General features: G+C 39.4%; 2 protein-coding genes across 2 annotated transcripts; one reads left to right on the top strand and one right to left on the bottom strand.

Annotated features, from left to right (window-relative positions):
- Nucleotides 1–13,499: 13,499 nt before the first annotated feature.
- Nucleotides 13,500–18,352, top strand: LOC145778116 (calreticulin-like). Its single transcript, XM_082589529.1, has 8 exons — nt 13,500–13,621; nt 14,655–14,781; nt 15,227–15,405; nt 15,891–15,985; nt 16,293–16,502; nt 16,786–17,043; nt 17,211–17,432; nt 17,851–18,352. The coding sequence occupies exons 1-8, from the start codon at nt 13,534–13,536 to the stop codon at nt 17,929–17,931; spliced, it is 1,260 nt and encodes a 419-aa protein (XP_082445655.1). The 5' UTR covers nt 13,500–13,533; the 3' UTR covers nt 17,932–18,352.
- A 7,045-nt stretch (nt 18,353–25,397) lies between these two features.
- Nucleotides 25,398–41,657, bottom strand: LOC145777966 (exosome RNA helicase MTR4-like). The gene is made up of 20 exons (XM_082589338.1): nt 41,550–41,657; nt 40,628–40,737; nt 37,892–37,973; nt 37,412–37,657; nt 36,947–37,121; nt 36,260–36,574; nt 35,709–35,816; nt 35,263–35,395; nt 34,237–34,427; nt 33,771–33,872; nt 33,301–33,426; nt 32,454–32,604; nt 32,071–32,243; nt 30,772–31,098; nt 30,151–30,339; nt 28,806–28,944; nt 28,100–28,230; nt 27,699–27,779; nt 27,266–27,404; nt 25,398–25,625 (listed from the first exon to the last, which is right to left on the bottom strand). The coding sequence occupies exons 1-20, from the start codon at nt 41,621–41,623 to the stop codon at nt 25,468–25,470; spliced, it is 3,150 nt and encodes a 1,049-aa protein (XP_082445464.1). The 5' UTR covers nt 41,624–41,657; the 3' UTR covers nt 25,398–25,467.
- Nucleotides 41,658–72,089: the final 30,432 nt, after the last annotated feature.

The following is a 72,089-nucleotide window of genomic DNA, read 5'->3' on the forward strand; positions in this document are numbered from 1 at the left end:
GGGTCGCTGTAAGATGTGATGATAAAAAATAATGTCTCTTGAGCAAAGTTAAAACTGCCTACCACTAATTTAGTTTTCGTAATTTCTGCTATTCTATCTACGCTGCGGGTTTCACTCGATGATTTTGCCACACGCATTTTGCGGTGAAGTGTACACAACAGCAGGGAATGGGATGGGATGGAATGGAATGGAAGATGGAATGGAATGGAAGACAGATTTTGGGATGAAAGATGGAAAATGTCAAGGATGGAAAGGAATGGAAGATCTTGATGATGGGATGGAAGACAATTTTCCATCATTCCATCCCAATTCCATCATTAACTTTCTAACGCTTTATCAAGACATGCATTTTATTACACCAATTGTCTGCGATGCTTCTCAAGTATTTTCGTTAGGTACTTTGTTATCTTCTCCAACGTACAGGGCCGGATTTAGCTGATGGGGGGCCTGGGGCACTTTCAGATCGGGGGCCCCCGTGCAAAAAAAAATTTTTCGCGCCTACGGCGCGAAAAACCACCTCTACAACTACAGTAGCATTAATCCGATACTGCTCTACACAGCACTTTGCAGAAACTTCAAAGGCTGAAAGAATAAAATAATAATAACACAAAATCACATTTTTTCCACGTAGGGGGGCCCTTCAAAAGTCGGGGGCCCGGCGCACCTGCACTCTCTGCTCCCCCCCCCCTCTAAATCAGGGCCTGCCAACGTAGACTACTACAACAGTTTCTTTAACTTTGCTAGGTGTTGTTTTTTTTCTGTATTTATAGAATCAATCTACGTTTCTAGTTATAACACCAAATGGTACGTAATCTTTAGGAAAATACTGCTGTTAAATTTTTAGCTTAAATTTAGCCTATGGTTTTTAGGTTTATTTGTGACATATTCAACGCGGAGATCACAAAATGTGAAGATGGAAGATGGAATGGAAGATGGAAGAGATTTCTGAGATGGAATGAAAGATGGAATGGAAGATTTCTAAGATGAAATGGAGATGGAATGGAAGAAAATCTCAGGATGGAAGATGGAAAAAACGTCTTCCATTCCATTCCATCCCATTCCCTGCACAACAGTAGCCTACAGTAACACTAGACTAGGGAATTGTAACAATTAGTTGCTTCAAAAACCACCCCAAACAAATACAAATAATTGCTAAACTTGGACAATTAATTGTTTTAAACCTTATCAAATGAAAAATTAATGCATTTCCCACATCCTCTTCAAAGAAGGAAAAAGGTGCGCAAGGAGGTGAATGAATTTTTAATAAACAAGAAGTATAGCTTGGTAGAAAAGTTTGCTGATCAAAAGTGGCTTTTGTTTGTGGTGTATCTTTCTGATATATTTTCGCAGCTGATTATCTTGAATAAATCTTTGCAAGGACCAAACATAATGTTGGTCGATGTATTTGAAAAACTGATTGCTTTTACAGAAAAGCTGAATTTGTGGAAGAAGATCGTGTCCCAGAAAACAGCATCATTTAGGCTACTGTTTTGAAACAGTTACTGCAAGACGGAGTTTGGCTTTGACGATGTTCAGCTTGTCATAGAAAGGCATTTGGGTTCATTGATGCGATAATTTGATTTGATTATCCCTAAAAATGCAAAGGATTTGCCTTGGAATGGGTGCGCAATCCATTTGCTATTGATGTAGATATCCTACAGGAAGGCTACCTATGCATTTTTGAGTTTCAAGAGGAGTTTATTGACATTCAGTGCGACAGTGTATTGATGAACTATTTTAAGAAAGAAACCATTGGTCAATTTTGGACAAAAGTCACAAATGAAAAAACTGTTGTTGGCACGCCCGCAGTGGTGCCGAAGTTAGTGGAGGATTGGGGGGATAAATCAAAATTTTATCAAAGTTTAGACGATTTTGAACATTGGGGAGGATGCATACCTTTATACACAATTTTAGTGGTTCTGGTATTAACTTTATTAAACAATCACCGGACCTCGGTAAATTAGCTGCTAACAGCCTAATAATAATATACAGACAAGAAATCGTGGAGATAAAAGCGCTACCAGTGCTCTTGTGAATGACTGCTGCAAGATTAAGAAACAAGCAAAGACAAATTGGTACCTCCAGCGGGATTCGAACCTATGAACTTACAATGAATACTTAGTTTTTCCAAAAAAAACAGAAGTTATACTTTTCTTTTTGCGCTCTCCTTCACTAGAATCACTACACTTAGTGCGCTATAGGACAAAGTCACTAGTATAGTCAGGAGATTGAAAATAATCGAAGCTACAGAAGAACATCTGCAAATTTATGACAAAAATGCTAACTTTCAAACACATCACAAGAACTTGTTACAACCGAATTGCGTCTTACGGTAGTGCACATTGAAAATACATTAGCACTGTCATTTATGCTGATGTCATTTAAAATATTTTGGTGAATGTTGCAAACAATGCTAGCATTTAACCTTTCATGTCCCAAAGTATTTCTCAGCCAGGTTTTCAATCTACGAAGATTGGAAAATGACCTCTCACAAGCAGCAGAGTTACCAGGCAAAAAGAGAATCTTAATCAGCTGGAGTATTAAATTTGAGAATAAAGAGAGGTTTTTCCAACTCGGACAATGCCTGGTAAGCTTTTTTAGCATCGTAGCCTACAGAGATTTTGCTCCTGTTGCCTTGCTGAATGAATCAATTTGATAACTCATCGATTGTCTATTCAGCTCTGGATAATTTTTGACCATTTCAGGAACTAAGCGGTCTTGAAAATTCGTGCAAGTTCTTTATACTTTGCAGAATCGGAATTCAGGCTACTTTCAAACCGTTCGGTCAGTTCAGAGATAACTCTATCCATGAACTGATTGTAAAGTATTTTATAACTTAATGCAGTTGAGTGTCTGCAGGAGCTGCCATCGAGCCTTCACCCAATCTTTCAGAGACTCTTCTTTGCCGTGGTGCTTGCAAAGGCGTGATAAAATTAGTAGCAAATTTTTTCCGGAAGTGAAACTGTATTTTTGTAATTGTTCTCAAACTCCAAATCACAATATTTCTCTCGAGTGATTTTCAGGGTCTGAAACAGCTCTTCACAAGAGTCAATGTCGAGCTTTTCTCCTTGCAGCGTGATACTAAATTGCTCTATAAGTGCCAAAGGCTGCAAAATCAGCACAAGTCCCAAATACGTTTCTGCAGTTTCTTCATTACTGCAGTGCCGTGGCCAGTGGCCTGGTCCAACTCGTCCTTAATACCTTCAATGAAGGTCCTTCATTGTCTAGCGTCAAATCCAAGACAATTTAGAACTGTGATCAAACATCAATAAAAGAAAAGCAACAGCAATTTGAGATGCTTGCAAACAACTAAATCGAAGTACAACTTCATAGCAACTATTTTTTTTCTGAATTATTGGGGGGGATGCTGTCAAAATATTGGGGGGATATATCCCCCCATCCCCCTTACTTTGGTACCACTGCACGCACGCAGTAAAAGCTCTCCAGCCATTTGTTACTACCTGTGTGAGAGAGGGGGTTTTCTGCGCTTACTAGACCAGGAGCCCGCGACCTTCACTCTAGGTGAAAAAGTTACCAATTTCTATTCATACAGCGATGTCCGGTGGTATGTGGGTACTCATAATCTGGAAGTTTGCCGGGCCGCCGGTGGTGGGTATGGGAATGGGGGGCAATTTTCATGGCCCAAAAAATTGCGCTAGGTTAGCTGAAAAAGTGACCGCTTGAAACTTAGTTGGTTGTACAGTAAATTGTTTCTACATGATTGTCTGGTATGTGACAGACATTTTCGGTGGTGGGGGGACTCTGACAGACAAGTTTTATACCCTCTAAAAAATTTGCGCTAGGTCAGCTGAAAAAGTTACCAAATAAAACCAACTGATTATTAATCTGTGGGTGTCACGCTTCACAAAAATATATGTGACAGACAAATTTGATGGTGGGTGTCCCCTAACAGACGACCTAAAGTAGGTGCCCCCCCCTAACTTGAGCTAGGTCAGCTGAAATAGTTACCGGATAAAACCAATTGAAAATTAATGTATGAGTGTTAAGCTTCACAAAAATGTATCTGACAGACAAATTTGATGGTGGGTGTCCCCTGACAGACGACCTAAAGTAATATGGCAATCACCCAAACTTGCGGTGGTGTATGTATGGAATGAAGCGATGGCAGTGCGCTCAATGTATTTCATGAAAATGTTAGCCACGACCGGGGAAATGCAAGAACCCATCGGCGTACCATAAATTTGACCAAAAAGAACGTTATTATAACAAAATACAATGGACTCAAAACACAATTTCAAAGCTTCTGTCACGTCATTCATAGAAAGTTTAGTCTGCAAACATTCTTTGAGAGGGACGGAAGTAAATAAGCTCACAACATCAAAAGAAACAAAGCAATTATTGCAATCAATAGAGGTGTTTTTGATTAATTGTACAAACTCAAAAGAATTTTTTACGGTGTATTCTTGGTTCAACAATGGCGATAAAATGTCAATTAAAAACTTCGATAAATTATAAGTAGGCGAACCGATAAAGGACACGATAGGTCGAAGAGGGGTGTGGTTTTTATGAATTTTGGGCAATCTATAAATTTTCGGAGTTACACTCTTATTACACTTAAGACGATGATAAACTGGCATAGTGATTTTTCGTTTAGTTGCAAATCGCCAAACTAATTTGTTTACAGATTTTTCAATAGATGCAATAGGATTAGGTTGACGTCTTAAAATTTTGTATGTAGTATTGTCATTTAAAAGTTCAGAGAGTTTGTTATGATACTCAGAACTGTCCATAATTACCGTAGCGTTCCCTTTATCGGCTTTTATTATTTTGATGGAGCTGTCAAATTTCTGTTCTTTTAAAGCTGTCATTTCTTCTGGAAGAAGATTGGGTGGAGGGGGTCTTGCCGAATTCAGAATTTGAGTAATCGTTGATCTGACCGTTGCAACACCAGCTGCGTCATTCACACCTCTGTAACTTGTATCCTTTCTCTGTTGCTGCTACAATATCCAATTTCGGAATCAATTTGGGCTAAATGGCAAAATTGTGACCCTTTTTCAACACTTTGACTTGACGTTTAGTGATTTCTTTCTGGCTTAGATTTTTCACCCATCGGTTTGTCAACTATGATGTGTCATTTCTTTCTGAGAGCTGTGATTGTCGTAAAGCAGCTAACTTTTTTTCATGAATATCTTTTGTTTTATTGTTTGTCCTTTATCGGTTCGCCTACTTATAATTTATTGAAATTTTTAATTGACATTTCATCGCCGTTGTTCTTTTCTCGTGTTGTCGCTATATGTCAAGACATCCGTTGGTTAGTCACTGCCTGGTGTCGTCGATAGAATCTAGGCCTTCCATACCATGAGGTGGTCTGAATAGCCGGCAATCCTTGATAATGTGGGCTGCCGTCTGCATTTCACCACACTCACAAGTAGCACTTTCTGCCAAGCCCCAGCGCAACATGTCTGCACCATAGCGTCCAACACCAGTGAGCAAACGGTTACGCCTTGATGAGGCAAGTCTAGAGAGACCATGGCCCAGCTGGTTCTCGGGCGTGGATCTGAATACTTGGCGAAGTGGGGATGTGCTGCTTGACCATTGTTCACACCACGCCGCGTGGCACCACTGTTTGCTAGGATTTCCACCAGAGGCTGCCAGAAGGTCTTGTGCAGCGCGTACAAATGGCTTTCTTGATTTTAGCCGCTGCTTTGGTGGATATCTCAGCGTGGTTTTCGCCATTGTCATTGTTGAACCTGAATTTGTTGAATCGCCATTGTTGAACCAAGGATACACCGTAAAAAAATCTTTTGAGTTTGTACAATTAATCAAAAACACCTCTGTTGATTACAATAATTGCTTTGTTTCTTTTGATGTTGTGAGCTTATTTACTTACGTTCCTCTCAAAGAATGTTTGCAGATTATCTCTCAATTACTTTCGCAAGATAAGTCTTCACACGAACGCACTAAACTTTCTATGAATGACGTCATAGAAGCTTTGATGATGTGTTTTGAGTCCATTGCATTTTGTTATAATAACGTTCTTAATCGCCAAATTTATGGTACGCCGATAGGTTCTTGCATTTTCCCGGTCGTGGCTAACATTTTCATGAAATACACTGAGTGCACTGCCATCGCTTCATTCCATACACCCAGGCCCGGATTTAGGAGGGGGGCAGAGGGGGCAGTTGCCCCGGGCCCACCGACTTTTGAAGGGCCCCCCTATGTGGAAAAAATGTGATTTTGTGTTATTTTTTTCCTTTTGGCCTTTAAAGTTTCTGAAAAATGCTGTGCGGTACTGGACTGATGCTACTGTCGACGTAGAGATGGGTTTTCGCGCCGTAGGCGCAAAAAATTTTTTTGCACGGGGCCCCCCCGATCTAAAAGTGCCCCGGGCCCCCCATCAGCTAAATCCGGCCCTGCATACACCACCGCAAGTTTGGGTGAGATATGTAGATGACACTTTTTACATTATAAAAAGTCTGCGGTCAACCAATTCCATCAACATTTGAACAGCATATCTTCTTCAATTCAATTCGCAACAGAACATGAAAAAAACAACTTCATACCATTTTTAGACGTCTTAGTTATTCCTCACTATACCACAAACACTTTGACTACTACGATTTTCGAAAAACCCACACACACTGACAGATATTTAAATTTTAATTCACACCACCCCAAACATCAAAAACTTACTGCAGCTAAAACTTTGTATGACAGCATTGACACACATGTCGCAGTTTCGCATGAACTTTCACGACAGAACAAAGCATACACAATAGGCCTACGTTGTTCCTCAATGGATTTCCAAGAAAGCATGCTTGCCAACGACAACCAAAAAGTTTAATACTGTACCTCTATCTATACCCAGTATAAGTTTTTTGTTTCTTTACCTTATTTTAAGGGAGTTTCTGAAAAATTCGGCGTATCTTAAATAAAATTAGTGTAAAAGTCGCTTTGAAACCTTTCTTGACAAGAAGCAAATTTTTGCCGTTTTTAAAAGACAAAGCGAAATCTCAGGTTTAGTGTGCCAAGTTTCTTGTGATGATTGCAATTTAATTTATGTTGGCCAAACCAAACGAGATCTTAAATCTTGCATTAATGAACACAAAAGAGCTTTCAAATATCAACGCCAGGAACATTCTGCTCCTTGCATGCATGTCATAACTTCAGATCATAAAATAACTTGGAGCGATTCTAAAATTATAGAGCTTCGGTAGAGAATTTGTCTTGTTGAACCATGGGCATACGAAGCCGAGCAACGTTATCAAGTTTAACATATTCAAGTTTATTATATACCGGTACCAATTCTAAAATTCTAAAAGTTGAAAGTGATTATAAAAAGCGAATGTGTTCTGAAAGTTGGTTCATCAATCAAAAGCCTCATGTGATGAATCGCAATGATGGCATCTCTTTTCCTGCGATCTACAAAAAACTATTGTAAGATCTTATTTTACGTTGTTTAAATTGGTTTCATGCTGATTGTAAAACTGTGCAGTAGTGCGTACAAAACTCGATTCATCATGATGACTCATGCCGTTCACTCTCCTCTCCTGTTGTTATTTAAGCTTCTTGTTGATCGTTAACATTTAAGTCCCTTCTTCTAAGTTATTTCAAACTTTGCGCGCGATAATTTTTTGTCTAGAAGTTGAATTTTCATTTTGCATGTTTAGTTGATTTCAGCAACATGGTCCTGTGTTTTGCCATGCTAGACAGGTAGTCACTACCTGGTCTAGCCCCCTGAAGAAGTCAGTCGTGTCTGATTGACGAAACGTCGAAATAAAAGCAGATTGTCACTGTATACATCTGGTGATCATTATCATTACATTCCTTTCTCGTATTGAGGGTTGGATACAATGCACCATTGTTCTCGACCATACTGCAGTTTCATAACTTAATTTTGTCCATTTAGTGATGTTTGATGTCCAAATCATTCTTGGTCTGCCTTTGTTTCTTTTAGGGGAGAACCTCCATCAATGGGACAAATTTTGCGTTTTGCTAATTTTTTTAAATTTTGTAACGAAATGCAGTGCTTTTTTTTTACAACACTAATGCCAATGCATTTTTTTTCAAATAACACTTGGTTTGATTTCATTATCTCCAGTGGTTTAGAAATAACGCGCAGTTTTTTAAGGTTACTCAAAACGTCCCATTGTTAAATCTGGCTCCACCATTGGGACAGGCAATTTCTAACAATGGGACACAATTTATTATCTGTGTAAATGCACATTATAAACTTGATATTCACTTTGTTATTGATTATATTTACTGTAGTGCGTTATTAAAGTTTTCTAAAATTTTCTCAACTTCATCATTCAAAATCTTTTTGACACCATAATGAGGTTGAAAACTTAGATTGCTTTTAAGATCATTATTTGCTTGGGCTCTTTTGTATGTGTCAACCCAGCTTTTCAATGTTTGGCTTGGTATGTCAAATTCTCTTGCTACAGGTCTATTTTTTCCGGTTTGTATTGCTTTTTCAACAGCAGTTTTCATAGTTAAAGGATCTGTGTTTCCCTTTTTACGAATAAGTCGAGTTGATTTACAGTGTCCCATTGATGGGCAAGACCTGCTGTCCCATTGTAAGATGCCATCCGCAAATGCAAAAAAAATCAGCTAATTTCTTAAAGACTACTTCACTGACAACAACGTTTTGTCCTAAGAACTGCCAGACATATAGACTATGCTACCATGCTTTTTCAACCTGCTTCGCCAAGTATGTACAAAAATATCTTCAAGACAAGTGACCTATCTTTTTTTACTTTGGGTATCAAAAAACACACTTTCTTTAACAAACCAGCCATGCATGCAAATTGAAGGATCCCACTGTTGGTACAAGCGAAAGACTACATGGCGAATTGAAATTCGTCATATACGTTGTGCTCGCTTGATCAACCAAGCGTGGGAGACCAAGTGTCCCATTGTAGAATCGTCCCAATGATGGAGGTTCTCCCCTACCGTTTATCTCCTTTCTATTAATGATTTTTGTAACGAGTTTTGCCTTATTGTGTGTCCGAAATACTTCAATTTTCTTTATTTGACTATTTGTAAGAGAATTTTGCTTGAATTAAATGTGGATAATACTTCATCGTTAGTGATCTTTTGTTTTCATGAAATTTTTAACATTTGCCTGTATGACCAGAGCTCGAAGGCATCGATCCGTTTTTCCATTTTTTGCTGAGCGATAACCACTCGGCCACTGTGGTTAGATTGAGACTAGATAATAATAATAATGTTATGGTTTTTACTTATTGTCGCTCAGCAACAGCTAAGGTCTTTTAGCAACAGGACTCGTTTTTATTTTATATCAGGTTTACGATGTTATCATATTATTACCTGGTTTATTCTCACTGCGTTATGCAATAAAGAATACAGTTGGTACTGTTTTTACCCGTAAGTCTTTGGTATGACCCGACCTGGAATCGATCTAAAATCTACCAGTACCAGAGCCAAAAACGAAACCACTTGGCCACTGAGCTGGTGTAGACACTAGATTACGCAGCAAAACAAAACGAACTAAACATATTAAAAACAAAAAAAATAATTAATTTTGCTCAGAAAAGAAATGGAAAAACTAGATCCTCTCTACCAAAGCAAACTCTCTACTTAGTGGCACCTAGTGGATGCCAAAATTTTGGAGAAACAACACTTAACAACAAGCCGAAACTTCACTTTGTCAGTTTCGATCAAAGCTTCCCCGGGTACCAAACGCAAAACTATCAGGATTGCGCTTCCAAAAAAGCTTTCCTATTGTAAACAATCGTTTACTTTATAGGCTACGTACTATAGCAATACGACTAGCCCCAAAAAATAAAGCATGCCATGTGAATATGATGCTACCTCTCAATCAAATAAAGTATTTAATATATGAGTGATTGTAACATTTTGTTTCTTGAGACTTTTGTTTTCTTTAATTGAAAACTATTTGATTCAATTGCATACGCATTAAGATTTGTTGGCAAAAGGTTGGTTCACAACCGAATGCCCACGGCGACGAACGCGCTGTGGGGCCCACCATTGGCTAAACGTCGCGTCAACAAACTACTTTTTATATAGCGTTTTTGTTGCAATAAACCTTCGTTCACTTTAATTTCGTCAAATTGTAACACATACTGGCCAATAGTTAGAATTATTTTGTTGTAAATACAAAAAATGATATTTGTTGTAGAAAGGTTGGTTCACAACCGAATGCCCACGGCGACGAATGCGCTGTGGGGCCCACCATTGGCTAAACGTCGCGTCAACAAACTACTTTTTATATAGCGTTTTTGTTGCAATAAACCTTCGTTCACTTTAATTTCGTCAAATTGTAACACATACTGGCCAATAGTTAGAATTATTTTGTTGTAAATACAAAAAATGATATTTGTTGTAGAAAGGTTGGTTCACAACCGAATGCCCACGGCAACGAACGCGCTGTGGAGCCCACCATTGGCTAAACGTCGCATCAACAACTATCATTCATATTAAATTTTTGTTGAAATAAAGCTTTAAAATTCTTTATTTCACAGAATTATAATACATACTTGACATAATTCTTAATTCGTTTGCCAGAAACACCAAAATTAGAATTTATTCTCAAAAAGTTGACTGACAACCGTTCAATGCTCACGGCGACGAACGCGCTGTGGGGCCCACCATTGGCTCAACGTCGCGTCAACAACTATCATTCATATTAAATTTTTGTTGAAATAAAGCTTTAAAATTCTTTATTTCACAGAATTATAATGCATACTTACCATAATTCTTAATTCGTTTGCCAGAAATACCAAAATTAAGATTTATTCTCAAAAGGTTGGCTGACAACCGAATGCCCACGGTGACGAACGCGCTGTGGGGCCCACCATTGGCTCAACGTCGCGTCAACAAACTATTTTTTATATAGCGTTTTTGTTGCAATAAACCTTCGCTCACTTTAATTTCGTCAAATTGTTACACATACTGGCCGATAGTAAGAATTATTTTGTTGTGAATACGAAAAATGATATTTGTTGTAGAAAGGTTGGTTCACAATCGAATGCCCACGGCGACGAACGCGCTAGGTGGGGCCCACCATTGGCTCAACGTCGCGTCAACAACCATTATTCATATTAAATTTTTATTGAAATAAAGCTTTAAAAATTCTTCATTTTACAGAATTATAATACACACTTACCATAATTCTTAATTCGTTTGCCAGAAACACCAAAATTAGGATTTATTCTCAAAAGGTTGGCTGACAACCGAATGCCCACGGTAACGTACGCGACGTTGGCTCTTCGTTGGTTTAACGTTATGTTAACAACCTATTTATTATATTGACGTTTGTTGAAAAAAAATTTGTAAAAGCTTCAGTGCACAGAAGTGTAATGGGTACTTTTCATTATGTAAGATTATTTCACCGGGAATATAAAAATAAACAATCGGTGGCTGAAGGTTGGTTTTCAACCGAATGCCCACGACGACAAATGCGACGTTGGCCCACCATTGTCTTAACGTTGTGTCAACAACCAAGTTGTACACAATATATATTTGTTGAAAAAAATATTTTACGTGGTTTATATCACCAAATTAAAACATGATTTACACTTTTTTAGTGATTCTTTGTTCAGTTAAAAAAATAATGTTAGTTGGCAAATGGTTGTTTTGCGACGAAAAGCCAACCGCGACGTTCGCGACCGTTGGCCACCGATCAGCCAACATTGTTTGCTGTGCGGGTGATCCATTTCAGCACAACGATTCCATTTTCATCTTCTCTTACAATCATTTCACCTCGCTTTAGTTTCGCTTGAAGAACATCTTTGAATAGATATTTTTTGGGCTCTCAGGGTTCCAACCACATGAGTCTGTTTTTCTAAGAAGGTTCGTGCCAATTCGTAACTTGTATAGGCTATAAAAGTTGTGCACATGGTTCTACCTTGATCAAGAAGCCCCCGCGATAACTCGATCCACTCAAAAGTTTTGGCCAATCCTATTTCTTGTTCACCCGTAGCTGACTTTCTAGAATACACTTTTAACCCCCAAGTGTGGCCATCTATCGAACACAAATTGAAAAGTTTTACACCATAGCGGTGTGTTTTGTTCGGAATATACTGCCTGAAAATTAAGCGCCCTCTCCATGGAATTAGAGTCTCATCAATGATATGTCTTCTTCAGAGTAATATAATAGGAAATCCGTGATTTTTCTCCAGCAGGCCAATGATTGGTTAAATCTTTGCAAGACGGTGGCCTTGTTGCATGCTTTCATTGTCATTGAAGTATATCATGCTAAGCATTAACTGAAATATTTTCCTTGACATGACATGTCGGGGAACACACTCCTTGTAAATGCTAACTTTTGCCCAGTAGCCTAATTAGCAAGACTGCCCAGTCGCACAAGCCCCATCCATAGTAGCAAGTCTAGAAACTTGGCATGATGGCAGATCCAAGGACAACCCCGTAAAACACAGAAACAGCGTATTTGCAAGGTAGGGTCAATGTAGATCGACACATCATTGTGTTTTGTTCTATCCGCCCAGATAGCTCAGTTGGTTAGCGCGTGACTCCTGGAACGAAGAAGCTTCAAGATCAAGCGGCGCTGGTTCGATTCACGGGGTGTGCGCTTGAGCAACGCACGTTAAGGACTGCTTTCCATTCAGCGGCATCTAATGAATGAAATAATTCCCAGGCAACAAGACTTCAACAACAATCGGAAACTTCACTCTGCCAATCTCGGTGACCGGGTGATTCAAAGCCTCTACAAGTGTGCGAAATTGCCAGGATTAAGCTCTGCAAGAAGCTTTCCCAGTCCGAGGATAAAGATTCAATCAATCAATCAGTTGTAATTGCCACACCCCTCTCAAAAGGCAATTAGCTTGATCCACCCAGGCAATTAGCTTGATCCACCCAGTTGTAGATATCCCTGGATCCACCGCTGCTTTTACCATCCTGTGAGAAGCCAAAAATACTTAAAAAAAATTGAAAAAATGCAGGTTGAAATTTGTTCGACTGTTGCAATGTTTAAAAATGGATATACTCACCTCAGCCAGACAGACATATGAGTGATGATGACTTGCAAAATCACATTTGTTTTAATTTTTTTTTGATCGAGAAACCTAATGCTTACTCATGCGTTCTATTTTGTGTCGATAGCTCATTGGTTGATCATTTCACACAGCAACCAACCAGGCCAAGCCAGCTGCCGGTAAACGTCACTTCTGACTTCTGAGCGAATCGTGGAATTTGCTCTGACATCGCGGAAAATATAGGAAATTGCAAAGGGCATAAGATCGGCTTTTGGAATTTCAACGGTATATAATTAACCTAATATACTTTTTAACGTAATATAATTATATCTGTGATCCTATCAGCGCTTATATGACGATGGATTCGCTGCAGTTTGTCAGGTCGCTCTGCTGTAACTAAATTACATACCGTAGCCTACTGTACTTCTGTTCGCGACAGCAGATTAAATATAATTGTAGTGTAATGCTCCCATTGTGAACTTACCTCCGGGTTTACTCGTGCTGCCTATGGTCTAACTTGAGGGTTTTTTTTTAACCTAATCACTTTTTTGTAGAAACTTTGTTCAGGTGGCTTCTTTATCAATTGATAAACATGTTAAAATTTACATTAATTACTTGTTTAGTTGTAGGCACAATTGCTGATCCTACTGTATTTTTTAAAGAGGATTTTACAGATGGAGGTAAAAGTTGTTTTTACAGTAACATTCTCTAGCTCATTCAATAATAGGAGATACCATAGCTTTGCCTGCTCCATTTCTGGTGGTGTTAAATTGATGTTTGTGGAGGCAGTTTTATTAGTTGTTTACTGGGCTAGCTTAGTTCTTTATCTTCAAATTTTTCATTTTTTTCTTGTCAACAAAAATAAGCTAAACTTGTAGGCAGTGGCTATAAGTACCAAAATCTGTTCAGTTTTAGATTTAAACAACTCAGCGATCTCGGGACACCACTAAAATTGTTTGTTTTTGCGAATTGTTTGTGTTTATGCGAATTGTTTGCGTTTATTGTGTTTTTGCTTTTTGTGTCTTTCTTTTTCGCCAACAAAACAAAAATAAACAGAACTGAACTAAAATGCAAAAATTTCCCTGACAAAAATTAGCACATTGTTGCAAAAGTAAAAAATTAATAGCCTAGCCTACCGTACCAATGTAAGAAAGGCGGAAGCCCAATCTTGGCGTCTATATTGTACTACCCAACAATAAAGCTGGGCTAAGTAACCGCAGGCAATTTAAAATGATTTACTGTATTGAGGTAAAAAAAAATGCAAAGGAACGGTTTTTGTTATGATGAAAACAAAATCCTGGTTCTGCCCTGAACTCATAACTATAGAGAAGTAAACGATAACCTAAATAAATCTTTGAAGTCATACCGTAAAACATATGTTTAATTGTTGGGTTTGTAGGTTTTAAGCCGCTTGTGATTTTTTTTTCACTCAAACGTGACAGATTTCTCGGTTGCCGACCCTCAGAAAGTAATCTCTCGCTGTCGTTTTCAACGGTTTATGCTGCCCTTATACGTTCAGACGGTTGGCAACATCTCTTGTGGCGTTTTATATGAAAAAAGAAGAGAAAAAGTGTATTTTGTGTGTTAATGTGTATTTGGTCTAATTTTGTTGATCTACTTGCTGCTACAATGCTCAAAGCATACTTATGACTAGGTTATAACTTCAACTGCTTGCTGCTAGTTGTACAGTATACAATAAACATATTTTTTTAGATGAATGGGAATCAAGATGGGTTTCGTCAACTGCTAAAGATGGTTTGGGAAAATTTAAATTATCAGCTGGAAAGTTTTATAACGATGAAGAGCAAGATAAAGGCGTCCAAACCAGCCAGGATGCCAAGTGAGTTTATTTTAAAGTATTTTCTAAAATATAGGCCTATGTCAAAATTCCGTACATTTTATAACCTGTTACAAACTTAAAACGATGGTTTAGATTTGCATTTAGGGATAATGTCAATCACTTAGAAATGTCTTTCATGTTTTGAAATTCTTGTGCATGTCAATTTTGTAACACAAAACAGGGTTGGTTTCATTATTAAATAAACAAAACTCTTTGCATTAAAGCAGTTTCAACTTCAAAATTAAGTATATTGAAGATTTGTTTCTGGAGACTTAGAAGTGCAACTTGTGGTTTTACACTTTCTATCCATCCACTTCATACTGTTTATTATCTGAAAACAAATTGTTATGTTAGGTAAATGAACCAATCTTTGTTTGAGCAGTCACATTATGAAACATCATCAAGTTCAAGTAGTCACACCTTCACTTTACAATGATGTTTTCAGGTTTTACGCAATGGCTACTCCATTTGATAAATTTTCCAATAAAGACAAGACGTTGGTTGTTCAATTTTCTGTGAAGCATGAACAATCCATCGACTGTGGTGGTGGCTATCTTAAACTTTTCCCATCAACTTTGGATCCCAAAGATATGACTGGTGATTCTGCCTACAACATCATGTTTGGTGAGTATCTTTCTGTGTATTCTGAAGGTTGTCACAATCTTCATGTTATCATGATGTCCTTCCCTGTTTCAAATTGTTGATAAATCAATTTTAATTATGCCATAAACTCTTTCATGTGGTTAATCAATTTTGTTTCCATAAGTTCATTGGTTTACGGTAATTAAAAGTTTAAGATTTTGATAATTTGTTATATTTATTTTGATCTGTCAGTGTTCAAAACCATTCAATTGAAAGTCCTGAATAGAGTAAAAATGCTCTGGTTGAAAAAAATCAAATGTCCTGCACTCCTGCTATTTGCTTTGGTATTCAACTGACCACTTCAATATTTGCTAAGAGATTTGAAACAATTTAATTTTTCTTATCTTATTTGTGTTTCTGTGTGCTAGACAGAATATTGATATGATGAGCATTTGAGACAAGCCAAGGCATGTGTTGTTATGTTTTAAAAAGGGCAGCCTTTGTTCACTAAGTTTGTGTATTCTTAGGACCTGACATATGTGGACCAGGGACAAAGAAGGTTCATGTCATTTTTCGATACAAAGGCAACAACTTGCTGATAACTAAAGACATCACTTGCAAGGTATTCATCAATGTTTGAATGCTTTGTTTCTGGTGCTTTGCTCATACTGTGCAAAGAGTTTGCAAATGCTTGTACTTGTGATTTTATTTGAAAATCTTAATCTTGTGATTGTTCAGAAGTGTGTAGTTTTTGGTTGTCTTTCACTTTATATATAGAATCTTATGAAGGTCAGGACTCAGGATGTTACAGGAATGAATAGGAATTGGTAACAGTTTTGTGAGACACATGATTTAAAAACATTTTTTTACCACTACCGGTATATACTTCTCTTGTACCATTTAATTGTAATCTGTGTCATGTATTTCAGGTCGATGAAGCAACCCACATTTATACGCTAATTGTAAAACCAGACAACACCTACCAAGTTCTTATTGACAACAAAGAAGTTCAATCTGGAGGTTTAGAGGAGCACTGGGACTTCCTGCCTGCCAAGAAAATAAAAGATCCTGAAGCAAAGAAGCCAGAAGATTGGGATGACAGGGAAAAGATTGATGATCCAGAGGATACAAAGCCAGAAGTGAGTGGCTACAATGGCTGATAACTTTGATGCAGATGCTTACCGCAAATTATTTATATAAAATTATTCTTGCATAATAGGTTCCACTGTCCCACAGTAAATATTGGTTGTGGAGTTCAATCAGGTTGCTACATAGGGCACACATTTTGTAACTGTAAGAAGTGACAACTTTGGTCAACAAATTAATTGCAGTTGAAGGTTCTGTCATTCCACACTTTTCATTATTGGCATTTGGCACAACGCAAATTATTCCATGTTTTCCTCAACGTGTGGATATTTGCAGGACTACGATCAGCCTGAACATATCCCAGACCCAGATGCCAAGCAACCTGAGGATTGGGATGACGAGATGGATGGAGAGTGGGAGCCCTCAATGATTGATAATCCTGAATACAAGGGTGAATGGAAACCCAAACAAATTGACAACCCTGACTACAGTGGAAAATGGGTGCACCCTATGATCGACAATCCCGATTACTCCCCTGATGATGAACTCTATGCTTATGATGATTTTGGCGTTGTTGGTCTCGATTTGTGGCAAGTAAGTGACGAAGGTTGATATCATGTCACTGTGCAAGCCATCGCGTTTGATCAATGAACGCGATTGAAAACATTGCTAGTTCTGCTTTGTTATTTCCGTGAGGATATATTAAGGGTTCAGAAAGCTTTTTGTATAAATCCGTTGAAGTTTATGGCTTTTGTTGGTAGGTTAAATCTGGAACGATCTTTGACAACTTCCTCATCACCGACGATCCGGAGCTTGCCAAGACGGAGTGCGAGAATATCCTCACCACCACCGTGAAGGGAGAGAAGGAGAAGAAGGATGCTCATGATGAAGAGGAGAGGAAGAAGCAAGAGGCAGCCGCGGCCGAAGATGACAATGGTGATGATGAGGAAGATGAAGGAATGGAAGAAGTGGATGGAGATGAGGTAACGTGAATCGCCTCGCTTCAGTGCTGGATTTTGTGTTGTAATCGCAGTGAAAGTGATTACATTGCACCGTACCAATGTTGAATGACTTGAATCGACTGTTTGACGAAGTGATGAGGTGAAGTATTGATCCGACAAAAAGCTTCCATAATGGCATAATTTTACGCTCTCACTAGGTTGTCACCAAACCTGATCATTTATTTGATAGAATGTAGTATTTGTGTAATGGGCACGAGTTGTGCTGATAAAAAAGACGGCACTCGACCACTACAATTTGCTTTTTGAGATTGTTCGAGATATACATTATGATTACATACACTCAGTAGTCAGTACACTCAATATTAAAGGTTGTGCTTTGACTTGTACAGAGAAATTAATGAATGCAGCGGTGTGGGTGACCGGTTTTTAATTCTTGCAGGAGCCTGAGGAACCAGAAGATGAAGGAGAAGAAGAAGACGAGACTGAAGACGACGAAACTCCCGAGAAGGATGAATTGTAATCATCATCTCATTGAATTGACATGTTTCACGCAGGACGAAAAGGTTCTCCCTTGTTTTTGTGCCAGTCCGGTCATATGTTACCACCTCGTTCTGTGAAAATTTGAGGTTTTTAATCAATCATTTTGAAACCACGCATTGAACTTGATCGTTGACTTGCACCACAATAGCCGGCTAGTTTCAATTTTTATTGCTCTGTTTTCAATTATTAAATTTAGTTCGCTTATAGAATTTTGATTTTTTTTTAAATTTTTTACCTTAATTGCAGTATGCTTGTGCAAAGTAGGATGGTGTGATTTCTGTATCTTAGTGCTTTCACTTCGTGTTAAGGCGACTAATGAAGCTATTTGAACAAACCCAAGTTGCGTTTAACTTATTTTTTACCGTAAAAGCCACAGTATATAATAAATTATGTTCAGAGAATTGGTTTGTGTGTCGAATTTAAGAGATTTAGTTTGACAGCCTAAGAAGAGAGCTGATTGGGTAATTTTTGTCTATGAACAGGCACAGCATAGTGTATGGACAGCAAGTGAAACATGTGATATCTGCAACTGCGCTTAATATAATCTCTTGCAAACAGCGTCGTTTCATATTGAAAAAAAGCAATTGCAGCTATCGTCAGGCGGCCAGCTTTGAGTATTTACCAAACCCACTGTTACACAGATAAAAGTTCGATCTTTGATCAACAACAGTGCCTCGTCGACTTTGAATTTACAATCATTGCCAGAGAAAACGACGCAGTGCAATTGCGCTTCAAATTGGCCATTTTTTTAAGTAGACACTAGACAGAATCCAAAAATTAGGTAGGCACTTTAACATGCAGATATCCAATCCAGCACGAACCAATCAGAAGCTACGCTTTTCATGACGTCATCAAGATTGCGTTTGGAAAGAATAAAGGAAAAACGCAAATTCTAGCTAAATTAAATCATCGCTTTGCCATCGGTTGGCTTGGCGCATTGGGTTAGGGCGGTAGTAGTCATTACAATGACGTGGGTTTGATTCCCACCTCTGCTATAGCTCTTTTTTCTTCTGTAATTACCAAACAAAGTTCAAAGTAATTATCAATTCTCTGGCTGAATGCTGGAATGGTCACAATAACAGATAACGTAGCATCTCATTGGTTCGTGGTTGGATTGGATACGCGCGTGGATTATTAGAAATCTGCTTGTTAAAGTGCCTACCCAAAAATTAACAACCGTGCCGAAAGGAAAGAACTACGTCACCTATTAATCAACTAACTGACTTTAACCATAGATATCTTGTATATAGATATGCAACTCAGTGGTGCGTAACGATGTTTCAAGGCTAACAGCGTAGCTATGGCTGTATGCATTGACTTCAAACTTGGCACAGCAAAACAACTTTATTTTTAATATATTTTTTTGGTTTTTGTTTAAATAAAACTTTCTTCGTTTTCAAGTTGACGTATGGATTGCTTGTGATGACGTCACATTCTCGTTCCGCATGGACTGCTTTATGGAGATTCTGGCGATTGAAAACAAATCACAGTCACAGAGGGTACCTCTAAATACCCATTGTCAGGCATTGTCGGGCATTGTCAGGCATTGTCGGATTTTTGGGGGGTTGTGGAGCATTTTCAGGGGTTGTCGAACATTTTCAGGGGTTTCAGGTATTGTAGAGTAGGCTAACTACTTTCAGGCATTGTTGGGAATTTCTAGGCATTGTGTAGGATTTCCAGGCATTGTCGATCATTATCAGTGGTTTACAGGCTTGTGAGGCATTGTCGAACATTTTCAGGCATTATCGAACATATTCAGGGGTTGTCGAGCATTTTCAGGGGTTGTCGGGCATTGTAGAGTAGCTACTTTCAGGCATTGTTGGGAATTTCCAGGCATTGTCTAGGATTTCCAGGCATTGTCGATCAATATCAGTGTTTGACAGGTTTGGTACGTAGTCATTATGGAACATTTTCAGGAATTGTCGAACATTTTCAAGGATTGTCGAGCATTTTCAGAGGTTGTCAGGCATTGTAGAGTAGCTACTTTCAGACATTTGTTGGGAATTTCCAGGCATTGTCTAGGATTTCCAGGCATTGTCGATCAATATCAGTGTTTGACAGGTTTGGTAGTCATTATGGAACATTTTCAGGGATTGTCGAGCATTTTCAGGGGTTGTCAGGCATTGTAGAGTAGCTACTTTCAGACATTTGTTGGGAATTTCCAGGCATTGTCTAAGACTTCCAGGCATTGTCGATCAATATCAGTGTTTGACAGGTTTGGTAGTCATTATGGAACATTTTTTGGCATTGTCGAGCATTTTCAGAGATTGTCGAGCATTTTCAGGGGTTGTCAGGCATTGTAGAGTAGCTACTTTCAGGCATTTTTGGGAATTTCCAGGCATTGTTTAGGATTTCCAGGCATTGTTGATCATTATTAGTGGTTGATGGGTTTGTCAGGCATTGTCGAACATTTTCAGGGGTTGTCTAGCATTGACAATGCCTGGAAATCCTAGACAATGCCTTGAAATTACCGACAATGCCTGACAATCCCTGAAAATGCTCGACAACCCCTGAAAATGTTCGACAATCCCTGAAAATGTTCGACAATGCCTGAAAATGTTCCATAATGACTACCAAACCTGTCAACCACTGATATTGATCGACAATGCCTGGAAATCCTAGACAATGCCTGGAAATTCCCAACAATGCCTGAAAGTAGCTACTCTACAATGCCTGACAACCCCTGAAAATTCTCGACAACCCTTGAAAATGTTTGGCAATGCCTGAAAATGTTCTATAATGCCTAATAACCCCGTCAACCACTGATAATGTTCGACAATGCCTGGAAATCCTAGACAATGCCTGAAAGTAGCTACTCTACAATGCCTGACAACCCCTGAAAATTTCCGACAATGCCTAACAAAAAGGCTGTCAACCATTGATAAGTAAGTAAAGACCTTTTTTGGAGCTGTAGTTCCAGGACAAGCTGAAGTTTTATTCAATTAATCTACTGAGTGTTACCAAAATGAAAGTTACTGCTGGCTACCGAAAGCTGTGCTACAGCATTTGGTAGCCTAGTTATGGTGTGTACCAAACATTAAAATTGTCTTGGTTTGGCGGTTGGATCCGTGATGCTAATGAAGCTGTCTCAGCAGGGGGGAGGATGCCCTCCTGCCCTCAAATTTTCTCTGGATGGGGGCAATGGTGCCCTTTTAAGGTCATGTAAGCTACTGCAAATAGCCAAATTATAGGGCCTATAGCCTACAGTAGGCCCACACAAATTATCCCGTGGACACATTTTATACTTTGCAGCAGATTGTGATGCTATGAATGTGAAATTTACCTTTCGTTTCTTGTTCAAGCTATTGCAATTATTCATCTGTCTCACATTTCGACTTTCATGACTAATAGCGGGAAAACGAATGAGTTGCCCAGCATTATCGCTATATCTCATTCTAAAACTCTCGTCCTAAAATTGTTCCGGCGCCCCTCTATCTCAGGTTTGTAAACTGCCTACAACAAGCTTTAATGAGTCACTGGAAATAAGCTTAAATGAAAGTTCCAACGATCATGAAACAGAAGTTGCATAACCTACGTGAAGAAAGATTATTGTCTTGATTTTTCATAGTAGGCTATTCTGTGAAAACTTGAAATATACGCCAAACAAAATATTCCAAAGGAGCTCAAAAGCCACCACTCGCCAAGCCCAAACCGTACAATAATAGCCTACCATAGATACGCTAGCCAAGCTGGCAACCTTGATTGTTGATTGTGTCCATAAAGTCAGTCGAGCGTGACGATAATTCCACGATTGCTGAGTTGCATATCTATAATGTAAGATATCTATGCTTTAACACCATTCGTCGTCAGGCCCGGATTTAGGGGGGGCAGGTGCCCCGGGCCCCCCATTTAGAAGGGCCCCCCGACGTAGAAAAAAATGTGATTTAGTGTTATTATTATTTTTTCTTTCAACCATTGAAGTTTCTGCAAAATGCCTCCCTCTTCTTCCAAGGTTTATTTTTAGTCACAAGGTGGCGACTGAGCTTGGCGTTAAGGCATTAGCAACGGTGTGGGTGACTTTCAAGTTACCTTGTGTAGTCTTTTAAGTTACTTTATTTTTATGGCGATATGAATATTGTTGGTTTCATAATCACATGCTCAGTCCCGAATTATTCCTAATTGTTTATAGCCTACACTGTTTCTGACCCTTTACGTAGCCTTTGTTTACATCGCAAGTTTCGGTCGACTGCGTTGCCCTTCCCAAAATAAGCTTTATGCAAATTCCCGGATGTTGTCATCGCCATGAGGTTGATTTTTGATGGCGAGGCGGAAGATTCGAACGCAGCTTTTTTAGGGTTTAAATGTTTATTATTGTGGTAGTCATACAGTATGTAAGTAGCCTACACTCTTCATCTAATGTTTATATTTCTAGCCTACTGATAGATTAATGCAGATGTAATTGCCTGCTGGATTCGTGGGAACTGAAATGACTGCTGGTGCTACTGCTTAATAAATCATATATCATTTTCGTTTGTTAATCCTATGCTGGCCTACTCCATTACTAGAGCTCAGTTCATAAATTTGTAACTTTGGATGGTGCTTAACTAATAACTGGCTCTCCTATTCCACGCCCTGCAAGCTCTCTGGTCTCAATGGACCTAAACCCTGTTAATTTTCTCGATTCTGCAGTGTGTTGGGTCCCCTTTATTGCATTCTCTCTGTTTAATGTATGTGCGGTCCGCATAGCTACTATTGGTAGCCAAATGGAATCAGTAACTCAACCTGTGGTGGTTACAAATATGATAGCACTTTTTCTAGTTTTTTTTTATCACTCAAGCTTTATATCGTTTTTGTTTAGAGAGTATATATTTTAACCTTGAGTATGCCACGGAAAATTCAGCTTTCAGGAGCTCAGAAAAGAAAAATTTTCAAAGAATCAAGTGAAAAAAATGCTGCAATTGTTGCAAAGACAAAACGTCTCACAGATTTTTTCTCTCTGCAAAACATACAAGATACTGGTACCAGTAGCCTACTGAACAGTTTGAACTTGAAGTGCATATTCCTGAAACCGCATCCACATCCTCAAGTACATTTGCAGACAACCAGGGTGACTTAACAAAACAAGGTGAAGATAGTGGTGATTTGCAATATAGTGGCACCCCTTCTGCAGATACTTTTCCAGATCAGGATAGTGAAGTCTCACGGTACGATCCTGATCCAGCTATGTGGTTTCCTGTCACAGAAAAGTGTGTATTCCATTGGTCAACTGCCATCACACCAGTATGTCAAAACAAAAATGACTTTGATTCTTATCCTGAATCCAGCCGTTACTATGAATCAGGTCAAAGTTGTCGATATTTTAAAAACACCATGTTTTTTTCTACACATGACAATGGTGAACCAAATTTAAGAAAATGGCTCCTTTACAGCACATCAAAAGGGGCTGTCTATTGTTTTTACTGTACTTTAATGCGTACCAACCAGGACAAATTTTCAAAAAAGGATGGTTTTCTTTGCCTGCCTTGCTCTTATTTGCTATGAGCTAAACGCATCAAGACGTGTTCCCCTCACGACCATCAGCACTCTTGATAACGCACCATGGCCGATCTTCATACCAACTGTCCATACAAATCTTAAATATATCAGCTAAAGCTATGTGGGCTAATAAAGCCATAGCCTAAATTTATGTTTTGTATTTTATTTTTTTGTAACATTTTATTTTCCCTTTACATCTTAAATTTTTCTGAAGGTGTTGCGACCGTGCCAAATCTTTTTCAACTCAATAACTTACTTTGGTCACAAGCACGTTTTAACGTTCGCGTTTTGTCGCTTCTACCTTTTTTTCGACCTTTGCTATGTTGACGTGTATTGTTTTTGATATGATGGTCAGAAATAAAAACAACTGAACTGATTCTTGGTTTAAATTTTATTTGGAAATTAAAAAAGAAATAATGATAATGGCAGCGGTGGGAATCGAACCCACGTCATCAAAGTAATAAAGCCAATCTCTGGATGCAGAATCATTCGTTTAATTTCATCATCAGTCGTTATCTCCGCCTGCGGCAGATTGCGCATCAACATGGCTTATTTGCTTCCAAGAGTGGCGATTTTGAGCCAACTCGCCCAGTGTCGTCAAGTGGAGTCCGGTCCATGATTGAATGCTATCTTGCCATCGTTTTGGTTGTCTGCCACGTTTTCTTTTTCCTTCTACTTTGCCTTCTGTGCAAACTTTGCTGATTCCGAATTGTGATCTTTTAGTGTGGCCGAACAGTTTTAAAACTTTTGATTTTATTATTGCTGCAATTGGATGTAGTTTTGTCATAGTTAGAAGATCTTCTATTTTTGTGTGATCAAGTAACCTTTTGTTGGTCATGCTTCTCATGATGTGATTTTGGAAGGTAGTAAGTTTTTTCATTGTTGATGATGTCCAATTTACGCATTCTAGACCGTAGCCTACAGCACGACTGGTAAAACGTAGGTGTTGAAAATTTTTGCTTTCAGTTTGACTGGGAGTCTATTGGATGTTAGAATCTTTTTGTTCTTTTCAAATGCTGCCCAGCCTAAGCCAATTCGGTGTTGCACTGCAGTCTTTCCATCGTTGGTTGCGGATAGTCGGTGGCCAAGATATATGAATTCTGGTACTTGTTCTATTTGTTTTCCATAGAGTGAGATTGAGTGTGTTGTTAGTTTTGTCGGTTGTCATACATTTGGTTTTGGACACATTTATTTGGAGGCCGTATTTAGCAGCATTTTTTGACAGAGCATCTAGGTATTCCTGCATTTTCAGTTTAGAATTATTCAAAATGGCCATATCGTCTGCGTAGCTTAAGTTGGATATTACATGACCGCCGATGGTGAATCCAATTGTACACTTATTTTCTGTTTCTGAGATTATTGCAGCCGCTACGATTATTGCAGCCGTTTAATTTACTTCCAATCAGAAAGTTTCGAAAAGAGCGCTCACAATATCACTTGGTTGCTGCAGCGACCTACAGATTATAAATACGCCACCGCTTCCTGCTGAGCTCAACGATATTGCTTCCTGGTGATTGATGGATACGCCATAGCATGCACCAAACTACTTTTGTACTTTCATAACATTTCTTCGCTTTCTCTCACACCGTGCTGTGGACATAAACCTGTTGACAGGTCCTAACCAATAAATAGGCTTAAATGCACCAACTGCAGTAGCACACGTAATCTCATATAACGGACATACCTGCATTTGTAAAAAGTATTTCCATTGTGACATTTACGGTGAACTAAGCTGAAATAAACTTGGATGCAAAATCAATTTTGATTTGGTTAGGAATTAATTTTCTAGCGACAGGGCAGGTAGTTTAACTTCAATTACAACAAAACCGTTTTTCAATCAACTTCTAACACTAGGTGCCCACTGCCCAAGGATCTCACTGGTACCGGGCCAAAACATCCTATCCACGGTCCTGTCAATGATGATGTCACAGTTGCAGCGAGAATTAACTTTAGTCTCGTATCACACAAGAGCAAGGTACAAAAATTTATTGATGTTAAACTTCGCTCGACGAATAAAGCGACAAAACTGGCGCTGTAGACATCAGAGGTAAAGACTGGCAGCAAATATAATATCTCGCTTGATGAGGCAGATGCCTTCCGCGAATTTATTTTCCAGTTGAGTATTTCCAATCGCCTTCGCCGCGTGGCACATTTCTCTTAGAAGTTCTTCTAATCTTCTCATGCACCTGATGATGCTGCCTGCGATGGAAACGATTATTGATGTAAGTAGCGTCTAGTTTCAGAAAGTCAAACGAAACTAAATAATTGACACGACAAATAATTTTACGTGCATTGGCAACCCTGACGTATAACCCACCATCTTTACATTGAATCAAAGTCCTTCGCACTTGAATCAATGTAAAAAAGCAGACTTTTCTGGTTGGGTTAGACTAAGATATTGAATGTTATTCACATGATCTGTGCCGCCGCAATCGCAACTATTCATGTTCTTCATACCAGGGCTCTCAAACTCGAATTACTCTGAGGGCCAACCCAAGCAAAATTGCCGTGTTTCTCATTTTTCTGTCCAAAAAATGAGCAAAAACATATTTTTTCAAAATAACTCCTTTTCTGTTGCAGTTAGCGTTTCATATTGTATTAACAAATAGGAAATCGTCCCTTCCGGTCATTTTGGTGCAATTCCAACTCTCTAGCAGCTCTTACCATATTCGTGATAAGGCCAATATAGCAACAATCCGCTAGCTGGCACATCAATATGACGTCATAATGAAAGAATAAAGTCATTTTTGAAATCAGTGACGAAAATCCAGTCAGAATTTGACCCGAACCTAATTTTCCTGAAAAGCTGCATAAAAGTGGGACACCCTAATATAGATGAATCAAAGTTAGCCTAAAACTTCCAAAGTGTCTAGCACAGTGGTTTCAATTCGAGATCCAGTAATTGTTAGAAAAATATCAAGTTACACAGAAGAGTGATTTGCAAAATTTTCGCTTCGAAACTGAGAGATCTGCACGCTCCGAGGGGTTCAGACGACAAAACAGATTTGCGCTAGCGATAACTACACCGATCAACGCGCAGTCAGGGTTGCAAAATTCCCGGGAATTTTCAGAGCCGAAACTTTCTATGGAAATTTGGGGAATTAACGAGAATTTTCGGAAATTTTCGGAAACTTTCAAAACAATCTTAATTTGATGTTGAAACAGGAAAATAATGGCCTTATACTGTTTAGAATAAAAGTACTATGTATAACTAAAATACTTAAGAACATACAAACACATGGTTTAGTTTTATAACTCCAAAAATGAATCATCACCAATCTGTTTTTTTTTACAAAGAAAAACAATACTGAGTCAATTACAAAGTCGTTGTTCTAGTTGCTGCCGGTTAGCATCTCCTCCTGCTCGGCTTTCTTCAGATGATGTACTAATGACTGTTCTGGCAGCGTAATCGACTTCAGAGTCAACTTCAATTTGAGTTGACTTGTCTTCACAGGGCTCATACAATGCCAAGTTTGACCTGGCTCATACTAGTTTTTCCACCCTTTTATTTGCGAGCCTATTGCGGACCTTGGTGTGAGTGTTCCCAAATTTGATCAGTATTTTTTTTAAATATTGAAAAAGTATGCATAAGCCTCATTCTTAATTAACACCAAATTAGTGTTGATATAATTAAAGAAAATAAGAAATGCTTAAGATAGGTTTTTGATATTTTTTTCTAATTGATGAAATATTTAACAAATGTTTTAAACATAATAAATGCCAAATGAAAATTCCCAATATTCCCGGAAAGCTTCCGGGAAAGTTTCCAAAATTCCCGGAAACTTTCCACCCCTTTACAACCCTACGTGCAGTACACGTCGTCCGCCCTCAACAAATACCTTCGTATGTGTCGGTCATCTCAGCTATCTGAGCGAACGTGGAACCATTGCACCAGCTATGAACCACGTCCATCAGCATGGTCTTGAACGATTGAATGTATTCCTCCTCGTCCAAAGGTAACTTCGATTCTGACGAAATCTAAACAAATTAATGGTTCACATTCTTCGTGTCATCCCATGTAATTCATACTATCCAAGTCTAAGTCCATCAAATACAGTATAAAGAATAGTTTTTTTTCCATAATTTTATGATATATATCAAGAGAACAAAACCCAACATATGAAAGAATAGCTCAATAGTTTACCAACCCCACATAAGTTGCCATTTTTATATTGTTTTGACATTTGGCGACGTTGAAACAATGTAAAAATTAACTTTTGCTACACAGGAAAGAACAAATGAACACGTTTTATGATTTATTTTCCAACAAACCTTTGCGATTCTCCTGGCAGCTTCATGCATTAAACGAAGAGGTCCAGCTAATGCTTCACTGAGTTTTGGAACGCTCTTCGACTAAACAAACGCAACTACATGTTAATGCAATGTTGTCACGGCCGACATCTGGACAAGCTCATAGTTGTAATGTATACGCAACTGAATGGCTGCGACATGTTCCACGGGCAAGTCCATTGGTAATTGATTCTTAACAAGTCTGAATTGTTGAAAACTTAGTTGGTTCAATAGCTCATTCTCCACAGTGATGACTGATGAAGCTTTCTCAGTCAGTGAATAAAGATTCTCACAAACAAACGTTCTCAAAAACAAGTCAAACTTCACGCACATCAAACTAACTTTATTAAATGTTGAGAAATAAAACTACTGCACGGTTTTACCTTCTCGTCAAATACAAAACAACTTAGTAGCGCGCAACATTGAGCCGCAGTCAGGTTGTTGAAGACTCCATTGAAGACCAGCTCTGTCAGCAGCAACTCGTCTGCCGCGCCGATCTCGCAGGCGACCCGACCTGTGACGTATTGCTGATGTAGTTATGGAGCCAGATAAGCATAGCACACAATCGTTACCATACTGCTGCATTCTTTGTCGCTATTTCAGTTTTGGGCTGGATATTCAAACAAACATGAGAACCGAATGACACTGAACTACCATCCGATAATGATTCCACGGGAGGCTAGCATCAAATGTACGCAACATACTCAACAACAACAACAAACAAACAAACCAAGTGCGCATTTAGGGGAAAAGAGGCTATCTGATTTTGATTAGTCCCCTAAACATGTTAATGGTAGTTTCTTGTTTATAAATGTGAAAAAGGTCCGGTGTAAATTTTATAAACCATTTAAGGTGTAAACAATACATCCAGTACCAGTATCTGCTGTAGCCCAATACAGACTAGTCGGGGGCTAAATCTAAACTTGATGATGATAAAGCAAGCCAACACTTTAAGTTGTCTAAAACTTATTGGAATCTTAGAAACCTCGTTAGTGATCAATATTAATTATGCATCCTTCCAAGTTCCCGCACAAGGAACGGCTTCACATCTTTCAACTTCCACACTAGTGACAAACGGATCGTGCTCACCTTTCGTTTCAATGACGTCAGCAACGGTGGCGTAACCCATCCGCCGCAAGACTCTCTTCCTACACTTGAGCTCATCCATCTGGAGGATGGTGCGGGCTTTCCGGAGCGACTTCTTTGTCTCTTTCACATCTCCAGCAAGCTGCGACGATAGCATGGTGATGACGTTGATGTGACGCAAGCCATACAAGTCGTAATGATAATGACGCAGCGCGAACTGACCGGGAAGCCAATAAAGCAGGGGTTCCCAATCTTTTTTACACCGTGGCCCCCTTTGAAAATTTTGAAAAATCAATGGGCTCCCCTATTTTTTTAAACCTTTTGAAAAAATTAAGAAACATCATTGTAATTAAAAAACTTGTTTATACAATAACCGGTAGTTAGAACGATAAATTGATATAAATACAATACACAATAAACAATTAAACATGGTAGTACATTAATTAGTTATAACATATGCAGTTGATGTGATGGTTGAGCTTGTTTTTGTAGTATTTTTATTAATATGTACTAGTCATCATCATCATTATCATTATCTATCGTCGGTTTGCTCCCCACTAGTGGGGGTGGCCGATTGTACTAGTATTTTTAATAAATTTTAATTTATTTCTTTTGTTAGTATGTAGTGGACTTACAGATGATAAATTAAAAAAATTATTATTTTTCAAATTTTTCCATGGCAATCTTGAAAAAGGCACATGGCCCACCAGAGGGCCATGGCTCACAGGTTGGGAACCCCTGCTATAAAGCAATAAAGATTCGAAGACCAAAGAAATGCATGAATATAACAAGTAGCTACACGTTTTGTGATTTTCAGGCGCTGTATGCAGCGGCATATTGGAAAGCTAGTTTCCTTAACGCCTCCTACCTACATAAAGCGGCTTGGCTCACGTTAGTTCGATACGGAGTTCATTCAGGTTATTTTTGTCAGGATATAAACCAAGACGACTGAACCGTGCGCTTCAGGAAGCATTGCCACCGTGTGGGGTGCATCGCACACAATGGCACGGTAACAGCCTCCTCTTCACATTTAAATCAATTGAGTTTCTATAGCAACCCTGCAACTCGATGCACCGGTCATCAATGGTGTGGTACCCAGGTATGATGACGTCACTATGAACAACACTCCAGTGTATTTTAATAAAACAAAACTTGACCATAAAATTGTTTGAAAAGAACTGATCTTTGTCTCTTCAATTCAACAGTCGTCGCTGAGCGTGACTTTAAATACTTTAAAAACATTTCATACTGCCAGATGACATCTAAGCAAACGTTACTATCGGACAGCTTTATGATACTTAGGGGAGGGTAGGTACCCCCAAAACGACACCAGTCCCCAGTTTCAAACCTTCATCTTCTTCTCGCACAGTTCGTATGTCTTCTTCATGTCCTTGCTGTCATGGAGGGGATGCTTGTACATCCGCTTCTCAAAAGCCTCAATCTTTCTCACCACTGACTTGAGCCTCTCATCTTTGATGTTCATGTCCTCCACTGGATCCAGAAGGGGAATCCCATCAGGGAAACGCCGGTTAACTTCCTGCAACAGAATGCGCAACATCGCACTAGAACAGTCTGCAATGTCTATGCTCTGTTGTGACGTGACATCGTGAAGACAATTACCAAGCTGCAAACGCTGTTACGTCAAGACGAGGTTATTAGTGACGTACGGTAATGATGCAGCGATGACATGATCACAGCCTCTGTATGACGTAAGTTGTACAAGAATTCTAGAATCAACTCAGGACGTCAAAAACAAGGAGTAGTTTTATTCGAAAAAAATATGAATGACAGAATGTAAACAAGATACAATGACGTTGTTGTTTAGTAAGCTAAGTTGTTTACATGTTTTTCTTTATTGAACGTAAAACAATCAACCGCAGAGCTGAACTCACAACTGAATTATAAACTTTAGTTGTTGTTGTTACGCCATATCAACGTTTTATCAATGCAAAAATGACGAGCAACTGACCTCTAACGATCGCAACAGAGACTGCCGGTTGTCCAGAGGCCTCAGATCCTTGGGCAGGAAGAGTCGCACGCTGCTTATTGAAGTGATGAGGGGGAGCATGATGGGGACCACTGCCATCTCGCTGTCCCGATCGCCCCCCTTCGCCGGAAGCGGCAACTTGACAGAATGGTTGTGGAGGCTCTCCTTCTCACAGTTGATCAAAACGTCGACAATGAACTCCGGCTCTGGCTCCTCATCCAGACGGCGCGCTCCCGAGGTCGGCCGCGGTTGCTTCTTCTGGAAGTTGACAACAACCCCCCAACCGAACTCCTGGTTGCCATTCCGTACCTGTTGCGTCGTCAATGGTAAACGTCATCAGTGATGATAGGGGACCTCCCTAACGACAAGGACGGTGAGCCACGCAGGCTTGTCAACCGTCGGTGCTCAAGCACATTTGCAAATGTCACAAACAAGGAAGCTGTGACGACAATCAACGGTTTTCTTCATTATTGTAATTTCAAAATAATTCTGGTCCAAATTACAATTACATCTGGTAAGTCACTCGCATGATATCAGTACTTTTGTTGAGCTCAAGGCCTATGAGAGAAGGGTACGACGTACCCCTGAGGGCCCAGGCCTGTGTTAATTGGGGGGCCCAAAATTCTGATTTTATGGGTTAGTTTACGCAAAAAAGTGTTAGGTTAAAACCATCCTAAACGACTAAAATCAAGCCTAAAAATTGTTATTCTTTAGCCCTGGGGGGCCCGTAATGTAGCAAAAGGGCCCGAAAAGGTAGTTGAGTGCATTGCGAGCGCATTAGGGGCCCAAAGTGGTGATTAAGTGCTTTACGTGCAAAAATGTTTTGCTAAAAGCCCCCTAAATGAAATTATAAAAGTTGGCTATTTTCCTGACCGTTGAGGGGGGGGGGCATAGTGTTGCAAAGACGATAATATCGAGATAGCTTTACAAGTGATGTCACATATTAGAGGATCAAAGACACAAGTCTGCTCAGCAGGGCTTGTGCTCGTTGTTGTTGCCTGCAAATTATCTTATTTTCAAGATCCAAGTGAATGGATGTTTTATAGCGAGCAGTTCGACTGTGCAGAGTGAGAGTCGATCTATCGTTACTTGATCATGCAGTTTGTTGTTTTCGTCGTTTTTCACCAGAGAACCGGCGTTTGTACTATCAAGGCAGGCATAAGATACAATATTGTTATTACACAATGAAAAGCATGGGAGTGCTGCAGACGTGAAAATATCACTCGGCAACATTGTAAAGGCGAAAGCAAAAAGTTATGCTTGTGCAGACACTGGACATACCCTGACCATTCTTCCCGGTTGCAGGAAAGGCAGACAGTACTTTGACATGTGAATGAATTCTTCCAATTGTCGACCTAGCTTGTCCAACTGTTGACGTACCCTGTAATACGTCATCGATTCGTTTTCGTTGTCAATGACTACGGAGGCATATTCGTCTTCAAGTTTGGTCAGTTCTGAAATACCGAACAGGGGATGAGTGACGACATACAATTGCTACAATGTTGGTGGACCACAATAGAAAATAGTGGACAGCAGTTTAACCAGCGGCTCTTCTCTACATCGCACTGGTAACATAGGACGCTATTTACATGTTATTGCACTAAGTGTGAGCAACGGATTTATAAAACTCTTAGCTAACGACACAACTTACACATGGCACTTACTTTCGAGCATATCAGGTATTGAAGTGTAATGTTGAAATTGATAAAAGGACTTTTCCAACATGTACTCTGGATTGATTTCTTCGACACGAAGTAAATTGAGGACCATGTTGTAAGTCAGACGGAATGCAGAGTCCAGGGGATCTGGCGAACCCTAAGTAGAAGCAACAAATATAATGTTGCTGTGCACATGGAAAGTAGAAGCAACAAATATAATGTTGCTGTGCACATGGAAAGTAGAAGCAACAAATATAATGTTGCTGTGCACATGGAAAGTAGAAGCAACAAATATAATGTTGCTGTGCACATGGAAAGTAGAAGCAACAAATATAATGTTGCTGTGCATATGAAAAGTAGAAGCAACAAATATAATGTTGCTGTGCACATGAAAAGTAGAAGCAACAAATATAATGTTGCTGTGCACATGGAAAGTAGAAGCAACAAATATAATGTTGCTGTGCACATGGAAAGTAGAAGCAACAAATATAATGTTGCTGTGCACATGGAAAGTAGAAGCAACAAATATAATGTTGCTGAGCACATGGAAAGCTTGACTAGTCACTGGTGACGTTTTGATCGAAGAAATAACCGCAATATTCAGCTCAAGAATTTTGTTGCTTTCAAACAGGAAGTTGAAGTCTCAACAGACATACTGTAGCATCAACGTGACATGCTATTCAACGCTTTTCTACGTATAAAATCACGACTCGATATGTCTAAGTATGGAATTCTATGTTTGAGAAAGGCAACCTACCAGCGCCACTAAGCGACCTTAAATTTATAAGTTTTCTATAAGCAAGGTGGCGCCGACAAACCAAAAACATCAATCACAACGTTGTAAAGCGATTACCTTCACAAGGGCTTTGCCAACACTGGGAGACAACTTCTCGTCCACCATCATGATGACGATTCCTCGCTCGTCCATTCCTCTCCTGCCTGCTCTTCCACTCATTTGAATATACTCCCCACCGGTTATCTGTACGTTTCAAAGACAAAGCAAACATTAGTTGTACAGAACAGTGTTCAGCAGTTGCCAAGGCAATTACCGCTACCCAGTGGTTAAATCTATTGATGAAAATTTTTTCTATCAATACAAAAACAGCATTTTGTTAACTTTGTCTACGCCACAAGGCTGTTTGGAAAAATCAATAAAAGTTTGATGTTATCGTCTCAAACAATGTTGATTTGAGACTGATCAAGTAGGTTTTTTTTCCGAAGATTAATTCTGGTACACCAAACATGCACACTAAAAGGATAAGTTACCTTAAAACAACAATCACCAACGCAATGAAAAACTACACTTGAAGCTGTATGGCTCACCCATCTGAAATCTTTGCCGTCGAACTTTCTTATGCTTGTGAATATAACAGTGTGAGCGGGCATGTTAACTCCCATAGAAAACGTCTCCGTGGCGAACAAAACCTGGAAGGTAGTTGTTTGGTCAGACATGATGTCATTCCAACTAGTCTCTCTTGTGTTGCGTCAATGTTGTTACGTTATGATTGCATCTAGTCGTATATCCACTACGTGGCTCTGAGTGTTGGGTGACAGAATCACCTTTTTTTCTATTCAAAAATTCTGCTAAGCTAATCCGAAAATCAGGGCAAATAAGGGCAGATGATGGTTACTTTTTATATTTACCAGCAAGAAGAACAATGGAAACTTAATGTAGTGAGAGTGATGCGATGAAGCTATAAGTTTGCCGGTCGGGTATGACAAACCTGTCAAGAATGTAACTTTTTAAATAAAAACAACTTTGATAATTTAGATATGAGCTATTTTCCACCTTAATCAATCCTTCTGAAAAGAGAATTTCGATCGTTTCTTTGATGATTGGCAACAACCCCCCGTGGTGGATACCGATTCCGTTTAACAAAAATGGCAACACTGCCTCGACCTGTGGTAAACCTCTGTCTTCTTCCGATAAGGAGTCCATGGCATTGTCGAAAACTTCTTGAACCAACTTTCGTTCGTCCTCTGAAAAAAAAGCAAGCAATAAAAACGATGCCGCTACATCGCAAGATCTTCAGTACTATGCAGATATACCAGCACTCTCTAAGACAAGGGACTCAAACTCAAATTGGTCAGAGGACCAAACGAATACTTACAATTTGGGTAGAGTTACAGAGGTTATTTTTTTAAACTATAAACAAACATATTAACTAAGCAACAACACTTCATTTAACAATATAAAAACAAAAAACAATAAGCGAAAGTTTTCGGCTATTCATATTGAGAAATAAATACTTGTACATTAACCCGAGGGCAGCAATAGACATAAAAAATTCAATAAACAACATAACACAGTAAGAAAGCAATAAAAGAGGTAGGAGCAAAAAGGAGATGAAAAACACTGTACGAAGGCAAAAAAGGGCAAACGAAAAAAGAACGCAAACGGAACGATTGGACCTGAAAAGCAAAAATCTTGCAACCAACTTTCAAAAAAAACTAAATCGTAAAGAACTGACTGCAGCATACATCAACGTTACTACTTACTGTATTGCAATAACGTCACAAAAAGTGAATGGGTGATGTGATAGTGATGTAACAATGCGAGTTTCCAGCACGCAATAAAATGGCGCGATAGTTGGCTTGAAAATTGAGTGAAGTTTGATGAACATTTTCAGATTTTTCGAGCAAATTTAGAGTGAAATTTACCTTTTCAAATGCATAGAAAAAATATATAGGCTACCGTAATTATTATTATTTATTTTAATGATTAAAAATTGCATCGCGGACACCCTTGCTCAAAGCTGTCAATGATTGGCTAGCAATATCACGTGACGGGGAATCCCGTGCTGACGTCACTCACTTGTGTTAAACTCAAGTTTGAGAACTTGCTTCGCGTAGAACTCGCATTCCTTCTTGCTGAAGGAGAAGACGATGGCGGGAAGAAACTTCCTCTCCATCACAAGCTCCACGATCTGGACGCAGGCGCTCTTCCCCTGAAGAAGAGTTGAGAATCACCACCAAGAGGCGACTACCAGTGGAAAGAGGTAGTTGCTTCCACAATAAAATGCTTATGACCCGGAAACGACAAGAATAGTTAGTTCCAATAGAAATGCCCTGAACTCATGTATATATTGTGAAAACTGGCAAAAAATATTGTCGGTTGATTACCAAGTAAGATGAAAACTTGAAGTGCAACTTAAATGAAGAAAGTTTTTCCGCACGTTACTACCACAAACCCATGTCGACAAATGATGATTTACTTCACTGTTCCAACAATGACGCTAAGACCACACAACCATCACTCACTTGCATTCCTCCCCGTTTTCCTCTTCTAGAAAAGTCGCTCTTTGCGTTGTCTCCCGCATCCCGGAGCACACCCATGGCGAGGTTGAAGTTTTCTTCACGGAAATCGCCCTGGAAAGTTTAAAACTAAAAGTACCAACAGGTGGCACCAGAGGTCTTGGAATGGCAGAAGAGATCAGTGTAATAAAATAACTGCTACAATTGCAGTATTCATATCTAAGCAATCGAAAACCACTGTTTGTAGGTTGTGAAGTGAAAATATCTTGGTTGGACACACGTGCACCACTGAGAGTTTTCAAACAGACCATTTTGCGAATTTAAAAAACTTATTCGCTAATGAAAATTTAAAACACTTTAACATCCATCCATATAAGTCGCTAAATAGACATGAACCTACAAATGAACAAATCAAAGCTGGTTTTGGAAACACATGTGGCATCCCATTCATAATCCGTATTGTCAATCTCTAGAAGTTATGTGAAGGAGTACATAGTTTTTAACTCGTTACATCGAGTGTACAAAGGTATTGACAACATATTATAACTCCAGCTTACGTTATCATCTACAACAAGATGAAGGCCGTCTCCCCCAGTGGGAAAGATATAGTGCTCCAATGGCACAGGTCGGTAGTCTGTATAGACGACGTGGCAGGGTTGCTTGTGGAGGTGACAGATCCATGATGCAAACTGCCTGGCGTTCGGGATGGTGGCAGACAGGAAGACGTAACGGACATTATCAGGGAGCAAGATGATTGTCTCCTCCCAAACGACTCCACGCTCCTTGTTCCTCATGTAATGAATCTCATCAAAGATGACCCAGGCGACCTCTCTCATGACCTCTGACCCCCGGTACAACATGCTACGTAGAATCTGGCAACAGTATATTGCAAGTTGTTATCTCTGAGCACACGTTTACAATGCTCCCTTCATCCCTTACAACAAGACAAAGCCGATATAAACATACGTGATTGCAATGAACATGAAACTGTTTTGATTTGTTTTCTTAGTGATTGCTTTCTGTGTTAGGTAGGTCGCCCATTTGAGGAAGTGTCATAGTACCAGATCACCTTTTCCAGTTAGTTTTTCCCACTTTTAAACATGAAACTGAATGAACAGGGAGATCGAAATAAGGTAAATTGTTTTGAGCAGCACCTACAACGGCTTGTGAAAGTACGATTAGATAAAGGCCGCACTTTAAAATATCTAGAAAGACATTTTCTTATTTAAAACTGATGGCGTCACCTCTGTCGTCATCACAAGGCAAGAAGCTGTCGGGTTGATGGTGACATCACCAGTCATCAAACCGACGTCGGAGAACTCTTCAAATAGATCCCGATACTTCTGGTTGCTGAGAGCTTTGATCGGTGTCGTGTATATGACGCGCTGCTTGTCTCTAAGGGACATTGCGATCGCATACCTGGTGCGAGAAAGAAGCGTTCCCTTGTTAAATTAAAACAATTTATGACTTGATCATGGGAAACACTCCGTTCAATCTTGCATTCATTTCAATCTTGCATTCATTTCTTGAAAAAAACTATGGAACTCACACAAAAACCATTAAATTTCACGTAAGCAATAATTTATGTTCAGATTAGTTACGGATCTCAATCGCCAAACTATTCAACCTAACTAACATTCAATATGTCATTTTTGAAACAAGCACATGAAACTTATTTTGAAATCTCACATTTAGACACAAAGACTTACTCTGCTACAACAGTTTTTCCGGCTGATGTGTGAGCTGAGACAAGAACCGATTGCTGGTTGTCCAGGCAGAGGAGGGCCTCCTGTTGGAAGGGATCAAGGATGAATTTGTATTCTTTAGCTCGCTTTCCCTCGGGCGGACGGAGCTTTGGAGTGTCGGAACCGGTCACAAAAGCAACTTCATGAGTACATCCGCTTATCAACGACTCCATGGAAGTGGTTTGAACTTTGGGAAGTGCTTCCAAAATGCTGAAAGTAAAATGCTCTGTATTCTCTAATCATAAATGCAAACTGCATTGTATTTCTAGTAACCCAGCAACAACGTATCATCAGTTTGGCGATTAATTTGTTTGCATTCACTTCAAACTGTTACAAGCGATTTTCTCTTACAGGTCGTGTCGGTTTTGGTGTTCATGAGGATGAAGTTGAAATGACAATATGTTTTCAGAAGATATAGGTAATTTGATGAACACTTCAACTTACAAAGTCACATCATCCGGGTCTTCTTTGGCATCTAATTTGTTCACTTGGACATCAGGTGTCTCTTCTGGCTCTACACTGATTTCTAAAAGATAATAGTTCCATAAGTAAGCAATAAAGGCACAGATCTTTGTACTGCAAATGCTGCTTGCAACTGCATTATACATAATCTTATAATTATCACTGTGCTGCGTTAATTTTAAGGTTACTAAAGCATTGACGATTCTTAGTGTACTTTTTGATGCTGAATCCAAAACTGTTATTCGTTTTCTTCCATCAGGTCAAGTTTTTTGGCAAATTGGATTTGAAATTTTCGACAACTGCTGCTTTCAGCGTCTTGCGATTGAGATTTGTGATGTCATAAAAATAATTTAGCAAATGAATTAAGTTTTGATGAAACTTCAGTGACATCACAATGAGAAGAACATGACGAATGCACCCGATGCTTGAAAAGTTAAACATATGAACTGGTTTTTACAGGCTGCGTTAGTGTGCAGTTGAAATGATAGTGATTGTATTTTATTTGGAAATTAGCTATGTAAAGACTTATGTGCACTCAATACTTTACCACGTCAGTATATTTAACACGTTTGTGTAATAATGATAAGTTTTGTTTTTACAGTACAATGAGAAAGTGCAAAAATGATGCAGACAAGTTCTGTTATGTGGAAAAAATTATGCAGTTTGTTAAAAAAGCATATTATGAGTATTTTGGAGTAAAGCTAGGCGATCAGGACAAGGCATTTGCTCCGCACATATGTTGTAGAGCATTCGTTGAAAGCTTAAGATTATGGAGCCTAAAGAAAATAAAGAGCTTTCCTTTTGGTATTCCTATGGTATGGAGAGAAGGAAAAGACCATGTCACTGATTGTTATTTTCGCATGACCAACTTACAAGGTATGCTGATACTTGTACTACGGTATGGAGGCATTTTCATTTATTGTTTGATTTAAGAGTAACAGTGTTCTTTTTCATTTCAGGAATAAACTGGAAGAACAAACAATATGTGAAGTACCCTGATGTTCCTTCAGCCATGAAACCAGTATCACATGTCCCTGGTATCTCTGTTCCAGAACCACCTGGAAAAATAAGTGAAATGGAGTGTTCTTCATCTGCAGAGAGCGAAGCAAGTGAACAAGACACATGGGATGCAGAGCAAAGTACAAGCCAACCCAAGCCTCTTACACAGCTTGAGCTGAATGACCTAACACGAGATTTAAATCTCACCAAAGAATAGAAGCATAGAAGCCTTGATTAGAAAGCATAGAAGCCCTGATTACGAAGCACAGGTTAAAGAGCTGCTTGAAAGCTTTCAACCCTTGGAGCCCGGATGTCTGTGAAAATGCACTTTCTGAGTTCGCATTCGGATTACTTTCCTGACAACTGTGGTGACTACAGCGAAGAACATGGAGAGAGGTTCCACGAAAACCTTCGCCAGATAGAAGAAAGGTACCAAGGATACTGGGACGTAAACATGCTTGCAGATTACTGTTGGTGCTTAAAAAGAGATCTTCCCAATTCCACACATAGAAGAAAATCTTTAAAGCGACAATTTTTGTCAGCATAAATTATTTGTATTTATATTGTTAATTGTATTTATCGTCGGAATATCATCATGTGCCGAACAACGCATTCTGTGTTAAGCTATTTTGAACACTTCGTTTTTATTTCACACATTGATGTTGACAAGTATTTCGCATTTAAAACACATTTGTAATGTTAAGTGTTTACGTGTCTATAGTGTACATATTGACTTCTACTGTTAGGTTGATCGCCGTTGAACAAAATTATGTGTTAGAAAGCATTCTTGGTTAGTTGTAAGTGCCTTTATTTCAACTGTGTCATTATATTTTTGTAGTATTTAAAATGGCTGTCATTGCAAAAACCTTGCATTCAAATAAAAATACCATCTTGCGAAAATTGACAACATGCATAACCAATTAAGCTACCACAGAAATAAGTTTCTCTGTGCACCATAATGATCAAAGCTAGCATAATTAAATATGTGATAAAAAAAAAACTTGACCTGATTGAAAAAAACTGGTTGCATTTTTGACTTCAGCGCAACAAATTGATTCAGAAACACTTAAAACATCTTTGACCTTTGCGAAAAAATTTTCAAACGCAGCACAGTATTAATGCATAGGCTAGTTAAAACAAACAAGTCATATCAGTCACTGTTGTTTTTGTATGGCACTGTGTCCTCCGTGTTGCTCATGAAATGTGAGGGCACAAAATCAACAACAAGAAGTCGGGCTTACACTTACCAGTACATATTTCAATAGCCTGCCAGATTGTTCTAATCAATAAGATTTCATTTGAGACATGTATGGTATCCATGAAAAATAAACTATTGACGTATGAGAAACTTTTGTTTTGTAAGTTTGTTGCATTACTTGTTCTATCTGTATATCACAGCAACATAATATAAGGCATTGATTAAAAACAGACTAATGAAATTAGAGAATGAGACCTGCTATATTAGCAGTACAACTACACTGTTCAGTGTTGTAAAAGCAATAGGCCTACCTCTGAAAAAAATCTCAACATCAGACACAAGAAACTTAAGACTCATTTCATTCGAGTAGGTATCCATTATGGCATTGAGTTATGGGTTTGGCGATATGGATTGTGGTATTCCAACTGAGTCATAAATAGCTGTTCATACAATCTGACATCACTTATCAAAGTTGGTAACCGGACTATTGATGCGACAGTTGATGCTAAACAACCTTATACCTGAAAGTTGCTTTGCTTCATGTGTTTCTTCATCGTCAACTTCAACTTTTGCTTTTTTTACTTCTTGGTCGTCTTTTTCCTTGAGCCTCCCTCGTTTTGACGATGGATTACTGTCAAAGAATGATGGGAGAATTTTGATATATTACAGATGTTGACAGAAAGTGTTGTGTTACAACCTAGAGAGGCATGTTGGTTGAACCATAAGCCCTAAACTTTAAATAAACAAGAATTTATTATTTTTGATTTTGACAATATCATAATTAAATTTCCACTTCACAACTTTACCGACTTTATATATTAAATCTTAATAATATTATCAAAAGTGGGAAAAACTCAAATGTTTTAAGGTTCAGACTTTAGAAAAAAAGCTACTAATTTGTTTTGATGATTATATACCTAGGTATATATATTATCTTTCATCTCAGTCACTGTGCGTCCGCAATCCACACCAAGAAGCTGCATTCATGGTGATATGCAAACACGTGCATCAAAAAGTGCAAGCTGCTTTGTATTCGTCTGGTTGAACGATTGTAATTTACTTGATGGATGATAATGTTCATGTGTTCTTGAATTTTGTACCAGTATAGTGTTGAAAATCGTGGCAGAACACCAGTTTAAAATTTAGGTTTGCAGGTTTTGATTTTAATTTTATGTAACCATCTATTTAGAATAGAATTTTATGCATGTTGATAATATCGGAGTTTGCTTTATTTGTTTGTTTTACGTATTTTTAAATTTTCTTTTTTACATGTGCTAGCTGAAGATGCTATTACTATAGCGAAATCGATTCTTATTTAATAAATAACACTAAGAGGTTAGATTGTTGTGCAAATGCCAGCATTTGATGAATGCAAAATAGCAGAACAATATTAAAATTGTTAACAACTTTAGCTAAGAAATTTGATTCCAAATAAAACCTTACCCTTTCTCTCTTGAAAAACCTGTGTAACTATCTTCTTCAAAAACATTGAACAAGTCATCACCAAAACCAGCCATTTTCTACAATATGTCTACTGTCCTAAAGCATGCTGAAAAATGCACAAACACAACATAGAATAAAACTAGGTCACTGAACTTTTCATTACAAATCTTCTTTCAAATGCACTAATGATTCAAAAGAATGCATAGTGTGACAAAAAATAATCAAAACGCAGAGAGTACCGTATCACACTTTTAAACCGACAAATTCAAGTGTATTGTAAAGCTTTAGCCACATGGTTTTGTCATAACATATAATTATTAAGCAAGAATAAGAATTCTAATTCAAAAATATCGTTAAAGTATACCAGAGAAGTTTAATGGTTCAGAGACATAGGATCTTGTCAATTTTAAGTGGCCAAGCTCTGAAACACCAATTGTTTTATTTCTTTGTGTTTCTAACAGAGCTGGATGTCATAAAATCACACCAAAAAGTCCCAGTATATCTGCAGAAAATGTGCCATGGGTAAGTAGATGACCTTCCAGTCTTTTTCTGCCATTTTTCATAAAAGAATTAAATTTTTAGTTTTGAGTGTATGCTGATCACATATGCCTCATACCGGTACTAGGGTGGAGTGAAAAAAATTTTTTTTTTCAAATCAAAAAATCAGATTAACCAAAAGTGGCGTATGGACCTAAAATCAACTTCTAAAAAGGTTTTGGGTTTGTACCACCTACACCCAGGTGGCCCATAATTTTTAAAGGTCATCCGAGGGTTAAATTTCATGAAAATCCCATAACTTGGAAACCGGTTAAGCTAGAATGTTAGTTTTTGGCTTAAAATTTCCAGAAGGTCCATGTTTATATATGCTCTAATGCAACTTTTGTCTCTATTTTAACTACATAAGCTAATAATAATAAAAAATGACATTTTAGTTTTAGTTTAAACTAAAATGTCAATTTATTAGAGACAAAGGACATTTTAGTTTTTAAACTAAAATGTCATTTATTATTATTATCAGCTTATGTAGTTAAAATAGAGACAAAAGTTGCATTAGAGCATATATAAACATGGACCTTCTGGAAATTTTAAGCCAAAAACTAACATTCTAGCTTAACCGGTTTCCAAGTTATGGGATTTTTATGAAATTTGACCCTCGGATGACCTTTAAAAATTATGGGCCACCTGGGTGTAGGTGGCACAAACCCAAAACCTTTTCAGAAGTTGATTTTAGGTCCATACGCCACTTTGGGTTAATCTGATTTTTTGATTTGAAAAAAAAAAATTTTTTCACTCCACCCTAACCGGTACTGTCCACCTAGTACGGCAGTGCAGAAAGTATATATACAGATACACATCTTATAGGCTATGACAAGATCGAAGATGGGTTGTTCAATATCCTCACCATGAAGTCCAAGAAGTCCATTATCACAAATACGATGGTAACAAGTGGGTAAAAATAGCCACTTCCTAAGTTAATTGCCTAACCGTTTGCATGGGTATGGAAAGATGAACACAAAACCGCCTATCCAAATAGGCTAATCATTATATACGGTACAAATTCTCTGAAAAAGGCTGTCTCCGAAATGGGATTTTTCTAAATCGGATTCTCCAAATCAGATTTTCCGAATTGGATTCGTCGAAACGGGCTACCTATTCCGATTATTGTGCTGATCATTATATTGCACTTTTTATAGTGCTGCTAGTATTCGTTGCCTACATAGGCCAATATATTGACTTACTAACCACTAAATTCACTATTAGTCTATCAGACACCACCGGCACCACCTCTATTTTTCAGATTAGAGCACTATCAGACCAGAGCGCATGTTTTAACTTGTGGTCTTCCAAGCAGGGATGCCAGCGACAGATTTCCAATAAACTTAGATTGTGTGCTGAAAAAAACCCAGATGAGGTAAAAAAAACCCAGGTCCAGAAAATATGTACCGGTAGTAAAGCGGTTAAAAAAGCCTGATGTGCTTTTAGCACCACTTGCGTTTCATTATTTCATATCTATTTTTTGCAATCGCACTATCAGGAAATGCTTTCCTATAAACATCAACAAGATGATTAATGTGAGTGAATGGTACATGATGCTCAGAAAAATAACCTGCAAGCAATGCTTCTGCTTTAGCAATTTGATCTGACTGGGTGGCTAAATTTTGTGTTAAAAAGGTATATACCGTATTGATTTTCACATGAGACTTAGCAGCACTGTAGTTTTGTTTGCGTTTTTCAGTCTTGCTGTGAGCTAACAACATTGATTTATTAGCATTTTTCAGTATAGCTTTGCAATATTTACAATAACTGTTGTTTTTATTGGAAGCATCTTCTTTCATTTGCTACCAATCTTTGAATTCAGGAACTTTTAGCCAGTCCTTTTCGAATGATTGTCCATACCACAATTTTTGCTTCGTTTTGGGTTTTTTATTTTTATCACTCGTTTTTGTAAGAATACCGTTACTGTAGAAGAGTTCAGTTAAGTTTATAACATTAGATCTACACTAACAGTCGTATTTGAGTCTTATAGCTTAGGCAGCCTAATACCAATACCCCTGAGAAGCGTAATAAATGATGACAAATATATGTATCAATTAAAACCTGCTCACAACAACTCGCTAGACTACTGTATACCAGCTGTACCTCACTGACTACAGTAATTGATGCAAAAAACATTACCTTAAAATCATTTTTGTGTTGCAGTGTGGACCATTTACCGAGGATCCCAGTGCCTTAATACCGTGCAAGCTCTGTACAAAGTTAAAAACAAAAAAAACCTAGATTCACCTAAATTTGAAAAAAAAAAACTTAAAACCCAGATGTGGTCAAAAAAACCCAGATCTAGGTGGAAAAACCAAGCTCTGGCATCCTTGCTTCCAAGTTCCATCATTATCATTTCTCAGACGTCACAACAGAGAACAGATCAGATTAATAAGAACCAGGCTTGCCAGGTCCACTTATCGAAAAAATGCCAAACAACTGGTCAAAAAATGCCAAATGACCTAAAAAAATGCCAAATAGGCAAAACGCTGCAAAATCGAAGGTTTCTTCATTAATAAGTAATGGATTCGGTAAAAATGGACTGTGAAAATGGATAAAACTGCAACAAAGCTCAGCCTACACTTGCTGCAATTGCACAACCTAGCTATCTTCATTCTTGAGAGTATTCTTCAGAAAAAAGAATTAAAAGAAATGTTAAACAACATAAAAAAATGTCAAATTTGTGAAATTTGGCGTTAAAAATGCCAACCTAGCATCCCTGATGCCAACAACAATAAAAAGGCCAAAAATATGCCTACCTATGACATTATGCCAAACAGCATTTTTCGATGCCAAACCACTTTAAATAAGGCCAAATTTGTGGAATTTGGCATAAAATATGCCAACCTGGCAACCCTGATGAGAACACGAAATGAAATTTTCTCGTTTGCTCCCTCAGAGCTTCCATAAAAAAATCTGTTTCTTCCCATTTCTTCATTTTAGCATAAAGCTTAAATTCCCTTACGATTTTTTCCAACGCATGTACTCACTCTCTCTCTCTCGTATTGTCGCTATATGTCAGGGCATCCGTTGGTTAGCCACTGCCTGGTGTCGTCATCGATGGAAATTAGGCCTTCCATACCATGGGGTAGTCTATATAGCCGGCGATCCTTGATAATGTGGGCTGCCGTCTGCATTTCGCCACACTCACAAGCAGCACTCTCTGCCAAGCCCCAGCGCAACATGTCTGCGCCATAGCGTCCAACACCAGTGAGCAAACGGTTACGCCTTGATGAGGCAAGTCTAGAGAGGCCATGTCCCAGCTGGTTTTCGGACGGGGATCTGAATACTTGGCGAAGTGGAGACGTGCTGCTTGACCATTGTTCACACCACGCCGCGTGGCACCACTGTTTGCTAGGGCTTCCACCAGAGGCTGCCAGAAGGTCTTGTGCAGCGCGTACAAATGGCTTTCTTGATTTTAGCCGCTGCTTTGGTGAATATCTCAGCGTGGTTGTGTGTAGCGGATGGCCAGGGTTTAGGGCTAGGTACGGCTCAGGGAAAGAACAGCACGCTGGCGCCGTAGTGCAGCTGGCTCAATGTTTGCAAGGACAGGCAAACAGTCAGTTGGAGTTGGGCGGAGGCAACCTGTGACAGTTCGCAGGCAGTTGTTGAACTGTACTCACTACTGTACGAATGTTGTTGAACTGTAGTTGTTGAAAGTTGTTGAACTTGTAGCGATCCATTATTTCAACATATAAGTTTTCCTGCCTTTTACTAAAGTTTCTGTAATTTTCCATGTAAACTGCTCCCGAAGTAAATAGAAAAAAGGGAACAGAAAATAAAAGGATTTGTTCGCCCTTTGACGAGAGCTCTATCAAATCGGACTAGCTTACATCAAACCAGCTCAGTTAGACCAGTTCAGCTCTCAGAAAAACATTAAATACGATAGCCAACCGATAGCCAACAGCGATAGCGATAGCCAGCGATAGCCAACGATAGCCAACAGCGATAGCCAACCAAGTGAGAAAACCATTTACCTCTTGTTACTTACTGTACTGATTCAGTGTATGAAATCAACGCAATATATAGTAAGAAAGAAACGCAAAGCAATCAACTGAGGAACGTAGTACAGAACGCTTAATTGATTACACGCGCAGTGCGGTGGTAATCAATTCCAGCGTCTGTACCAGAAAACGCTGAACTGTGATTATGTAGTGACGCTGGTCACGAGTTACATATATTCAACGTAAATAAAATGACGACTATAAAACCTCCCCCGATAATTTTTATACACAAAGAAAAATATGAACAAGACACCGAATTAAACAATAACTCTCAAAGTCCGAAACGGGCCGGAGGTCTGCAGCGACGGCTCGACCTTCGTGGGTTGTGTGGCCCGAATTCCGGTACAGTCGGTGTGTCGTCCGAATCCGTTCGAGCTGAGGTGGAGACAGCGGAGGAGTCGACTGTTGGTGCAGGAGTTTCTCCCGGCTCCTGGTCCTCCGATGATGCATAGCGAGGTTGCAGTTGGTCCATATGGCGCCTCCACGTCGGACCATGTGGCAGCAAACGTACCAGGAAGATTCGGCTACCCTGTCGCTTAATCACCTCGGCTGGAACCCAACGAGGATCCTGGCTCCGTCGTGGAGTGAATGATAGCGCGTAACAGGGATCTCCCGGTTTGAAATGTCGTTTTGTAACTTCGGAGGCGTCCGTGTTGTGAGGGTTTTGTCGGGGTACCACTTGAGACGGTGTGGGGAGAAGCGTGTCGATCTTGGTTCGAATCTGACGATTGTTGAGTAATTGGCTTGGAGAGTAGCCACTCGAAGTGGGCGTGCGTCGATACTGCTGTAGGAATTCCAAGACGGCTTGTTTTCGGAGGCGGGGAAGATTTGCGAAGTGCTTGCTTGAACGTACGTACGAGGCGCTCCGCTGCTCCATTGGTTTCCGGATGGTAAGGGGCACCCGTGATGTGCACCATACCCCTCTCCTTACAGAAAGTTTGGAATTCTGTGGATTTAAAAGTAGTAGCATTATCGGTAACTATAGTATGGGGATAGCCGAAATGAGCAAATCTTCTTCTAGCAGGTTGATAGTAGCTGTTGAAGATAAGGAAGTAGTAGCATGAATACATGGGTATTTAGAAAAAGCATCAATGCTGAGTAACCAATGGTAACCCATGAATTCTACCGCATGATCTATGTGCAAGCGACTCCACGGTGCTTCTGGAACCGTCCATGATTGGACCTGGGTTTTAGATTGCGGTTGATATTCGCCACAGGTACTGCACTTGTGACAAAGTTCCGCTATGTCTCGATCGATGTTTGGCCAGTAGACGGACGTCCTTGCCAACTGCTTCATTCTCTCAATGCCGAAATGTCCTTCATGAAGCAACTGAAGGACGGAAGGACGAAGTTTGGAAGGGATGACCACTCTGGAACCGTAAAGTAGACATCCGTAACAAGTAGAAAGAGAGTCTGCGTACTTACGGAACGGTTCGACCGGGTCTTGTGGAGAAGACTTGGCCGGCCATCCTTCATGAATGAAACGCATTACCGTGGAAATGATAGGATCTTTAGAAGATTCTTTACGCAGTGAAGCGGCATTTGGGGTCTGGACCTGCAAATCCAAAGCATCGATAGCACAGACGATATCAATGTCATCCGCACTTTCCTCTTCATCAAAGACTTTATCCCCTCCTGCTGGTAAGCGACTCAAAGCATCAGCGTTTTGATGATCCTTCGTCTTCCTGTACTCAATAGTGTATGTAAATTGCGACAAAAAGAGTGCCCAACGAGCCAAACGATTTGCTGCCAAAGAAGGTGTCGATTTGGTCGGGCCAAAAAGACTAAGCAATGGTTTATGATCTGTGACCAAAATGAATGATCTACCAAAAAGATATTGATAGAATTTCTTTAGCGCAAAAATTATCGACAAAGCCTCTTTCTGAATTTGACTATAGTTTCTCTGAGAGGCTGTTAATACTTTTGAAATGTTTGCTATAGGCCGTTCTGTGCCATCTGGGTAACGGTGAAACAAAGTAGCACCAATGCCCACACTAGAAGCATCACATGCGATACCTACCGGAAGTGACGCATTGAAATGTGTAAGAACCTCATCAGTAGAAAGATGATGCTTCAGCTTGAGCAAAAGAGTTTTCCTCTTGTTTTCCCCATCTCCAAGGAATGTCCTTTTTCGTGAGATGGTATAGTGGTTCTGCTACAGTAGAAGCGTTCAACGGTAGAAACTTCGAGTAAAATTGTAAGGAACCTAAAAACAAACGAAGAGAAGATACGTCAGTGGGGGCAGACATCTCCAGTACGGCGTTTACCTTGGGACCTTTGGAGATGCCCTGCCTGGACAAAATGTGTCCGAGATACTCTACCTGAGGTTGTGCAAACTTACACTTGTCTTTCCTACACCTCAGGCCTTTTGAGTGAAGTCGATCGAGGAGCCGTCTAAGATTCTGGAGATGCTCCTCAGCAGTAGTGCCACTGACAAGAATGTCGTCTAAGTAGACTGCAACCCCTGGAAGGTCGGCTGTAAGGTCGTCCATGATCTTCTGAAAATAACCTGGAGCAGAAGATATGCCAAAAGGTAAAACATTTTGTAAAAGTACGCCACGGTGGGTGCTTAATGCGAGTCGTTTTCGACTGTCAGGACCAAGTCGAATCTGATTGTAGGCATCAGCCAAGTCTATCTTGCTGAAACCGTACCCACCACCCAACTTTTGCATTAAGTCTTCTGGTAAGGGTAACGGGTGACGATGGGTCTCCAGGGAAGGGTTCACCGTGACTGAATAATCGCCACATATGCGTAACTTGGCCTTCGCTTCTGAAGAGTTTGAAGGCTTACGGACTGGAACAACCGGTGTGCCCCAATCGCAAAATTGAACTGGTGTCCATACACCACGTGCAATGCCCGAATCATAGGCTTGTGCTAAGTCCTCCTTTAGCGCGAAAGGTACAGGCCTAGGTTTGAGAAAAACAGGTTTAGCATCAGACTTAAAGTCTATGTCTAGTTCATAATCTCGTAAGCACCCGAGTTCAGGCTTAAAAACATCTTTGAACTCGTCACATAAGAGGGAGCATGCTTTCTCCAGACTCTTAGCAGGCTTGTCGTATGACTGGATACTCTGTAAAGTAGAACAGTTAGACAGAAGGAATTTATCGATAGAAATTCCTAAAGACGAAATTGCATCACGACCTAGCAAGTTCAGTCCTTTGACTGTCGTGACTACAAAAGAAATATTATCTGACCTTCCCGTAGAAGGACAAGTTACCTGGGCCGTGAAAGAACCCGTGATTGGTACTAGATGCTTGGTAGCAGATTGGAACTGCGACACTGGTGCTTGCAATTGAGGTGCGCCTACCCGAGTCCAGACGTCGTTGGAAAGGAAATTTCCATTTGTAGCAGTGTCCAGTTCTAAGTGTGTGGTTACCGAATTAATGGAGATCGGTACTTCCAACTTTGAATTTCGAGGTTTTCTGCAAGAACTAGAAAGCATGTTAATTTCCTCGATACAATTTACCTTAGAAGGTTTGAACTGTCTAGCTTTCTTTCGACAAACACTCTGTAAGTGTCCCGTAATATTGCAGAAATGGCAAGTGGCTTTCTTAAACCTACAGTCATTGGCGTTATGGTTGGAATTACCACTACGATAGCATTCTTTATTTTTAGAAGTAAAGAAAGTACCTGTAAGTTGCCTAGTTTTTGGAGGTTTGCTGATGGTCCTTACTTTCGCAACTGGTGCTGGTGGAGTGCCGTAAACAGTTTCTTTGGCCACCTTGGCTGCCTCTTCGGTTTCTGATGCAACCTCCACCACACGTTTGAAAGTAAGTTCATCAGCTCTGATTTTGAATAACGCCTTAAGCACCGCCTCGTTACCTATTGAACAAATAAAACGAGTACGTAAAGCTTCGTCCAATGGATTTGAAATGGACGAGAAGTCACAGGTGGCAGCTGCCTGGCGTATGCGGATGGCTAGTTCTTGAGCTGTTTCACCGGGCTTGCGCTTTATTTCGCTCCAGAAACGGAATCGCTCCCTCACGATGAAGCGTTTTGGGTCGAATTGTTGAGCCATGTAATTTGTAATTTCCGTCATGGTGAGATCGTTGACTTCTTTTGGGTTTGTTTCCTGCGCAGCCAAATTTGTTAACATTTTGTAGATTGTAGGTGATTGATTGGTGAGAAAAACCTGCGGCATTTTGTCTTGTGCGACTGAATGTGCTGCTACAAAGGTGTTAAACCTCTTCCAATAGTCTGCCCACAGTTCAGTGGTGGCATCGAACGTTACGAACTTAGGTAAAGATACCTGCTGTTGTATTGTTGTTGGTTGTGGTCTTGAAGTTTGGGCTCGCATTTCTCGTAGTTGCTCCATGAGTAGTTTCGTCTGATCTTGGTGACGTTGTTCTTGTTCTTGGTGACGTTGTTCTTGTTCTCGGTGACGTTCTTCTTGTCTGGCAATTTGCTCCTTCGTCTGGCGTTCTTGGTTGGCAATTTGTTCCTTCGTTTGGCGTTCTTGGTTGGCAATTTGTTGTTGCAGAACTTCAATCAGTTTCTCCATGTTTCTAAAATCCTGTAGATATTCTGTAAAGATCCCGCCGCTGCCACCAGTTAAAACGTCTGTTGTATTTCCAGACGTTTAATATAAAATAAACAATAATAATTGTAGCGATAGCCAACCAAGTGAGAAAACCATTTACCTCTTGTTACTTACTGATTCAGTGTATGAAATCAACGCAATATATAGTAAGAAAGAAACGCAAAGCAATCAACTGAGGAAAGTGGTACAGAACGCTTAATTGATTACACGCGCAGTGCGGTGGTAATCAATTCCAGCGTCTGTACCAGAAAACGCTGAACTGTGATTATGTAGTGACGCTGGTCACGAGTTACATATATTCAACGTAAATAAAATGACGACTATAACATGATTGTTTAATTAAAATGTAATAACTCGTGATAATGTTTCACTATCCTGTAATTTCATTATTCTGTACTGTTTAAATTCAAATTGTGTTATAGACCTACAACATTATACGAACACCTTCTGATAACTTAAAATTATAATTCGAATAACAATTGTGTGGAAATTATTTCATGGAGTCAGATAGCCAAACTAGATAAATTAGATAAATTAGATATTTCATCAGGCAGTTAGACAACCTTCATCTTAATTCAACTTATAAACAAACCATTCTCATACTTAAATAACCTAAATAAAAGATTACCACATTTTTATAAGTTACGCTAAATAAACTATTACCACAAACTGTACGAATGTAGTCACTACTCAAAGCAAACAACAACAAAAAAACAGTAGTTTTTCTTCTATTTTTCTTACATCATTTGCATATGCAAATAGCATTTAAAATACAAAGACATACCGGTAGGTTTTATAAATGAACACATTTCTGAAAACACTGCGACTGCATATTTTATTGTATTATTAGGCTACTTTATTGCTCCATGATGCTATTTTATTCGTATTGTTTATAACTGTAGCCTACCGTACGCAGTGTTGGGCGCGATAACTCATTTTTCAGTTAAGCGATAACGATAATCGATAAACGAAAAATGCCTAAAGCGATAACGATAAACGATAAATCAAAAAAAAGTTAAGCGATAACGATAAACGATAAATTATCGCCGATAATGTCCGATAACGATAATTTTTTTTTCTTGATTAGCGCTGCCCCATCCCATGCAGCACGAACTGCTTTCATCAACATGACGAAAAATAGAAACAAAATATACTGTAGTGTAAAGGGACAAAACTTTTTGTAAGTTATGCATAAATAGAATCGCAACAGCGGCAGTAGGTATCGAATCTTCAACCTCTTGATCCAGAACTAAATCACTGAGGTAACCGCCCTGCTTATAATTATACCTTCAGATACCAGTTGGATGCTTTTATCAGTTGAGTTACACTGCCGCTTCCGTGCAGTAGGCAAAATAATTAAATCATATGAAAATACCATAAAAAATTCCAAACTTTGTATTTTGCTTTCTGCTTAAAGGTCTGTTTACAGCAGTGGTTCTTAACCTTTTTTCTATCAAGCCCCCCTTCGATAATGGTCATGTGCCTCGCGCCCCCCTAGATTTTAAATAAGTATCATACCAAAAAATTGCATTTTTGTCTGTTTATCGTACACATCAGTGAGATACTTGACACTGCTTCTAAGCGACTAGATTTTTAATGCGAGGTTTAACTCCAGAGAGTGAACAACGTAAGTCTCCTTCAACTCTCAGCCTGCTTCTGTACTTGTATAGCAACAAGAGCAGAAAATGCAGCTTCACAAAGATACGTGGGTTCAAACATTGCTAGAATTCGAAGAGCCCGAGTTGCGATAAGAGGGTAAACAGGAAGGTCATTGGCCCAGAACGTCTGAAGGTTCGGTTCTTTGAAGTCTTCTTTAGCTGTGGAGTTGAACTTCATCTCAAGAAACTCCTCTGTCCTTCTTCGAAAATATCAACTACTTCGCATTGAAACGGGTTTCTGATGAACTTCCAGGTTTCACGCTTCTCATCATACTGTAGGTTTGTAAAGTTCTGGTCTAACTAAAGAAGCAAGAATTTCTGAATAAAATAAGATAAAATACAAAATATGACGAACAGCATAAGTCCTAGGACATTACAGTAATTAAAAAAAAATTAAAATCGTTGTAGAGCTTGCGCCCCCCCTGAGAGATGCTTCACGCCCTCCTGGGGAGGCGCGCCCCCCCCCGGTTAAGAACCACTGGTTTACAGCAAAGTCAGCAATAATTGAAAAATTCCAAAAAACGCAAAATGCTTGAAAATTTATCAATAATCTTAAGCGTTATTGGTAGTAAAAATGTGCATAGGCTACTGTGAAATCGGGGATATAGTGAGCTTCGGAATATCGGGGATATAATGAGATACTCACTATGTCCCCGTGTGAAATCCATCAAGCTTGTCAAATTAGTCGTGTTTGTTTAAGAACAAAAACATAATTATCGTAATTTACTGATAATTTCAGATAATTTTTTTTGTTTTCTTTGTAAACATCATCATTAAAGCAATGGCAGAACGCTGAGTTGTTGGGATAAGAATTAGGCTACAATATAGCAGGGGCGTATCCTCAATGGAAGCAAGGGAAGCATTGCTTCCCCTGTCAAAATTGAAAAAAGAGAAATGATATTTTTCAGTAAAACGATTTCGTAATTCTTTACCTGAATACAAATTAGAACAGTTTCTAACTCATGTCCCCGTATGATTTCAGCTCGGTTTCAATTTTAAAAAAGTTTGAAGCTTACGGAAGCAAAGATTCGTATCGCTTCCCTTGCTCTTGTTTTTGGTATACTAAGAAACAAGTGAAAGGAAAAAAAGCAGAGCAAAGGTTGCTCGATTTACGTTTCTTTTAACTCATCAATGGAAGCAACTTTTCAATTGCTTCCCTGTCGCAGGGTTACCAGATTGGCCAAATTCCTCAAATTAGGCTTTTTTAAATTACTTCTTCAAAATGCATAATAATCAATATTTCTCAAATATTGTAACCTTACCAGATGAAACCATGTTTTACATTGTTCAATACATGTTCTATACTTGTTTAATACTCGTAATGTGGCGGATTAAAGCTCATCCGCTACAGTCCTTTTATACTTGCTATTTTTCGGGCTATACTTTCAGAATTATTTTTGCTACAATTTATTGAAATCCGCTACAAGTCATAAAATATAAGTACATTTTATTATTTTTAATAGAAACAGGTAAATATATCCATTTGGTCTTTTTTTCTAATATTTTCCTTGTTTTGGGCTTTTTTTGTATTATTTTAGCTTTTAGACCTTTTCATAGTCTGGCAACTCTGCTCTGTTGGATATTGTGCCAGTGGGCTAAAAATGAAAAAAATTAAGGCGCTGTTATGGTTATAATATCGGCCTAGTAAGCAAAAGTTTGAGCCAAATGTTGGCTTTACACTGCTATCTTGGCTGGATAGACTTTGGCATAAAACAGGATATGTGAGGTCTAGGCTAAACTTGACTGAAATGAATTCTGGCTTAAGCTACTACAGCAGTAGGTAGCTGCAGCTGAGTTTTTGGTGTTTTCTAATTTTAGCCGCATGTTTTGCCCGTTTGTGTGTAAGAGCTACCTTTAATAAGTTAATAGCTGTTTATCTGCTTATAAATTTCATACAAATATTACTCTAAAAGTGTTTCCTGAAAGCACTATAATCCATTATTTGAGCGTAATTTTGCAAAAAAAATTCCGGGGGGGCATGCCCCCGGACCCCCCTAGAAAACACGTGCCTTCGGCATGCTCTGATCCCTCACGAGTTTTATTGCTTCCCTTGCTCAACCAACCAGGATACGCCACTGCAATATAGGCACTGTATTTGTGGGAATAAAAATATTTGATTGAGGTAGGCTATGTCGCATAGGTAAATGAGAAAGGTTATACTGTATTTAGCATAATTTTACCACGCAACTCGATGCGCCTATTGTCATGCAAAAACTACTACAAGATGCAAAAAATGTGATGTTGGTCTGCATGTGAAATGCTTCAAGCAATATCATATTCCGCAATGACTTGTTTCAGTGATGTTGTGTTACTTTGCTAATTTTCATCTTCATATTTTTTGAACTTTCATTTCAATAAAATGCTCGATGACAATAATGACATGACAAGACATGAACAAGACATTTCCCATTTATCACTTTGAGCGATAAGTAAAACGTAATAACGCTTAAGCATTACGCACAGGAAACTTGTAAAATTTGATAACGGATTTGCCTGGCGTCTTATATATAGGACGGCTTTTTTCTCAAAAAGTACAAACACAATTGATGATGATGATTATGTGCCTGATCTGATACAGACGTTGGCGATCATGGTCTTCCAAACTTCTCTGTCATTTGCCATTCGTATAAAATCGTTCGTTTTAACTGTTGTGTTTGTGGCCCATTGATTCAAGCTGTTTAAATAAGTTAATCTTTGTCGACCTCTGCTTCTTTTTCCCTGTATCATCCCCAATAGAGCTAATTTTTCCAAATCTCCATGTCTGTGAATATGACCTACAAATTGCATCTGACGCCTTCTAACTGTTGTTATTAATCTCCTTTCTGCATTTGCCAATTTCATAACTTCGTCATTACTCTTCTTTTCAGTCCAAGATATCCTCAACATCCTTCTGAGAAACCACATCTCAGCAGCCTCTAGTCTTTTCTTCATATCTTTACTTATTGTCCAGCATTCACATCCGTAGGTTAGAATTGATTCTACATATGCTTTTAAAACTTTAATTTTGGTCTTTATTGTCATGTTGCGATTCCTGAAGACTGTGCTCATTTTACTGAAAGTATCCTTTGCTATGGCGATTCTCTTTTTAATTTCAGTGTCACTTTTGCCATCGGAAGTTATAATATATCCAAGATATTTAAATTTATCAACTTGTTTCACTGTAACACCATTGAGTGTTAGGTTGTTTTCTTTTAACACCATTGAGTGTTAAAAGAAAACAAACACAATTAGGAAAAAAATAATCGTGATATGTTTTTTAGGTCATAATTATGCAATATTTAAATTTTTTGAAAATTTTTTTTAAGTACTTTCACTTTCGGCACAAATGGGTTAACTTTTTAAGTTAAATGGCACTTACGCATTTGGTTATTATTTTTGGATTAAAGTTATATCGCCAAGCTAGAAAAAAATCGATCTTACAGTCTATAACCGATCTTGTGTTGTTATTGTGTGTGAATTTTGTCTTTTAAACTGAGTTTGTGACGTAACCGCACATCTCAAGGCAAGTTCTTGCAATTTTAGTTAATCTACTCACCTAAAGATTTAATGCGCTTAATACAGTAAGTTTCATGTTTTGACGAGAGGGATTATATTTTTTTACGACAATTACTAAAAACTAACACTTCCAACGAAAAAAGAAAACACAAGAATAAAATAGTTGATCGTGAGGTGGCGCGAAAGACCATGTTTCCGATGTAAAAGCGGCCTCGTATTGCGACACTTTCACAATCCACTTGCCAATTTCTTTCGCTTCGCATCAAAGGAATCTGTACCGCATGTGCGCTTACATTTTAATTGTAAAATTCACTTTCGATTGCCCATTGCAGCAAAACAACAAGATCCTTGTTGCATGCATTTCATTGCATTGCAATGTGCAACTCTAAAAATTACTGTGTTGTCAGGGCCGTTGCTGCAGGGGGCGTGCCCCCTCCCCTGACAACGACCTGTGCACACACACTTCAGGCACTGAAGAAGAACTGGTTTTAATTTTAGTTTCATTAACTAGGTGGCTAGTAAAAATATTACTTTTCATGAACTTTCCACTTGTGTGTTGATCCGAAATAAGATTTATCGGCGATAAATTATCGGCGATAATCAAATATTGCCTTTCGCGATAACGATAAACGATAACTGAAAAAATAATTGAGCGATAACGATAAGCGATAAAAATTTATCGCCGATAATGCCCATCACTGACCGTACGGTCTTATTCTCGCAACATACGAAATAAAATTTTTCCATCTCTCTGCATAACAATTAAAAAAATGCTGCAGTGCAGCAATGTGTCGTCATCAAGTGAAGTAGAGAGAGAGAGAGAGAGAGAGAGATGTTTTTTATTTGCTTTTCCAGCACGAAAGAAGTATCGAATAATTACACAATAAAACACATATATAATGCAACTAATAGGTTACATAGTTAACAATGTGTGATCAGCCAAATCTCGAAGCAAACATTGTTTTATCAGTAACCTACTGTAGCTCACAGAATAGGCTGCCCATTTAGTACGACAGGCCTATGCTTAGGACTGCTGCTGGTGGGCTACTAGCCTATAAGGTGGTTAGTAATGGCATAGCTGCCTGCAACTTAGCTCCCATTCCACTATACGTATAGTTCTTTTCTGATGCGCAAGATTGGTTTGGTTTTGAATCTGTATCTTTGGACTGACAAAACCTTGATAGGTTATTACTTGATAGGACCATACTTCTCAAAAACGCTTAGCCTACTCAACAATCAATAGAATTCACAGGTGCGAAAACATGGAACGAATTTCCTTCTTCAATTAGAAAGACTGATACAAAGTCACTTTTTATTCACAAACTAAAACAACATTAAAGCAAAACGGACACGCAATAGAAAGACAACGTAGAAAGGCTTTCTTGCATTCTTGTGAAGATTTTAGTGGAAATCCGAAACTATTTACAAAAGATTAGGCTTACGGTACCTAACAATAATATCGATTGCTTGTGCTGTATTTTTATGTTTGTAGATATTAACAGCAAACGCAATACTCCATAATCAACACGACACGTCGCAAAAGGCGATGAGAGCTTCATCAACACCATCAGGACGTCATCATCTACCAGCTCATCCATTCCATCACCCACCAGGACAAGAAACAATAACTTAAACTGAATATCAAACTTCAATCAGCTTAGGCTATTGTGTGATGTGCAGTATAACCATAGAAAGAGCTCAACACCTGCTCTCCTGGGCCACATTGAAACGGGCTTTTGCTTGAGGATGGGTTTCTTTTATGTCCGGTTTTGTTTCTCCATCCTATTATTATTATTATTATGACTGCTCATCCACATCAATATTGGAACTGGCAAATTCAACCCAGAACACTTTTTATTAGGCTGTCATTCATTAGGCTACTACATGTGTGTTCCCGACAATTTTCACCAAATCAAACGTCATATAAAAACCGTTATGGTTTACTTAACCTAGCTGGCATCTTACGTCATGGAAATTGCTAGAAAATGTCCAAATATTGCACCATCGGTCGTAAGACCTGATGAAATATTGCATCACTACCTTTGAACAACGGTTTGAATTGCGTGACAATGTCTTTCATTATTGCGTCACAGTTACTGTCTACGTGCATTTGAGATATCGCAAATTATTCTAGTCATTCGTGAAATGGTTGCTTGAGAGTTAGTCGCACATTTAACTGTTTGCTTAGTGCTTGCCAGCTGGATAAAATTTCCGTCTTTTATCCAAGTAATCTGTTCTGTAGTGACAATTTTTAGTGGTGTACGCGTTGCACCCATTTTCGATAGCCGCGGGCTAATTTTACTGAAATACACTTTTTGAATAGACGTTTCAAAAGAGTGTTTCTTTTTCGGTCATTACATGCAGACGAACGGATCCGGGAATTTTATGTTACAATTTTCCCACGAAGAGATTATGGTTTACCGCTGTGACCAATGTGTGCTTCTCTCTGTTTTTGTTTTATTTTTTGCTATTTGTTTTTTAGGTTTTGTGGCCGTGCTAACTACTGATATTTAGCCTACTACATGATTTTTCATTCAGGCACGTTTTAAACCTTTCGGCAGCAGTGGCACTGGCCGAGTGGTTAGCGCGTTGGGCTCGCAGTCGAGAGCAGTGCAGTGGTTAGCGCGTTGGGCTCGCAGTCAAGAGCCTGCATGTTCGACTCTAGCCACCCGCACTTGCTGTTGTTTCTCTGGGCAAGAAACTTTACGATAATTCTACCCAGTAATCGATTTCGAGTAATGGGTATTACCAAATTTAAGTCATAAGTAGAGTAGACAACCGGAAACAGACATTGCAGTCGGCTGCAGCGTGGGTCAGGTGTACGTCGGAAGGCGTACACCGATGCATAGCGCTCAAGTCCGCTTTCCGCAATGCAGGATAAAGATAATAAAACAAACAAAACCAATAAAACAAAACAAAACAAAAAACTTTCAAGGTTTTGCCACCTTTTCCCGTTCGTTAACGTGCTGGTAGGTTTTTGTAAGTTTTTGTAGGTTTTTGTAAGGTTATATCGATTTTTGTAGTTAGTATCTTTTTCGTCCCGGACGCATTAATGACGAAAAATAAAAAGATTGATCGATTGATTATTCCTGGTAGCTTCGCATGCTATAGAGGGTTTTGACGCACGGTCGGTTACCGAGGTTGACAGAATGAAGTTTCCAATTGTTGAAATGTTGTTGCCGGGGAATTATTCCATTCACTAGGTGCCACTGAATGGAGAGCAGTCCTGAAATGCGTTGCTCAAGCGCACACTCTGAGAGCCGAACCAGCGCCGCGTAGGCTAATCTTGAGTCAAGCACGTGACCACTGATTTAGGTAGCCAGAGCCTTCGAATATCACCATTAGGCAAACTAGGCAGTCGTCGAGGCACAGCCTTCAAAGGGGCGCAGAACTGTTTTTTTTGTAACTTTTTTTTATTCCCTTTTTTAACAAAGACGTGTTTGTGCTTCGAGTAGCAACAACGAGTTCCAGACAATTGTTTACCAAATCAAACGTCATATAAAAACCGTTCAGGTCTACTGAATCTTAACGTATTATGTCATGGAATTTTTCCTAAAAATGAGCCAAGATTGCACCATTGTTCGTAAGACTTGTATCACACCTGTTGAGACTTACTTCACAATGTTTCACTATGACGTCACAGTAACTGCGTACGTACAGTTTGAGATATTGCAATGTATTCTAGTCAATCGTAAAATGGTTGCTTGAAAGTTAGTCGCATAGTTAACTGTTTGCTTAGTGCTTGCTAGCTGGACGAAAGTTCCGTCTTTATCTAAGTAGTTTGGATTGTAGTGACAGGTTTTTAGTGGTGTATCGCATTGCACCCCATTTTCGATAGCCGCGGGCTAATTTTACTGGAATACACTTTTTGAATAGACGTTTCAAAAGAGTGTTTCTTTTCGGTCATTACATACAGACGAACGGACGAAATTTTATGTTACAATTTTCCCACGAAGAGATTATGGTTTACCGCTGTGACCATAAATAATAAAGACGTGGATTGTTATTTGGTAGGCCAAGAAGCACTTAAAGAAATAATAAAGACGGAGATTGTTAGTTGGTAGGCCAAGAAGCACTTAAAGAAATAATAAAGACGTCTTGTTGGTTGGTAGGCTACAGAAGAAAAATAATAAAGAAGATTGTTGTTGGTTGGTAGTCTACAGAAGCAAAAGATTAAAGCCGTTTTCTTCTCAGTTGGTGTAGAAGAATTAAAGCACAAGAAAATTAAAGACTTTTCTCAGTTGGTTCTGAAGAAAAAAACAACATTGACATTCATTGGACAGATAAAAGATTAAAGACAATCGATCTGTGCTTGAAGATTCAAGTGGACGAATCCAAGCAAGTTTTGTGGAACTTTAGGACTTCATATACCCGTACAACTACGGTATTGTGCATTTAAATTCTTTTTGTATTTTTACGGTCTTTGCAGTTAAGTTTTTTATAACTTAATTTTTTGTGTTTGTGTAACTTAATTTTTTAATTGTTAAATTTAGCCCCAACAATTTAATATGTCTACACTCGGTGGCGACAGGGACTCGGCCGCCGTCGACTCGACTGAGTTTAAGCCTGATAATGTTCTTTGCGGTCGGGCAGGCCATTCTGGGGAGGGACCCAGTAACGATGAGGCTAAGTCAGTTCGAGAGGCCTGGCATCTTAGAAGGAATATTTTAACTCAAATTGGGGAACTTTCTGTAGCCCTAGGTTCTTTGAGTGATAAGCAGGAACTGTTAATTTTTCAAACTAACTTATCTACTTTAGAAGAGGAATTACGGCATTTCCATGCTCTTTTGAGTAAAATTTTTAACTCTGCAATTTTGGCAGAACTTCGTGATAGGGTAGACCCCGAATTTAACTCGTTGAAAAATAACTTCGAACAAAAAGTAAGTGAGTTCTCAGATATGTTAGATGCTGACATACATCCTGAGGATAGCGCCTCTACTGATGTCTAGGAGCTCGTCACGAATAATTGCACAAATTAACCTACAGCTAAGACGAGAGGAGCTCCAGATACAAGCCGAGGCCGAAGCAAGAGCTGCTGAGGCCGCCGCGAGAGCTGAGGCCGAAGCGAGAGCTGCTGAGGCCGCCACCAGAGCTGAGGCCGCCGTGAAAGCTGAGGCCGAAGCGAGAGCTGCTGAGGCCGCCGCCAGAGCTGAGGCCATACGAGCTGAGGCTGCCGCGAGAGCTAAGGCCGCCGCGAGAGCTGCTGAGTTTGCACTCAAAGACGCTCAGTTGAGGGCTGAACAACGTAAAGAGGTAGTTTTAGCTGAATATCGTTCAGAGTTGGGCTCCCGGCGTAGTTCTAAGAAGGGCTCTTCTAGCCATTCCAGAAATGAACATCAATCGCAGTTTAATTTACATAACCTTTTCCAGACGCCTGTTCAATCTGTAAGTGGACCAGTGCAATCCACACGTTTTCCAGCTGTTTCAGGAGGTCTCGGGGCCGTGGCTAAGGGTCTTCCGAATGCTGTAGACGAGCCAAGGCCTGCGAATTTTAGCCGAACTCCTCCCCCAGAGCGTACAGGCCACGGGGCCGCCATCAGCAGTAATGCTTTGCCCTCCTCACAGTTTTCTGCGCCGCTAGTTTTTGATCGCCCAGCTACACGTAATTTGCGTGATTGTGAGAGGCGTATCGCGTCTCCTGATTTTAACATGTGTGAGGATCGTGATCGTGCTGTGCATGTGACTGAGCCCCCTCAGCCCCTTAAGGGATATAGCTTGTCTTCTCCCGCTAAATCGAGTTCTCAGCAGCAGGATTGCTTTTTTGAATACCAAAATAGTAGGACGTTTTTCGATAAAGCAGCCTTGATTGGTTACGATGGTAATAATATGCCAATTATCTTCTTTAAAAATCGTATTACGGCCTTGATGGCAGCTTCGCCCATTAAAGGGTCTCGTTTGACTTTGTTACAAGCAGCTTGTGTTAGAACAGCTGCGCAAACGATTGCTAATTTGGTTTCTGACACTCCTGGCTTGTCAGAGGAAGACAGGATAGAAATGTCGTTAGATCGCTTGTCCCAACGTTTTGGAGTTCGTGGAGGTCTTTTCGCCGAACCGGAAATTAGGAAGTATCGCTATGGTAGCAAATTAACTTCGATCTCTTCCAGTGATTTGAAAGAGTTTAAAGATGAATTGTCGCAGTGTTTGCTTTACGTGCAAGCTTATGGTCAGCGTGATAAATTAGAAGGACGTTTTGTTTTGGATTTGGCTAAACGACTCCCGTTTGACGCTAAACAACGCTATCTTGACTTTTTAGGTGATCAGTATGGTAGCACTGCTGAGCCTACTTTTCAGAGTTTGTTCGATTTTGTAGTACGGGAGGAAACGCGCAAGTCGACTGATTTTAGAATTATGCTAATGGGCGATTCTGGTGAGTCGCAGCAATTTAAAAAGTTTGGCAAAGGAAAATTGCCTTCATGTCCGGTTAGGCAGACGTCGGTAAAACCCCATGATAATGTGATGTCAGGGAGTTCGCAGTACTCGACTGCTGTTGGCGCACCGCGCGGTGGTGTGGCCAGACGTAGTGACATACCGGCATGTTTTTATTGTTCGTCACGTGGTCAAGTTGAATATCATTTTTTGTCTAATTGTAAAGAATTTTTGCGCTTGACACCTAAAGATCGTAGAGATGTCATTGTGAAAGCTGCAAATGCTTGAATTGTTTGCGCCAGCATATGGTTAGGGATTGCGTTCATGCAAACAACTGTCGTAAGTGTGGCCCTAACAACGATAGGAAACACTATTTTCTTCTGCATGATTTTTATGTGACGTCACGTGATTCTCTGGATTCGGTTGGGAAAGATGATGCTCGTGCCAGAGTTCCTGTGCGTAATGTTAAGATTGGAAATGTTAAAGAAGCTTTTAACCGCATTACTGCTGCTCGTGTTTTGAATCCAATAACTGGCAAATCGAAGTTGGTGTATTGTCAGCATGATCCTGGTTCGCAGTTGATTTTTGTTTCGAGTGATTTGGTGTGCGAACTTGGCGTTAAACCGTATGATAAAGCGTCGTTTAAAATGGATACTCTGGCTGGTCAGAAACCTACTTGTGCTGACCTTGTTAAACTCAACATCCAGTCGTTAGAGACGGATGAACTGTTTTGTGATATAACTTCGGTGGTTAACCCAGCTTGGGCTGACGATGTTAAAACTTTACAGCATAAGCAGGATTTAAGTGGTTTTCGTCATTTTCATGACGTGAATATGTTTCATTTGAATGATTGTAGTACTGTAGATGTACTGATAGGTAACAACAACGCTTATTTGATGTGGGCTAAAGAAGAGCGTGTTGGTGAGAATCGTAGTGAACCGCATGCTTTACTCACTCCTCTCGGTTGGTTGGCTTGTGGTGGTAAGTCACCCTTAGATGAAAGCGTTGCTAATGTGTGCAGAGTGCAGACGTCTTCAGAGTCAGATGTCATCTTTGGCTTTCAGCGTAAAATTGAGTCTCATGATATGGAAATAGCAGACCTGAACAAAGTCATTCAGGATTTGACATTGCAAAATGAAACCTGTGAATTATCTCGCAATGATATTTTGGCTAGAGAACTTGTTGAACCAAATATTGAGTTGAAAGATGGTCGATTTGAGATACCTGTACCGTTGAAGGAACATATTGATTTACCTAACAATTTTGTGTTGGCGTCAGATAGAGTTGCTGCTTTAAGGAAGAAGGCTTTAAAACAACCTGAACTTTGTGATTTCCTTACAGACACCGTGAAGGATCTTAAATCTAATGGCTATATTGAGTGTGCTGGTGAAGCAGGAAATGTGAAGGATTCTGAGTGGTATTTACCATACTTTGTGACGTCACAAATAAAAAAGCGTATTGTTTACGATGGAAAGTCTGAATTTCGAGGAACTTGTGTTAATGATGTAATGTTTTCGAGTCCTGATTTGTTAAACCCTCTGGCAGATGTCTTGGCTAGATTTCGGCTCGAAAGATTTGGTTTCATGGCCGATGTGATTAAATACTTTTTTCACATTTTGGACACTTCAATACGTAAGCCCAATTTTATTGAACTGCTTACGTACACAGGCAGTGCTGTTCTGATCGTGAACGAACGCCCTTTGGTACCTTTGAGTGACGACCTTAGGGATTTTACTGTCATCACCCCTGCCTCACTTTTGACCCCATACTTAGACCCATACTGTGCTATTGGGAAACCACATGATCGTGACCAATTAAGAAGGGATTATCGGTTCAATTTGTCACTTTCTTAGCAGTTTTGGAGTGAATGGATCGATTTTTACTTGCCAGGGCTTCAGGGCCGAAAAAAAATGGTTAAAAATGGCCGAGAATTTGGAGCCTGGTCAACTTGTAGTGGTGGGTTCTCTCCAAGACATTGGTAAACGTGGGAAGTATCAACTTGGGAGAATGCATGAGGTAGTTCCACAAATTAGGAAAGGGAAGCCTGTGGTTCGTTGAGCTAAAGTTGCCGTCTGCAACTATGATGAGAGTACGGGGAAAGTGAAAGTAGACTACGTGTTGAGGGATATCTCGTGCCTCGCCCCCGTAAAGAACACTTAAGTGTTAGGGTTTGAGCCTGGTTTTGTCTGCGGTGGCCGACTCTTGTCTGAGCCCAGAACAGTCGGTTATTATCGCAACAATTGTATATAGCGTCATTTCAGCGTGTACTTATGGTACCAATTTCATGTATCGTCACGTATTATTCTTATTGCTGTTCATTCTTTGCATGCCCTTTGTATTTGCGTATTAACTTAAACGTGAGTGATTCAAACAATTTGTGTATCGTGTGTTTTTATTCATTGGCTCACAATTGTCGTCAATTCTTTTTTAGTTATGCCATGTTAGACTGTCATAACTAGGGGCCGCTATGTTCCAGGCAATTATTTACCAAGTCAAACGTCATATAAAAACTGTTTAAGTCTACTGAATCTTAACGTATTACGTCATGGAATTTTTCCTAAAAATGAGCCAAGATTGCACCATCGTTCGTAAGACTTGTATCACACCTGTTGAGAATTACTTCACAATGTTTCACTATGACGTCACAGTAACTGCATACGTGAGTTTGAGATATTGCAATGTATTCTAGTCATTCGTAAAATGGTTGCTTGAAAGTTAGTCGCATAGTTAACTGTTTGCTTAGTGCTTGCTAGCTGGACAAAAGTTCCGTCTTTATCTAAGTAGTTTGGATTGTAGTGACAGGTTTTTAGTGGTGTATCCCGTTGCACCACATTTTCGATAGCCGCGGGCTAATTTTACAGGAATACACTTTTTGAATAGACGTTTCAAAAGAGTGTTTCTTTTCGGTCATTACATACAGACGAACGGATCCGGGAATTTTATGTTACAATTTTCCCACGAAGAGATTATGGTTTACCGCTGTGACCAGACCTTTTCTGAAAAAGCAAGACATCTCCAAAAGTTTTTTTACTAGGAAAAGTTGCATGTTTGTTTTGTAAGCAAGGCCACCTGAGATATTATAGTGCAAAAATGAAAATATTTACAAAAAAATTCTTGGCCTCTCTACAAGTTTCTGGGTAAGGTATCTAAAATGATTCCAGTCCCTGGTCTATAAGTAGCCTACTCACTGCATCATCCATGTTAATGCTAGTGGGGTAGATACACATTGAGTCTGACTATGAGCTCAACATGATGGAATTGGTAAGGAAAAGTAGGCTACCGGTAGGCTAAGCATAAAAAGTTACATAGCCAGTGTTGTACGTTGACGGTGTCAAATTTTTGTTGACGCTGAGGCTAGCGCTGTCATTTTTTTTTAAATTGACGGAAATGATAGCGCCGTCAACTATTTTGCCGATTTTAAGCGTCAAGCGCTATGCGTCATTTTTTGTTATCTCGTTTCACAATGCTTCACAATGTATTTTGGCCAGCGCGACCGAATTGCCGGCTTTCGCGTTGGTTGGAATGGCTACCTGGAATACAAGCGGAAGAAGTTCGCCAAATGGTGATCACTCATACCGTGAGCAGTAGCCTATCGAGAACGAGGGATCAGACAGAGAACGACAGTTTATCGAAACGACAGTTTATCGAACGACAATTAATCGAACGACAGTTTATCGAAACGACAGTTTATCGAAACGACAGTTTATCGAACGACAGTTTATCGAACGACAATTTATCGAACGACAGTTAATCGAAAACCTAACCCCTAACCTAAAACCCTAACCCTAACCTAAAACCCTAACTCATACCCATACCCATATCCATACCCTAACCCTAACCCTTAACCCAAACCCAAACCCTAACCCCTAACCCTAACCCTAACCCTAACCCAAACCCAAACCCTAACCTTAACCCTAACCATAATCCTAACCCTAACCGTAACCCCGAACCCCTAACCCTTAACCCCTAACCCAAACCCTAACCCTAGCCCTAACCTCTAACCCCTAACCCCTAACCCCTAACTCCTAACCCCTAGCCCCTAACTCCTAGCTCCTAACCCCTAACCCCAACCCCCTAACCCCTGAGTATTTCATTGCATATGTGCTTCGTCGTTCGATAAACTGTCGTTTCGATAAACAGTCGTTCGATGAACTCTCGTTTCAATAAACAGTCGTTTCGATGAACTGTCGTTTCGATGAATTGTCGTTCGATGCACTGTCTTTCGATAAACTGTCGTTCGATGAACTGTCGTTCGATAAATTGTCTTTCGATAAATTGTCGCGTCACGCAACCCCCCTTTGGCACGCGTGTGACGTCACGATATTGAGAATGATGCTTCCAGTCTCTTTATGCTTGGGAATGATGCTTTCATTATAAAAAAAACTTGCCAAATTTAAACAAAACTGCATTAAAAGAGCGAGTTTTGCCAATACCAAATATTCAAACATCTCAGTCTGAAATTAGCAACAAGAAAACATAGAGACTTAGCTTTTTTCCGAAAAATGCCGAAGAAAACATGATCTTATCCTTTTGCTACATAGGTGTACGGGAAGCATGTTTTTTGGGGGTGCGAAAGAATTCTTGCCCAAATATCCAAATATAATCAACTGTGCCTAAACAAAAGTACTGTACACATGTAAGAAAAAGCAATAATATAGCCTTCAAGAAAAAAAAAACAAAAAACAGCATAAGGCATCAACTGACACGACTTCCACAAAGCCACTGGTATTTGCAAAATAACAAATTTATCAAAAGACGATTGAAGGGAGTAATTGATACTACACTAACGAACCAATAGAATGCAGTTGTACATGGCTCTAAAACTGCAAAACTAAATTAAAAAGTATCGATTCGTAATGTTCGCCCTTCGTTTCCGAAGATGGCCAAACATGATTTGCGCATGATTTTGTTTTAAGTGGGGGAGGGCTGCGCAGGACTCCAACCTCACTCCTTCGTCTCAGGTTTCAGGGTCCAATGGCAAGACTTGGTCGAGGCGATTGGGTGAAGCATGAGATGCAGCAGGATAACCATAACGTCTTCGTGTCACGTCATGTTCTTGGGCACGTCCTGCAACTGTAATACTGGATGGTGCCTTTCTGTCCGTAGAGCTATATCCAGTGATGTGCTTCTTCCGCACAGTCTGCCACACATCCAGGTTTGAATAAGGTGACAAGCCGGAGTGGTGTTATTTGACCCATAGCTGGGGCCCTGATAGGTACTACTGCTACGGGCCAGAGCAGACCTGGGAGTAATGGAAAACTAAGGGTTAACTCCATATTTCCCATAACTCCAGAGTTTGCCCACTGGAGCCTTTCCCACCGGTTGGAGTTTTAACGTCATGCCCAGGATTGATTATAATAGATTAAATACAGTGAAAGACTGGCGGTATAGCTTACACGAATTTAAAAGAAGTATTTGTTTCGCCCACTTCGTTGTCCAAATATATCTACAATGCGATTGACATTCACTTTATTTGTTGTTGGTCTTTCCAAGTGCAACAAAGCTAAGTTTGACAGTCGTGTTTGGCCCATTGTTGATCTCAGATATGTCTTCACTCTTCAGTCGCCGTAATCCGGAAAAAAGACCTCTCAGCTGAACATGAAGTTGCAGGAACTGTTGCTAGAATTTTTGCAGCTTTTGCAAAGTGGGACATATAGTTTTATCTAATGAATTTAAAATTAAGAATTTTGCACATTGTAGGCCTACAATACCGTAGTTTTAATTTTGCTGTTGCGAGTGAGTTGGTGAAAAAGTTGATATTCCAGTTTCAGGAAATCCTTTTCCACGGTGTAGAATTAGGTATAAAATCTTGCCCAAATATGAAATCTTTCCCAAATTCTCGACAGGTTGGGGGTGCGATTGCACCCCCTGCACCCCCGGCTCGTCGTTTCGATGAACTGTCGTTTCGATGAATTGTCGTTCGATGCACTGTCTTTCGATAAACTGTCGTTCGATGAACTGTCGTTCGATAAATTGTTTTTCGATAAATTGTCGCGTCACGCAACCCCCCTTTGGCACGCGTGTGACGTCACGATATTGAGAATGATGCTTCCAGTCTCTTTATGCTTGGGAATGATGCTTTCATTATAAAAAAAAACTTGCCAAATTTAAACAAAACTGCATTAAAAGAGCGAGTTTTGCCAATACCAAATATTCAAACATCTCAGTCTGAAATTAGCAACAAGAAAACATAGAGACTTAGCTTTATTTCCGAAAAATGCCGAAGAAAACATGATCTTATCCTTTTGCTATACCACCTGACAACACACCAATACCATCCAGCGCTGCTGTGGAACTCATGTTTTCACATGGAAAGGACATTATGCGTCCCAAACGCAGCAGATTGTCAGACAAGTAGACAACGTTTTGAAATGCTTGTGTTTCTACCAAGGATAGGTTTCTACAAAGAAATAACTAATAGGCTAAGCAGCTAATTACAATACAGTCTCAAATCATAATACCTGCTCTTTATTCATAGCTATTGTTAGCCTAAACTTGGTTGAAATACTTCTGTTTTGTGAGACCCATGCTAAAATAGCGCTAGAAATTAGCGCTGACGCCGTCAATTTCTTTAGGAGCTTACGCAGTACTTTACGCCGTAAAGTTTTTAGGCAATTCGCGCTGACGCCGTCAATTTATTTCGTTGACGCGTACAACACTGTACAGTGTACATAGCCTAATACCATTTCATTTTGAGCTGCTACTAACGACTGTAAAGTGATTTAAAACCAACAACTTGAGTCAACGAAACCGAAAAAACTCTTAACTTATGTTGTTTGCTAATTATAGTAACATGTTGAACTAAGGCGCTCAGAAATGAAAGCTTGCCTAGGGGCTAGGGCGCAGAATAGCCTTGCGCTGGCCCTGCTTGTAGGTATACCGTTGAAAGCCTTCAACTCAATGCGGTTGAGCTGAATTGCTGTTTGGTACCAAAGGTTGTTTGCTCTCACTTTACCATGCCCAAGTAGGCAGTGTTGGGCGCGATAACTCATTTTTCAGTTAAGCGATAACGATAATCGATAAACGAAAAATGCCTAAAGCGATAACGATAAACGATAAATCAAAAAAAAGTTAAGCGATAACGATAAACGATAAATTATCGCCGATAATGTCCGATAACGATAATTTTTTTTCTTCATTAGCGCTGCCCCATCCCATGCAGCACGAACTGTTTTCATCAACATGCCGAAATATCGAACATAATATACTGTAAAGGGACAAAACTTTTTGTAAGTTATGCATAAATAGAATCGCAATAGCGGCAGTGGGTATCGATTCTTCAACCTCTTGATCCAGAATCAAACCACTGAGGTAACCGCCGTGCTTATAATTATACCTTCAGATACCAGTTGGATGCTTTTATCAATTGAGTTACACTGCCGCTTACGTGCAGTAGGCAAAGTAATTAAATCAAATGAAAATACCATAAAAAATTCCAAACTGTTTATTTTACTTTCTGCTTAAAGGGCTGTTTACAGCAAAGTCAGCAATAATTGAAAAAATTCCCAAAAACGCAAAATGCTTGAACATTTATCAGTAATCTTAAGCGTTATTGGTAGTAAAAATGTGCATACTGTGAAATCTATCAAGCTTGTCAAATTAGTCGTGTTTGTTTAAGAACAATAACATAATTATCGTAATTTACTGAAAATTTCAGATAATTTTTTTTTGTTTTGTTGGTGAACACCATCATTAAAGCAATGGCAGAACGCTGAGTTGTTGAGATAAGAATTACAATGTAGGCACTGTATTAGTGGGAATAAAAATATTTGATTGAGGTAGGCTATGTCGCGGTACAGTAAATGAGAAAGGTTATACTGTATTTAGCATAATTTTACCACGCAACTCGATCCGCCTATTGTCATGCAAAAACTACTACAAGATGCAAAAAATGCAGTGATGGACGCGCATACAAAAAATATTGACGCCGTCAGCGCAAACGCAAACGTTCGAAAAACTATACGCCGCATGCGTCAACGCAACTTGTAAAAAAAGTTGGCGGCGTCAGCGTCAGCGCATACAATAGCGCAAACTCATTTTGTTTGCTAGGTGCCAAACATTCACACGGTATAAACCACTCGAAACAAACAAGTTTTATTTTGAATTTCCACGAAGAAACACAAGCATCTGAAAGTGTTCATCTGACATTTTGCTACGTTTTGGTTTCAATATGTCTTTGCCCATTGAAAACATTCTTTCAACCGCAGCACTGGAAGGTATTGGCGTGTTGTAGCGAAAAAAAGTATTTTGGAAATCTTTCGTTGGAAAAGCGCCCACGGTTAATGGTCCTTTGTGTGGTCTCTCTTCCTAGTAGGGCCATGGATTTGTATTATCATGCTCCATTTCACTTGGAGATTAGTATTACCGTAAGTTATTCCCTGAATACAATAGTGTAGTGTAAGAAACTGTAGCATATGCCTATCAAGAAAATTCTAGTATTATACTAACTGTCGCTCCTAGTAATATACTAACTGTCGCTCCCTAAAAATCCATTATAAAAAACACTATTTTTAAAATAATTCCGTTTGAATAAGACTAATGTTGCTTTTAATGCCATAATTCTCTCAGTAAGCTCTATGCTTTTTTCTGATAAGATTTTTAAAAAGTGGGTTAATGGAAGACAAAACTGCCAGACACAAGCAAGTTTAGATTCTGAACTGCACAACTCTTTGTTATTAGCATTACTAGTGTTATTAGCAGTAAGCTACTCAAACGCCTCTCACAATTGGCCCCTGGATGCATGTTTTGCTAAACTGCTCATCAAGTTACAAAACATCATCATCATCATCATCAGCCGGTCATGCCACTGCTGGCAGATGGCCTCCACATATGTTTCCACACCATTCTGTTTTTTGCTGTTCTCATCCAGGTGATGCCAATCTTTTCTTCTATGTCATCTTGCCATCTTCTTTTTGGTCTCCTTCTAGTTCTTCTTGCATATCTTGGTGTCCATTCTGTGGTTATCTTGGCCCATCTGTTGTCTTTCATTCTTGCTACATGTCCCGCCCGTTGCCACTTTAGGTTTGTTGCTGTTTCTATGACATCTTTGATACCAGTTTTGTTTCTGATGACTTCATTTCTAATCTTGTCTTTTCTATTTATGTTCAATATTATTCTTTCCATGTTCCTTTGTGCTGCTGCCAGTTTTCTTGTTTGTTGTTTTGGGCTCGGGTTCCAAATAGCGACTGTCAGAACAGCGACTGTCAATAGAGCGACCACACGACAGCGATTCATTTAAAACAGCGACTGTCAATAGAGCGACTACACGACAGCGATTCATCAAAAACAGCGACTGCCACAACAGCGACCTCACTTCTTTTATTAAATCCAAGGCTTACGCGCACACGCACTCTTTCACCCCCTCCACACATACCTTCCATGTTCCATCCCCCACACCTCTCTACACACGTATGCACGCACAAATAGGCAAACACTGCGTAGTGAAAGATTGAAACCAAAAGGGACTTTAAAACAACATTTTATTTGGACTATCCATAGAAGTCACATGATTTAAAAAGAAATAGGCTAGTCAAGCCAAACAACAGAAAGTCGTCAAGCCTTGCAATAAAATTCAGGGTCTAGAAAAAGATTGAAACCAAAAGGGACTTTAAAACAACCAAAAGTCTTGCAATAAAAATCAAGCCACGTTTATTTCTAAATTGTGAGCAAGGGCTCGAAGGAACTGCCGCAGATCATACTGGCCTCGATTTTGCTGTACAACAGTGATTCGTGTGTTCATTGTCACGTATCTTTTCATTCGCTGAGTCAGGTCTCTGCCTTGTAGTAGCTTTGTCGCTGAGTCAGGTCTTTGCCTTGTATTGTCAAGCTGGCGCCTTACAGAATCACCCAATTTGGCCTCCAAGTCAAAACCTGCTGACTGGCATAATATAAATCCAAAAACTTCTCGCTATAGCTAAATTGAAAACTAGTTGTGTTCAA

The sequence above is a fragment of the Aplidium turbinatum genome, chromosome 10 (genome assembly GCF_918807975.1).
Source record: "Aplidium turbinatum chromosome 10, kaAplTurb1.1, whole genome shotgun sequence".
In the NCBI taxonomy this organism is placed as follows: Eukaryota; Metazoa; Chordata; class Ascidiacea; order Aplousobranchia; family Polyclinidae; genus Aplidium; species Aplidium turbinatum.

Coding starts and splice junctions, on each gene's coding strand:
- LOC145777966 (XM_082589338.1), bottom strand. CDS start 41,623: ATGGCTGGTTTTGGTGATGACTTGTTCAATGTTTTTGAAGAAGATAGT. Junction 28,945..30,150: donor TGTGCGAGAAGAAGATGAAG/GTTTGAAACTGG, acceptor CTATCGTCGCAG/CTTGCTGGAGATGTGAAAGA. Junction 27,780..28,099: donor GTTTTGTATTTGACGAGAAG/GTAAAACCGTGC, acceptor GCGTTTGTTTAG/TCGAAGAGCGTTCCAAAACT.
- LOC145778116 (XM_082589529.1), top strand. CDS start 13,534: ATGTTAAAATTTACATTAATTACTTGTTTAGTTGTAGGCACAATTGCT. Junction 14,782..15,226: donor CAAACCAGCCAGGATGCCAA/GTGAGTTTATTT, acceptor TGATGTTTTCAG/GTTTTACGCAATGGCTACTC. Junction 15,986..16,292: donor CTAAAGACATCACTTGCAAG/GTATTCATCAAT, acceptor CATGTATTTCAG/GTCGATGAAGCAACCCACAT.